The 71,226-nt window shown below is 52.1% G+C and overlaps 2 protein-coding genes across 2 annotated transcripts; both read left to right on the top strand.

Annotated features, from left to right (window-relative positions):
- Positions 1 to 26,428: 26,428 nt before the first annotated feature.
- LOC309805979 (double homeobox protein 4-like protein 4) lies at positions 26,429 to 31,654 on the top strand (the record flags this gene model as incomplete). Its single annotated transcript, XM_082624343.1, has 6 exons — positions 26,429 to 26,471; positions 28,205 to 28,359; positions 28,473 to 28,579; positions 30,363 to 30,459; positions 30,965 to 31,079; positions 31,197 to 31,654. 6 exons carry the CDS (start codon positions 26,429 to 26,431, stop codon positions 31,652 to 31,654), a joined length of 975 nt encoding a protein of 324 aa, XP_082480469.1.
- An 11,489-nt stretch (positions 31,655 to 43,143) lies between these two features.
- On the top strand, positions 43,144 to 48,369 carry LOC309805978 (double homeobox protein 4-like protein 4; the record flags this gene model as incomplete). The annotated part of the gene is made up of 6 exons (XM_082624342.1): positions 43,144 to 43,186; positions 44,920 to 45,074; positions 45,188 to 45,294; positions 47,078 to 47,174; positions 47,680 to 47,794; positions 47,912 to 48,369. 6 exons carry the CDS (start codon positions 43,144 to 43,146, stop codon positions 48,367 to 48,369), a joined length of 975 nt encoding a protein of 324 aa, XP_082480468.1.
- Between the last annotated feature and the right edge of the window lie 22,857 nt (positions 48,370 to 71,226).

Raw genomic sequence — 71,226 nt, 5'->3', positions numbered from 1 at the left:
TCACGCCTCCCTCTGATCTCAGTTACTTCAGGACGAGGGACCAAGACATGCACCTCCTCAGGACATCCTCCTGGGCCTCCTGAGACTTGCACACACCTACTGGTCCCGCTGACATCCGTCCACAGGTACCAGCTGACAACCGTCCTTAGTGGGTGCAGAAAATCAAACACACAGATCACACAAACACCCCCTCACACACACACACACACACACACACACACACACACCAGCCATATTTTAACGAATTGCTGGTGTAATTACTCTGATTCCCAACTGTTTCTAAATAAGCTCTCTGTCCTCATGTTAATCCACATGGTGGCAAAAGAACCTTGTTGGCAAAGGAACACATTAAAGATGGTTCTGTGTTTCTGTGTGGGGTTTTTTGGTTGGTTTGTTTGTAACTCTTCTATTCTGTGCAGCACAAATGCACCAAAAATGTTGGGATGGCTGTCCTTGGAAGGCAAAGCTTTCCTTTCAAACCCAGCTGTGTCATCATCCATCATCTAACTAGCTTCATATCCCTCTCCTTCCCCTTCCCCTTCCACATCCCCTTCCCTTTCACCTTCCCATTCTCCTTCTTCTTGGCACACATGCCAGTTGACCAGTGAATGTGAAACTGACTTTGTCTTCTGGACGCCAAGGACAAGCACTGAAAATAACTTCCTTTTCTTGTGAAACCTATACGTGTGGCGTGCCCCTTTCTCTGGTCTCTCCATGGCATATGAGCAAGGGGGTGGGTTTCAGGGTACCTGAAATAGTCCCAAACTGTTGAGGACCATGGGTAGACCCTCGATAAGCACTCAAGCTTAGTATGTGAATTATCGGGAACTCTAAACGCAGCCAAGGAAATACTTTAGGAGTGGGAGGCAATGACGTCCTGGGGGTGATGAGCGAAGTGGGAATCATACTCGAGGCAAGCTAGGCTCTAGGTTCTCTCTGCATTTGGGAAAGTACAGTGACACACCTACGCATGAGGGACTCAGAGTTGGGGAATTCCACAGAGAGCAAAAGTATGTGTGGGATGTGGAAAGGTGTGAAAACGAGAGAGCACCGGACCCCAAGCTTTCTGTGAAAGGACGACGAGGCCGGCAGCTTCAAAGGGACCTGGGAGTTTCCCAACACGCCTTCCATTCCAACACCCACTTGCCTCATGGGATTCCTTCCAGGTTCTCAATTTGCAAGGAAGGGTTCCCCACCATCTGAGGCTATTTACATAAATAGGGGCGGGGCATCCTCCTCCATTATAAATTCTGAGCTTCTGAGTACTGAACAGTTGGCCAGCAGTTTCCGTGCCATCCGTTTGGGTCTCCCACTATGGATTCGTCCAGCTCGTCCGTCACATACAGCACCTCCAGAGGTACGTTGCCCTCAGCATCTGGGCTCTGGGGTTGGATCATCCAAATACACTCATGCACCTCCCCACCCCAACGGTTGGTCACCACGAAGATTGAAGTTTCCCAATGACCACCAATTGGCACAGACAGATATGCTGGGACATGTTTCTGGAATCAGTTGGGCAAAAGGATGCACCTTGGTTTGGGCATTTCACATACATATTTCTGGTTTGCTGGTTCGTTTGTTTTCCTTCTTGAAATCGACATGGAAGTTGGTAGCCCTGTTGCCTGACAATGGCTTCTCTACCAAAAATCCCGGCCTGTGGTTGCAGTGAACGGAACACGAGTGTTTGAAAAGGTTCCCAACTAAACTGACACTCGTTTCCAGTTGACCGTGTTTGGGATTTTGAGTTGGTTTTGCATGTTCTATTCTTGCTGTTGTTACGGATTTGCTCCCTTTGGTTTCATGTTCCATTTGAAGTGGTTAACTTCTATGGTGTCCATGGAAAGAATCCACATCCAGTATGTATTGGGAATAGAAGAAAACGAGAGTTTTCCTTTGAGCACAACTGAAAGCTAGAGCCTGGGAAAGAGATTCCAGGAGCACTCGAACTGTCTCTAATTGGACTCTAAGGTAGGCACTGCAGGAGTCTCTGGAAAGCCAAAATCCGCAGTGTGACACATCCGTTCCTTGAGTGCTTTCCAAAGATTTTCCTTGGAGCTGGCAGGAAGGAAGGGCGCTTTTCAAGGAAGTCCCCTTAAGGGGTCCGAAACGATTGCTTTGCTTTGTCTCCTTCCATGGGGAGACTTGGTGATGAAACTACGTCACCAGCTGCCAGCTGCTAGAGCAGGTAGCCCTTGCAGAAGGGTTGGTGTTGTCCTAGAGTTGGAGAGAGTTCAGGAAACTCAAGATGTCAGGGGTGTGCTGGACGTGCCTGAAACCACACACACCCTGGCCATCACAGCTGGCTCCCGCCTTAGAAGGCAGGAAAGGAGCACCCATCTATTCCCTTACCACCAGGAAGATGCAACCTCAAATAGGACAGGGGTGGGGGAAGCCCTTCAAGGCTGCCCAACTGAATGAATAGCAGGAGCACATGGTGAGTCAGCAGAACCTCGGTGCCTAGAAAGGGAAACCCATCTTCTGAGGAGTACCAGGCTGTTGTGGGTGTGTGGGTGGGTGGGCACCATCACACGGGTCACCACGCTGGTCCTTATCTCAAAAAGCTAGGTCTTCTAAACAATCTTCTTGTGCGTTCTGTGTCGGGGGTTGGCTTGTGTGTTTGTCTGGCTTCGTTTGGCTTTCGTCTCGTTTCCTTTCAAATAGTGAAAACGCAGGTACTCTGTGCAAATGACAGGCCAGAAGCCTCACTCCTCTCATTAGCATAGAGGTCGAGGTAAATCTGGTAGAAGCCATCAAGCCTTTCCCAGGCCTCCACAAGTGGAAAATCCTTCCACCCATTTTGGTCATGTTAGCCTGTTTTTCTAGGGCTCTCCCCTTCTGTTTGCATGGCGTCCTGTGGATCCTTGGCGAGTAGTGAGGGGATCCCCATAGCCTTCACCCTCAGCTTAGCTTGAGCCCCCATGGTCCCACTCAGCGTGGCTTTTGGGGTGTACCCACGGTTGTTCCAAATGCAGAGTCTTCCCCTGGCTTAGAGATTTTTCAAGTGGCACAAGGACCAGCACTGGACTGGTACCATTGGTTTGAACCTCCATGGATTCGCCCCTGACACATTCCCCCTTTTCTCTCCCACAGGCCGACTCTCAAGACCATTGCAAAGGAGGAGGCTTGTTCTGAGGCTGAATCAGAAGGACACCCTGCAAGCACTCTTTCAACAGAACCCCTACCCCGGGATAACGACCAGAGAACGGCTGTCACGAGAACTGGGCATTGCAGAAAGCAGAATTCAGGTACGTCCGAGTCTCTCGATCCATTCTCCGTCTCGGGGTCCATGTCCAGACGCAAGTCACCCTACGCCCGTTGGAGTCCTTGCTCTTGGGGCTTCCTCCTCGGGGTGTTCCAGACAGAAGGGGCTCGAATCTTGGCAAGGAACGTGGCTCCCTTTGGGAAACGCAGCCAGACTGAGCTGTGTGGCGAGCGGTCCATTCAAATGGGTGGTCAAGAAAAAGGGCGAGGGGCCAAGGAAGCAGGAGGGCCTGGTGGTGCCAAGGAGGTGTTCCCTGAATGGCTGGCCTCCTAGGAACTAGCTGTGCTGAAGACTTCCCTCTCTGGGTAGGTTGGAGAGGAGTCACCAAAGGTAGGAACACCCCTCCTGTGACCATACGAAGCATCGCCAAAGACTGATTGACATTCCCTATGAACACTTTTGCTCAGGCTGTCAAATTTTCCACACACCAGCATCAGAAATGTCTAAAAGCATGCACACACACACGCACACAAGCACAGGCCCATACTGCAGGTCGGCCTCGGGGAATGAGGCAGCATGCACACTGCTTCACTGTTGAAGACAAGGACACATATTCTGAAGATAGGGAGCAGGTTCATAAGAGCCTCCTGACCTCACAGTGATGGAGGCATGTAGTCCCTGAGAAGTAACTGTCAATGAGTAGTTCCCAGGCAACACGGGAAGAGTGGTTTTCGTGAGGGCACTTGCTAATGGATATGATTGCGTGTCATGAGACAGCACTGCCTCTGGGGACATAAGAGAGGCAGGGAAACATGAATCGGGCATGGACCAGACCGAAGGGGAGGCAAAGAGACCAAATGAGGGAAAGCAGATGGAGCCTGAGAGCCTGGGACAGAGACAGAGAGAGGGGAAGGCAGGAAGGCAGTCAGGTGGGCAGGCAGGCGGGTGGCAACAGAGACAGATGTCAACAGGTACATGCAGGGAATCTTAGACAGAGACCAAAAGAGCCACAGAGAAAATGGTAGTTATGATGAGAACGGGTGGGGCGTGGGAGAGCGAGAGAGAGAGAGAGGTACCTATCCATCCCATTCTGACTGTGGGAAAGCAAGCATTGTCTCCTCCTGTGTCACAAGTCATTACTCTGGACACCAGTAAGGTGACTCGAAGAGGAAGGATTGTTTTCATGGACACAGATTGTGTATAATGGAATCTGGTGCACTTCTTCACAGGTGAAAGCCGGAGTCTACATTCTACGTGCTAGTGAGAGTTCAGTCCCTGTGCACTGTAAATATTTCCACTGGGGGCAGACGGGCCATACTGGGTCTCCATTAGTCGGCTTGATGCTGGCTGGCTGGCTGGCTGGTGCGTTTGTGCGTTTGTTTTATGGTGCATCCCTGCAATAGATCGTGGAAGTACGTGCATAAGCATTGAAAGACAAGGCTTTCTTTCTTTGTACCCAGGTTTGGTTTCAAAACCAGCGAAGAAGATGCCTAAAGCAGAGCCGATTGCTGTCGGAGAATGGCTTCAAAGGAGGGCAGTCGCAGTCGCTACGGCCGCCACCACCTGAGGCTTTGACTCGAGGTAAGTTCCCAGCATCCGTAAGTCATTTCCCCAGAGCATCTGTATGAGACAGAATCATCTCTGGACGTGGATGACCATGGGAGGCCAAGAACGCTTCAGAGAGGATACCATGATATCTTGGGTTCTTGCCCCATTCCTGTTCCACACAGGATCATCATGCCCCTGTTGGAGGGTGGGGAGATGCATGGCCAGGAAGGCTTGGAATCTTTGGGTCCGGAACCTGCCTGGATGTGCAGAAATCCCTTCTTCCATCACATGGGGCATTTTCACATAGCACTGAATAAGATGTATCGATGTATCGATCTTAATCTATGACATGCCACTTCCTACATACCACACACTGGATCTGCTGTGAACGTGCTGAAATCGGCCTGAATGTCCTCTCTTCTCTGTGTGTCCTTCTTTAGAAAACTTGGGAAGAGAGGCCAGGCGAAAGAGGACTTTCATCTCTCCTTCTCAAACAAGGGTCCTTGTGCAAGCCTTTGAGAGGGATCGATTTCCATCTATTGCTGCCAGGGAAGAATTGGCTCACCAGACAGGAATACCTGAACCTCGAATCCAGGTAAGTTCTCCACCAGTGGGTGGAACTTGGCTTCTCCCAAGAGAAAGGAGTGTTAACCCTTGCGACGGGTTGCTGCTGGCTGTAGGTAGGCTTGGAGAGGGGGGATTGGGAGGACGTTCCCTTCATCCTATGAATACGCCAAGGGGGCTGACCTGAAGGCATCCATTTCCAGAAGAGGAGAGGGCAATGGAAGTCCTGGGCAGCCAGGGAGGGGCCTGAGGTTGTAGCTGGGCAATGACGGCTCTCCTCAAAGCCAGGGGTGGGGAGGGGTGGGGAGGGGTGGGGTGGGTCCTGGGTTGCCCTGACGTCCTCCCGCATTTTCAAGAGCCAAGGCGAAAGCTTTAGGGAAAATGGCCCTTAGATGAGGCCCACCAGTACTTGCCATGGGCCTGACAGACTGGAGGGCGTGGAAGGGCAGGGCGGGGTGGACTGGGGCGGGCCGGGAATGGGGCGGCTGCAAGTTGATCTGGACTGTCACGCTGCTAATGTTCCTGTCGCCCCATATGGTTCCCTAGATATGGTTCCAGAACCGAAGAGCTCGGCACCCAAAGCAGAGCGCTAGTGGGCCTGTGAATGCCCTGGCCGAAGGCCCAGATGCCACATCAGCCGTGACTGCCCCGTCGGACCAAAGTCCCTGGCCCACTGTCCATAGCACCTCTCATCATTATCCTCCCTCTCATGCACCTGAGAGCATGCAATCCTTTGCTGCGGCCACTCCTGTTTTCTCCCCCTCCTTTCTTGTGCCAGGGGCTGCCTTTGGGTGCTGTGTGGGCCAGCCGTTGATGTTCATCGTGGTCCAGCCCAGCCTGGCAGCACTTCAGGGATGCCAGAACCCACAGCCTCTTCCGGCCACAGTTCCGTGGGGTGAAGGGACACATGCTCTCATCGCCAGTGGGCAGCCTGCCCAGGGGGGCATCGGGCTGCCTGCACTGCCAGAGACAGACTTCTGGCAGCAGCAGGCAACCTCAGGTGAAGAGACACCTCCCCAGCTGGAGCAACAGCCCCAGCACTCAGCCCTTCCAGGCTCCTCAAGCCTCCTGGACGAACTCTTGTCAGACGAGGATATTCTGGACAAGGCACGCCCTTTTCTGAATGCGGACTCTGAGGAAGAGGAACTTGCGGCAACCCTCGAAGCCCCCCTCAGCGAGGAAGAATTCCAGGCCCTGCTTGACATGCTGCCAGGCTCCCCAGTGCCACAGGTTTAGGGGGAGTAAGGAAGGCCTTCCCCCGAGCCCCTTTCAAGCCTCCTTTCCTGGGAGGCAGAGCCATGGGGGAGAGAAAGAAGAAGGAATACGCAACGCTCATGATAGTGTCTGGCAGGGAGACCATGGCAAGAAGACTGCCGACAGCAATTGCAGTGTGCCCACGAGCGATGCCATGCTCCACACAGACTGTCACGAAGCATGGGCACCAGAAGGGACACCCTCTCTGAAGCCTCAAGGAATTCCAGCCGTTCAATGATAACAAGGAGGACCCAACGCTGAACTGGATATCCCCATTGTATGTGACATTCCATTGATCCAATCAATAAATCTGGGCACTCACTTCAAGTTCTCGGTTGTGCTTTGGTCGCTTTGTATTCTCCTGCGTTTCCTTGGGGACGTGAAATCCCTCCCTTGGCCTGGGACAGCATGGGAGGATGGTCCAGATGCCCGTGTCTAGTCCCATAGCTTGTAGCCACAAACACACCTTAGTGGAATCACGAAAACACTCTCACAGTGACAACCTTCACTTGCTTTCTGGGTGCATGGGGTGGAAGGGTTCCTTGAGGGCATCGCCTTTGCACACAAGGACAGAAGTCTGCAAAAACTTTCATTGCCAGACTTCATAGTAACCACTGTGCCCGGTATATTATGCAGGCAAATAATCTCTCTCCGTCCCTCTCTCTCTCCTATTGTGTGTCCACAGCCACACACTACACGCACACACCTCTCAAAAGGTAAGCCTAGTTACAACTAAAGCGATGCACAAATGAACTGAAAAGCCAAATCCATGTGGCATCGTAACGTCATCGCAGATCATCCCTTCCACTGCTTCTTTCAAAACTATTTCCCAACACATGTGCCTCCTACACTCTGTGTTGAGTGATTCTCGACTGGCTCAATCCATGCGCCCCATGTTCAGCATGGGTGTGTCAGTGGCACGAAACATTAAAATAATCTGAGAGTTGCCACTTGAATGTCTATACAACAATGAATCTGATTCTCTAGCTAAACCTGCATCCCGGTCTCTAGCTCTAATATGTGCATATCTCGGCAGATCCATCTAGTCCTCAACTCCCTCCCAGTCACAACCCAGTCTTAGGCTCCCCTTTCTCCAGAGCTCTAGAGCAATATTTCAGCCCTCTCTCTTTCTCTCTCTCTCCCTCTCCGTCTCTCTGTCTCTCTCTCTGTCACTGTCTCTCTCTGTCTCTCTGTCTCTCTCTCTCTGTCACTCTGTCTCTCTCTCTCTCTCTCCTTCCTTTCATTATGAAGAAAGGAAACATCAGTTTCAAGAGCCACACAGGGGGCATAGGGCTTCTGGGGAAAGAATCTGGCCACGGTAGCCTCAGGACAAGTAGGACTGAAGATGGGGAAAGAGACAGCTTATGGAAAAGTTGGTGCTTTCAAGAGGGCGGGAGGAACACTGGGTCACAGTGTGCCGGGAAACACTGAGATGCTTGTGGGTGGCAGGACTTGCACAGACTGTAGCTAGAGCTAGGAGCTGGGGCTGTACCATATTGGTTGTCCAATGCTGTCTGCTCCAGAGAAACGTCAGAGCCCAGGAACGGGCAGTGTTACCTCCACAGGGAGGCCACCTGTGTATAAACACACCTGGGGCCACTCAGGATTCCCTGGCTGCCATGCAGATCACAGTTTCTGCTCTCCCAAGCAACCTTTCCCCACCTGGATTGTCCAGGAGGGAGCCGGTCCAGGTCTGGCAGGCAGTGCCTTCTGGGAGGAGCCAGCAAATCCCATGTTTCAGTGATTATCTCACCCAAAACTTCATAGTTCTCGGGAAAATCCACCCCGATGCAACAAGATGGTCACGCCTCCCTCTGATCTCAGTTACTTCAGGACGAGGGACCAAGACATGCACCTCCTCAGGACATCCTCCTGGGCCTCCTGAGACTTGCACACACCTACTGGTCCCGCTGACATCCGTCCACAGGTACCAGCTGACAACCGTCCTTAGTGGGTGCAGAAAATCAAACACACAGATCACACAAACACCCCCTCACACACACACACACACACACACACACACACACACACACCAGCCATATTTTAACGAATTGCTGGTGTAATTACTCTGATTCCCAACTGTTTCTAAATAAGCTCTCTGTCCTCATGTTAATCCACATGGTGGCAAAAGAACCTTGTTGGCAAAGGAACACATTAAAGATGGTTCTGTGTTTCTGTGTGGGGTTTTTTGGTTGGTTTGTTTGTAACTCTTCTATTCTGTGCAGCACAAATGCACCAAAAATGTTGGGATGGCTGTCCTTGGAAGGCAAAGCTTTCCTTTCAAACCCAGCTGTGTCATCATCCATCCTCTAACTAGCTTCATATCCCTCTCCTTCCCCTTCCCCTTCCACATCCCCTTCCCTTTCACCTTCCCATTCTCCTTCTTCTTGGCACACATGCCAGTTGACCAGTGAATGCGAAACTGACTTTGTCTTCTGGACGCCAAGGACAAGCACTGAAAATAACTTCCTTTTCTTGTGAAACCTATACGTGTGGCGTGCCCCTTTCTCTGGTCTCTCCATGGCATATGAGCAAGGGGGTGGGTTTCAGGGTACCTGAAATAGTCCCAAACTGTTGAGGACCATGGGTAGACCCTCGATAAGCACTCAAGCTTAGTATGTGAATTATCGGGAACTCTAAACGCAGCCAAGGAAATACTTTAGGAGTGGGAGGCAATGACGTCCTGGGGGTGATGAGCGAAGTGGGAATCATACTCGAGGCAAGCTAGGCTCTAGGTTCTCTCTGCATTTGGGAAAGTACAGTGACACACCTACGCATGAGGGACTCAGAGTTGGGGAATTCCACAGAGAGCAAAAGTATGTGTGGGATGTGGAAAGGTGTGAAAACGAGAGAGCACCGGACCCCAAGCTTTCTGTGAAAGGACGACGAGGCCGGCAGCTTCAAAGGGACCTGGGAGTTTCCCAACACGCCTTCCATTCCAACACCCACTTGCCTCATGGGATTCCTTCCAGGTTCTCAATTTGCAAGGAAGGGTTCCCCACCATCTGAGGCTATTTACATAAATAGGGGCGGGGCATCCTCCTCCATTATAAATTCTGAGCTTCTGAGTACTGAACAGTTGGCCAGCAGTTTCCGTGCCATCCGTTTGGGTCTCCCACTATGGATTCGTCCAGCTCGTCCGTCACATACAGCACCTCCAGAGGTACGTTGCCCTCAGCATCTGGGCTCTGGGGTTGGATCATCCAAATACACTCATGCACCTCCCCACCCCAACGGTTGGTCACCACGAAGATTGAAGTTTCCCAATGACCACCAATTGGCACAGACAGATATGCTGGGACATGTTTCTGGAATCAGTTGGGCAAAAGGATGCACCTTGGTTTGGGCATTTCACATACATATTTCTGGTTTGCTGGTTCGTTTGTTTTCCTTCTTGAAATCGACATGGAAGTTGGTAGCCCTGTTGCCTGACAATGGCTTCTCTACCAAAAATCCCGGCCTGTGGTTGCAGTGAACGGAACACGAGTGTTTGAAAAGGTTCCCAACTAAACTGACACTCGTTTCCAGTTGACCGTGTTTGGGATTTTGAGTTGGTTTTGCATGTTCTATTCTTGCTGTTGTTACGGATTTGCTCCCTTTGGTTTCATGTTCCATTTGAAGTGGTTAACTTCTATGGTGTCCATGGAAAGAATCCACATCCAGTATGTATTGGGAATAGAAGAAAACGAGAGTTTTCCTTTGAGCACAACTGAAAGCTAGAGCCTGGGAAAGAGATTCCAGGAGCACTCGAACTGTCTCTAATTGGACTCTAAGGTAGGCACTGCAGGAGTCTCTGGAAAGCCAAAATCCGCAGTGTGACACATCCGTTCCTTGAGTGCTTTCCAAAGATTTTCCTTGGAGCTGGCAGGAAGGAAGGGCGCTTTTCAAGGAAGTCCCCTTAAGGGGTCCGAAACGATTGCTTTGCTTTGTCTCCTTCCATGGGGAGACTTGGTGATGAAACTACGTCACCAGCTGCCAGCTGCTAGAGCAGGTAGCCCTTGCAGAAGGGTTGGTGTTGTCCTAGAGTTGGAGAGAGTTCAGGAAACTCAAGATGTCAGGGGTGTGCTGGACGTGCCTGAAACCACACACACCCTGGCCATCACAGCTGGCTCCCGCCTTAGAAGGCAGGAAAGGAGCACCCATCTATTCCCTTACCACCAGGAAGATGCAACCTCAAATAGGACAGGGGTGGGGGAAGCCCTTCAAGGCTGCCCAACTGAATGAATAGCAGGAGCACATGGTGAGTCAGCAGAACCTCGGTGCCTAGAAAGGGAAACCCATCTTCTGAGGAGTACCGGGCTGTTGTGGGTGTGTGGGTGGGTGGGCACCATCACACGGGTCACCACGCTGGTCCTTATCTCAAAAAGCTAGGTCTTCTAAACAATCTTCTTGTGCGTTCTGTGTCGGGGGTTGGCTTGTGTGTTTGTCTGGCTTCGTTTGGCTTTCGTCTCGTTTCCTTTCAAATAGTGAAAACGCAGGTACTCTGTGCAAATGACAGGCCAGAAGCCTCACTCCTCTCATTAGCATAGAGGTCGAGGTAAATCTGGTAGAAGCCATCAAGACTTTCCCAGGCCTCCACAAGTGGAAAATCCTTCCACCAATTTTGGTCATGTTAGCCTGTTTTTCTAGGGCTCTCCCCTTCTGTTTGCATGGCGTCCTGTGGATCCTTGGCGAGTAGTGAGGGGATCCCCATAGCCTTCACCCTCAGCTTAGCTTGAGCCCCCATGGTCCCACTCAGCGTGGCTTTTGGGGTGTACCCACGGTTGTTCCAAATGCAGAGTCTTCCCCTGGCTTAGAGATTTTTCAAGTGGCACAAGGACCAGCACTGGACTGGTACCATTGGTTTGAACCTCCATGGATTCGCCCCTGACACATTCCCCCTTTTCTCTCCCACAGGCCGACTCTCAAGACCATTGCAAAGGAGGAGGCTTGTTCTGAGGCTGAATCAGAAGGACACCCTGCAAGCACTCTTTCAACAGAACCCCTACCCCGGGATAACGACCAGAGAACGGCTGTCACGAGAACTGGGCATTGCAGAAAGCAGAATTCAGGTACGTCCGAGTCTCTCGATCCATTCTCCGTCTCGGGGTCCATGTCCAGACGCAAGTCACCCTACGCCCGTTGGAGTCCTTGCTCTTGGGGCTTCCTCCTCGGGGTGTTCCAGACAGAAGGGGCTCGAATCTTGGCAAGGAACGTGGCTCCCTTTGGGAAACGCAGCCAGACTGAGCTGTGTGGCGAGCGGTCCATTCAAATGGGTGGTCAAGAAAAAAGGCGAGGGGCCAAGGAAGCAGGAGGGCCTGGTGGTGCCAAGGAGGTGTTCCCTGAATGGCTGGCCTCCTAGGAACTAGCTGTGCTGAAGACTTCCCTCTCTGGGTAGGTTGGAGAGGAGTCACCAAAGGTAGGAACACCCCTCCTGTGACCATACGAAGCATCGCCAAAGACTGATTGACATTCCCTATGAACACTTTTGCTCAGGCTGTCAAATTTTCCACACACCAGCATCAGAAATGTCTAAAAGCATGCACACACACACGCACACAAGCACAGGCCCATACTGCAGGTCGGCCTCGGGGAATGAGGCAGCATGCACACTGCTTCACTGTTGAAGACAAGGACACATATTCTGAAGATAGGGAGCAGGTTCATAAGAGCCTCCTGACCTCACAGTGATGGAGGCATGTAGTCCCTGAGAAGTAACTGTCAATGAGTAGTTCTCAGGCAACACGGGAAGAGTGGTTTTCGTGAGGGCACTTGCTAATGGATATGATTGCGTGTCATGAGACAGCACTGCCTCTGGGGACATAAGAGAGGCAGGGAAACATGAATCGGGCATGGACCAGACCGAAGGGGAGGCAAAGAGACCAAATGAGGGAAAGCAGATGGAGCCTGAGAGCCTGGGACAGAGACAGAGAGAGGGGAAGGCAGGAAGGCAGTCAGGTGGGCAGGCAGGCGGGTGGCAACAGAGACAGATGTCAACAGGTACATGCAGGGAATCTTAGACAGAGACCAAAAGAGCCACAGAGAAAATGGTAGTTATGATGAGAACGGGTGGGGCGTGGGAGAGCGAGAGAGAGAGAGAGGTACCTATCCATCCCATTCTGACTGTGGGAAAGCAAGCATTGTCTCCTCCTGTGTCACAAGTCATTACTCTGGACACCAGTAAGGTGACTCGAAGAGGAAGGATTGTTTTCATGGACACAGATTGTGTATAATGGAATCTGGTGCACTTCTTCACAGGTGAAAGCCGGAGTCTACATTCTACGTGCTAGTGAGAGTTCAGTCCCTGTGCACTGTAAATATTTCCACTGGGGGCAGACGGGCCATACTGGGTCTCCATTAGTCGGCTTGATGCTGGCTGGCTGGCTGGCTGGTGCGTTTGTGCGTTTGTTTTATGGTGCATCCCTGCAATAGATCGTGGAAGTACGTGCATAAGCATTGAAAGACAAGGCTTTCTTTCTTTGTACCCAGGTTTGGTTTCAAAACCAGCGAAGAAGATGCCTAAAGCAGAGCCGATTGCTGTCGGAGAATGGCTTCAAAGGAGGGCAGTCGCAGTCGCTACGGCCGCCACCACCTGAGGCTTTGACTCGAGGTAAGTTCCCAGCATCCGTAAGTCATTTCCCCAGAGCATCTGTATGAGACAGAATCATCTCTGGACGTGGATGACCATGGGAGGCCAAGAACGCTTCAGAGAGGATACCATGATATCTTGGGTTCTTGCCCCATTCCTGTTCCACACAGGATCATCATGCCCCTGTTGGAGGGTGGGGAGATGCATGGCCAGGAAGGCTTGGAATCTTTGGGTCCGGAACCTGCCTGGATGTGCAGAAATCCCTTCTTCCATCACATGGGGCATTTTCACATAGCACTGAATAAGATGTATCGATGTATCGATCTTAATCTATGACATGCCACTTCCTACATACCACACACTGGATCTGCTGTGAACGTGCTGAAATCGGCCTGAATGTCCTCTCTTCTCTGTGTGTCCTTCTTTAGAAAACTTGGGAAGAGAGGCCAGGCGAAAGAGGACTTTCATCTCTCCTTCTCAAACAAGGGTCCTTGTGCAAGCCTTTGAGAGGCATCGATTTCCATCTATTGCTGCCAGGGAAGAATTGGCTCACCAGACAGGAATACCTGAACCTCGAATCCAGGTAAGTTCTCCACCAGTGGGTGGAACTTGGCTTCTCCCAAGAGAAAGGAGTGTTAACCCTTGCGACGGGTTGCTGCTGGCTGTAGGTAGGCTTGGAGAGGGGGGATTGGGAGGACGTTCCCTTCATCCTATGAATACGCCAAGGGGGCTGACCTGAAGGCATCCATTTCCAGAAGAGGAGAGGGCAATGGAAGTCCTGGGCAGCCAGGGAGGGGCCTGAGGTTGTAGCTGGGCAATGACGGCTCTCCTCAAAGCCAGGGGTGGGGAGGGGTGGGGAGGGGTGGGGTGGGTCCTGGGTTGCCCTGACGTCCTCCCGCATTTTCAAGAGCCAAGGCGAAAGCTTTAGGGAAAATGGCCCTTAGATGAGGCCCACCAGTACTTGCCATGGGCCTGACAGACTGGAGGGCGTGGAAGGGCAGGGCGGGGTGGACTGGGGCGGGCCGGGAATGGGGCGGCTGCAAGTTGATCTGGACTGTCACGCTGCTAATGTTCCTGTCGCCCCATATGGTTCCCTAGATATGGTTCCAGAACCGAAGAGCTCGGCACCCAAAGCAGAGCGCTAGTGGGCCTGTGAATGCCCTGGCCGAAGGCCCAGATGCCACATCAGCCGTGACTGCCCCGTCGGACCAAAGTCCCTGGCCCACTGTCCATAGCACCTCTCATCATTATCCTCCCTCTCATGCACCTGAGAGCATGCAATCCTTTGCTGCGGCCACTCCTGTTTTCTCCCCCTCCTTTCTTGTGCCAGGGGCTGCCTTTGGGTGCTGTGTGGGCCAGCCGTTGATGTTCATCGTGGTCCAGCCCAGCCTGGCAGCACTTCAGGGATGCCAGAACCCACAGCCTCTTCCGGCCACAGTTCCGTGGGGTGAAGGGACACATGCTCTCATCGCCAGTGGGCAGCCTGCCCAGGGGGGCATCGGGCTGCCTGCACTGCCAGAGACAGACTTCTGGCAGCAGCAGGCAACCTCAGGTGAAGAGACACCTCCCCAGCTGGAGCAACAGCCCCAGCACTCAGCCCTTCCAGGCTCCTCAAGCCTCCTGGACGAACTCTTGTCAGACGAGGATATTCTGGACAAGGCACGCCCTTTTCTGAATGCGGACTCTGAGGAAGAGGAACTTGCGGCAACCCTTGAAGCCCCCCTCAGCGAGGAAGAATTCCAGGCCCTGCTTGACATGCTGCCAGGCTCCCCAGTGCCACAGGTTTAGGGGGAGTAAGGAAGGCCTTCCCCCGAGCCCCTTTCAAGCCTCCTTTCCTGGGAGGCAGAGCCATGGGGGAGAGAAAGAAGAAGGAATACGCAACGCTCATGATAGTGTCTGGCAGGGAGACCATGGCAAGAAGACTGCCGACAGCAATTGCAGTGTGCCCACGAGCGATGCCATGCTCCACACAGACTGTCACGAAGCATGGGCACCAGAAGGGACACCCTCTCTGAAGCCTCAAGGAATTCCAGCCGTTCAATGATAACAAGGAGGACCCAACGCTGAACTGGATATCCCCATTGTATGTGACATTCCATTGATCCAATCAATAAATCTGGGCACTCACTTCAAGTTCTCGGTTGTGCTTTGGTCGCTTTGTATTCTCCTGCGTTTCCTTGGGGACGTGAAATCCCTCCCTTGGCCTGGGACAGCATGGGAGGATGGTCCAGATGCCCGTGTCTAGTCCCATAGCTTGTAGCCACAAACACACCTTAGTGGAATCACGAAAACACTCTCACAGTGACAACCTTCACTTGCTTTCTGGGTGCATGGGGTGGAAGGGTTCCTTGAGGGCATCGCCTTTGCACACAAGGACAGAAGTCTGCAAAAACTTTCATTGCCAGACTTCATAGTAACCACTGTGCCCGGTATATTATGCAGGCAAATAATCTCTCTCCGTCCCTCTCTCTCTCCTATTGTGTGTCCACAGCCACACACTACACGCACACACCTCTCAAAAGGTAAGCCTAGTTACAACTAAAGCGATGCACAAATGAACTGAAAAGCCAAATCCATGTGGCATCGTAACGTCATCGCAGATCATCCCTTCCACTGCTTCTTTCAAAACTATTTCCCAACACATGTGCCTCCTACACTCTGTGTTGAGTGATTCTCGACTGGCTCAATCCATGCGCCCCATGTTCAGCATGGGTGTGTCAGTGGCACGAAACATTAAAATAATCTGAGAGTTGCCACTTGAATGTCTATACAACAATGAATCTGATTCTCTAGCTAAACCTGCATCCCGGTCTCTAGCTCTAATATGTGCATATCTCGGCAGATCCATCTAGTCCTCAACTCCCTCCCAGTCACAACCCAGTCTTAGGCTCCCCTTTCTCCAGAGCTCTAGAGCAATATTTCAGCCCTCTCTCTTTCTCTCTCTCTCCCTCTCCGTCTCTCTGTCTCTCTCTCTGTCACTGTCTCTCTCTGTCTCTCTGTCTCTCTCTCTCTGTCACTCTGTCTCTCTCTCTCTCTCTCCTTCCTTTCATTATGAAGAAAGGAAACATCAGTTTCAAGAGCCACACAGGGGGCATAGGGCTTCTGGGGAAAGAATCTGGCCACGGTAGCCTCAGGACAAGTAGGACTGAAGATGGGGAAAGAGACAGCTTATGGAAAAGTTGGTGCTTTCAAGAGGGCGGGAGGAACACTGGGTCACAGTGTGCCGGGAAACACTGAGATGCTTGTGGGTGGCAGGACTTGCACAGACTCTAGCTAGAGCTAGGAGCTGGGGCTGTACCATATTGGTTGTCCAATGCTGTCTGCTCCAGAGAAACGTCAGAGCCCAGGAACGGGCAGTGTTACCTCCACAGGGAGGCCACCTGTGTATAAACACACCTGGGGCCACTCAGGATTCCCTGGCTGCCATGCAGATCACAGTTTCTGCTCTCCCAAGCAACCTTTCCCCACCTGGATTGTCCAGGAGGGAGCCGGTCCAGGTCTGGCAGGCAGTGCCTTCTGGGAGGAGCCAGCAAATCCCATGTTTCAGTGATTATCTCACCCAAAACTTCATAGTTCTCGGGAAAATCCACCCCGATGCAACAAGATGGTCACGCCTCCCTCTGATCTCAGTTACTTCAGGACGAGGGACCAAGACATGCACCTCCTCAGGACATCCTCCTGGGCCTCCTGAGACTTGCACACACCTACTGGTCCCGCTGACATCCGTCCACAGGTACCAGCTGACAACCGTCCTTAGTGGGTGCAGAAAATCAAACACACAGATCACACAAACACCCCCTCACACACACACACACACACACACACACACACACACACACACCAGCCATATTTTAACGAATTGCTGGTGTAATTACTCTGATTCCCAACTGTTTCTAAATAAGCTCTCTGTCCTCATGTTAATCCACATGGTGGCAAAAGAACCTTGTTGGCAAAGGAACACATTAAAGATGGTTCTGTGTTTCTGTGTGGGGTTTTTTGGTTGGTTTGTTTGTAACTCTTCTATTCTGTGCAGCACAAATGCACCAAAAATGTTGGGATGGCTGTCCTTGGAAGGCAAAGCTTTCCTTTCAAACCCAGCTGTGTCATCATCCATCCTCTAACTAGCTTCATATCCCTCTCCTTCCCCTTCCCCTTCCACATCCCCTTCCCTTTCACCTTCCCATTCTCCTTCTTCTTGGCACACATGCCAGTTGACCAGTGAATGCGAAACTGACTTTGTCTTCTGGACGCCAAGGACAAGCACTGAAAATAACTTCCTTTTCTTGTGAAACCTATACGTGTGGCGTGCCCCTTTCTCTGGTCTCTCCATGGCATATGAGCAAGGGGGTGGGTTTCAGGGTACCTGAAATAGTCCCAAACTGTTGAGGACCATGGGTAGACCCTCGATAAGCACTCAAGCTTAGTATGTGAATTATCGGGAACTCTAAACGCAGCCAAGGAAATACTTTAGGAGTGGGAGGCAATGACGTCCTGGGGGTGATGAGCGAAGTGGGAATCATACTCGAGGCAAGCTACGCTCTAGGTTCTCTCTGCATTTGGGAAAGTACAGTGACACACCTACGCATGAGGGACTCAGAGTTGGGGAATTCCACAGAGAGCAAAAGTATGTGTGGGATGTGGAAAGGTGTGAAAACGAGAGAGCACCGGACCCCAAGCTTTCTGTGAAAGGACGACGAGGCCGGCAGCTTCAAAGGGACCTGGGAGTTTCCCAACACGCCTTCCATTCCAACACCCACTTGCCTCATGGGATTCCTTCCAGGTTCTCAATTTGCAAGGAAGGGTTCCCCACCATCTGAGGCTATTTACATAAATAGGGGCGGGGCATCCTCCTCCATTATAAATTCTGAGCTTCTGAGTACTGAACAGTTGGCCAGCAGTTTCCGTGCCATCCGTTTGGGTCTCCCACTATGGATTCGTCCAGCTCGTCCGTCACATACAGCACCTCCAGAGGTACGTTGCCCTCAGCATCTGGGCTCTGGGGTTGGATCATCCAAATACACTCATGCACCTCCCCACCCCAACGGTTGGTCACCACGAAGATTGAAGTTTCCCAATGACCACCAATTGGCACAGACAGATATGCTGGGACATGTTTCTGGAATCAGTTGGGCAAAAGGATGCACCTTGGTTTGGGCATTTCACATACATATTTCTGGTTTGCTGGTTCGTTTGTTTTCCTTCTTGAAATCGACATGGAAGTTGGTAGCCCTGTTGCCTGACAATGGCTTCTCTACCAAAAATCCCGGCCTGTGGTTGCAGTGAACGGAACACGAGTGTTTGAAAAGGTTCCCAACTAAACTGACACTCGTTTCCAGTTGACCGTGTTTGGGATTTTGAGTTGGTTTTGCATGTTCTATTCTTGCTGTTGTTACGGATTTGCTCCCTTTGGTTTCATGTTCCATTTGAAGTGGTTAACTTCTATGGTGTCCATGGAAAGAATCCACATCCAGTATGTATTGGGAATAGAAGAAAACGAGAGTTTTCCTTTGAGCACAACTGAAAGCTAGAGCCTGGGAAAGAGATTCCAGGAGCACTCGAACTGTCTCTAATTGGACTCTAAGGTAGGCACTGCAGGAGTCTCTGGAAAGCCAAAATCCGCAGTGTGACACATCCGTTCCTTGAGTGCTTTCCAAAGATTTTCCTTGGAGCTGGCAGGAAGGAAGGGCGCTTTTCAAGGAAGTCCCCTTAAGGGGTCCGAAACGATTGCTTTGCTTTGTCTCCTTCCATGGGGAGACTTGGTGATGAAACTACGTCACCAGCTGCCAGCTGCTAGAGCAGGTAGCCCTTGCAGAAGGGTTGGTGTTGTCCTAGAGTTGGAGAGAGTTCAGGAAACTCAAGATGTCAGGGGTGTGCTGGACGTGCCTGAAACCACACACACCCTGGCCATCACAGCTGGCTCCCGCCTTAGAAGGCAGGAAAGGAGCACCCATCTATTCCCTTACCACCAGGAAGATGCAACCTCAAATAGGACAGGGGTGGGGGAAGCCCTTCAAGGCTGCCCAACTGAATGAATAGCAGGAGCACATGGTGAGTCAGCAGAACCTCGGTGCCTAGAAAGGGAAACCCATCTTCTGAGGAGTACCGGGCTGTTGTGGGTGTGTGGGTGGGTGGGCACCATCACACGGGTCACCACGCTGGTCCTTATCTCAAAAAGCTAGGTCTTCTAAACAATCTTCTTGTGCGTTCTGTGTCGGGGGTTGGCTTGTGTGTTTGTCTGGCTTCGTTTGGCTTTCGTCTCGTTTCCTTTCAAATAGTGAAAACGCAGGTACTCTGTGCAAATGACAGGCCAGAAGCCTCACTCCTCTCATTAGCATAGAGGTCGAGGTAAATCTGGTAGAAGCCATCAAGCCTTTCCCAGGCCTCCACAAGTGGAAAATCCTTCCACCCATTTTGGTCATGTTAGCCTGTTTTTCTAGGGCTCTCCCCTTCTGTTTGCATGGCGTCCTGTGGATCCTTGGCGAGTAGTGAGGGGATCCCCATAGCCTTCACCCTCAGCTTAGCTTGAGCCCCCATGGTCCCACTCAGCGTGGCTTTTGGGGTGTACCCACGGTTGTTCCAAATGCAGAGTCTTCCCCTGGCTTAGAGATTTTTCAAGTGGCACAAGGACCAGCACTGGACTGGTACCATTGGTTTGAACCTCCATGGATTCGCCCCTGACACATTCCCCCTTTTCTCTCCCACAGGCCGACTCTCAAGACCATTGCAAAGGAGGAGGCTTGTTCTGAGGCTGAATCAGAAGGACACCCTGCAAGCACTCTTTCAACAGAACCCCTACCCCGGGATAACGACCAGAGAACGGCTGTCACGAGAACTGGGCATTGCAGAAAGCAGAATTCAGGTACGTCCGAGTCTCTCGATCCATTCTCCGTCTCGGGGTCCATGTCCAGACGCAAGTCACCCTACGCCCGTTGGAGTCCTTGCTCTTGGGGCTTCCTCCTCGGGGTGTTCCAGACAGAAGGGGCTCGAATCTTGGCAAGGAACGTGGCTCCCTTTGGGAAACGCAGCCAGACTGAGCTGTGTGGCGAGCGGTCCATTCAAATGGGTGGTCAAGAAAAAGGGCGAGGGGCCAAGGAAGCAGGAGGGCCTGGTGGTGCCAAGGAGGTGTTCCCTGAATGGCTGGCCTCCTAGGAACTAGCTGTGCTGAAGACTTCCCTCTCTGGGTAGGTTGGAGAGGAGTCACCAAAGGTAGGAACACCCCTCCTGTGACCATACGAAGCATCGCCAAAGACTGATTGACATTCCCTATGAACACTTTTGCTCAGGCTGTCAAATTTTCCACACACCAGCATCAGAAATGTCTAAAAGCATGCACACACACACGCACACAAGCACAGGCCCATACTGCAGGTCGGCCTCGGGGAATGAGGCAGCATGCACACTGCTTCACTGTTGAAGACAAGGACACATATTCTGAAGATAGGGAGCAGGTTCATAAGAGCCTCCTGACCTCACAGTGATGGAGGCATGTAGTCCCTGAGAAGTAACTGTCAATGAGTAGTTCTCAGGCAACACGGGAAGAGTGGTTTTCGTGAGGGCACTTGCTAATGGATATGATTGCGTGTCATGAGACAGCACTGCCTCTGGGGACATAAGAGAGGCAGGGAAACATGAATCGGGCATGGACCAGACCGAAGGGGAGGCAAAGAGACCAAATGAGGGAAAGCAGATGGAGCCTGAGAGCCTGGGACAGAGACAGAGAGAGGGGAAGGCAGGCAGGCAGTCAGGTGGGCAGGCAGGCGGGTGGCAACAGAGACAGATGTCAACAGGTACATGCAGGGAATCTTAGACAGAGACCAAAAGAGCCACAGAGAAAATGGTAGTTATGATGAGAACGGGTGGGGCGTGGGAGAGCGAGAGAGAGAGAGAGGTACCTATCCATCCCATTCTGACTGTGGGAAAGCAAGCATTGTCTCCTCCTGTGTCACAAGTCATTACTCTGGACACCAGTAAGGTGACTCGAAGAGGAAGGATTGTTTTCATGGACACAGATTGTGTATAATGGAATCTGGTGCACTTCTTCACAGGTGAAAGCCGGAGTCTACATTCTACGTGCTAGTGAGAGTTCAGTCCCTGTGCACTGTAAATATTTCCACTGGGGGCAGACGGGCCATACTGGGTCTCCATTAGTCGGCTTGATGCTGGCTGGCTGGCTGGCTGGTGCGTTTGTGCGTTTGTTTTATGGTGCATCCCTGCAATAGATCGTGGAAGTACGTGCATAAGCATTGAAAGACAAGGCTTTCTTTCTTTGTACCCAGGTTTGGTTTCAAAACCAGCGAAGAAGATGCCTAAAGCAGAGCCGATTGCTGTCGGAGAATGGCTTCAAAGGAGGGCAGTCGCAGTCGCTACGGCCGCCACCACCTGAGGCTTTGACTCGAGGTAAGTTCCCAGCATCCGTAAGTCATTTCCCCAGAGCATCTGTATGAGACAGAATCATCTCTGGACGTGGATGACCATGGGAGGCCAAGAACGCTTCAGAGAGGATACCATGATATCTTGGGTTCTTGCCCCATTCCTGTTCCACACAGGATCATCATGCCCCTGTTGGAGGGTGGGGAGATGCATGGCCAGGAAGGCTTGGAATCTTTGGGTCCGGAACCTGCCTGGATGTGCAGAAATCCCTTCTTCCATCACATGGGGCATTTTCACATAGCACTGAATAAGATGTATCGATGTATCGATCTTAATCTATGACATGCCACTTCCTACATACCACACACTGGATCTGCTGTGAACGTGCTGAAATCGGCCTGAATGTCCTCTCTTCTCTGTGTGTCCTTCTTTAGAAAACTTGGGAAGAGAGGCCAGGCGAAAGAGGACTTTCATCTCTCCTTCTCAAACAAGGGTCCTTGTGCAAGCCTTTGAGAGGGATCGATTTCCATCTATTGCTGCCAGGGAAGAATTGGCTCACCAGACAGGAATACCTGAACCTCGAATCCAGGTAAGTTCTCCACCAGTGGGTGGAACTTGGCTTCTCCCAAGAGAAAGGAGTGTTAACCCTTGCGACGGGTTGCTGCTGGCTGTAGGTAGGCTTGGAGAGGGGGGATTGGGAGGACGTTCCCTTCATCCTATGAATACGCCAAGGGGGCTGACTTGAAGGCATCCATTTCCAGAAGAGGAGAGGGCAATGGAAGTCCTGGGCAGCCAGGGAGGGGCCTGAGGTTGTAGCTGGGCAATGACGGCTCTCCTCAAAGCCAGGGGTGGGGAGGGGTGGGGAGGGGTGGGGTGGGTCCTGGGTTGCCCTGACGTCCTCCCGCATTTTCAAGAGCCAAGGCGAAAGCTTTAGGGAAAATGGCCCTTAGATGAGGCCCACCAGTACTTGCCATGGGCCTGACAGACTGGAGGGCGTGGAAGGGCAGGGCGGGGTGGACTGGGGCGGGCCGGGAATGGGGCGGCTGCAAGTTGATCTGGACTGTCACGCTGCTAATGTTCCTGTCGCCCCATATGGTTCCCTAGATATGGTTCCAGAACCGAAGAGCTCGGCACCCAAAGCAGAGCGCTAGTGGGCCTGTGAATGCCCTGGCCGAAGGCCCAGATGCCACATCAGCCGTGACTGCCCCGTCGGACCAAAGTCCCTGGCCCACTGTCCATAGCACCTCTCATCATTATCCTCCCTCTCATGCACCTGAGAGCATGCAATCCTTTGCTGCGGCCACTCCTGTTTTCTCCCCCTCCTTTCTTGTGCCAGGGGCTGCCTTTGGGTGCTGTGTGGGCCAGCCGTTGATGTTCATCGTGGTCCAGCCCAGCCTGGCAGCACTTCAGGGATGCTAGAACCCACAGCCTCTTCCGGTCACAGTTCCGTGGGGTGAAGGGACACATGCTCTCATCGCCAGTGGGCAGCCTGCCCAGGGGGGCATCGGGCTGCCTGCACCGCCAGAGACAGACTTCTGGCAGCAGCAGGCAACCTCAGGTGAAGAGACACCTCCCCAGCTGGAGCAACAGCCCCAGCACTCAGCCCTTCCAGGCTCCTCAAGCCTCCTGGACGAACTCTTGTCAGACGAGGATATTCTGGACAAGTCACGCCCTTTTCTGAATGCGGACTCTGAGGAAGAGGAACTTGCGGCAACCCTCGAAGCCCCCCTCAGCGAGGAAGAATTCCAGGCCCTGCTCGACATGCTGCCAGGCTCCCCAGTGCCACAGGTTTAGGGGGAGTAAGGAAGGCCTTCCCCCGAGCCCCTTTCAAGCCTCCTTTCCTGGGAGGCAGAGCCATGGGGGAGAGAAAGAAGAAGGAATACGCAACGCTCATGATAGTGTCTGGCAGGGAGACCATGGCAAGAAGACTGCCGACAGCAATTGCAGTGTGCCCACGAGCGATGCCATGCTCCACACAGACTGTCACGAAGCATGGGCACCAGAAGGGACACCCTCTCTGAAGCCTCAAGGAATTCCAGCCGTTCAATGATAACGAGGAGGACCCAACGCTGAACTGGATATCCCCGTTGTATGTGACATTCCATTGATCCAATCAATAAATCTGGGCACTCACTTCAAGTTCTCAGTTGTGCTTTGGTCGCTTTGTATTCTGCTGCGTTTCCTTGGGGACGTGAAATCCCTCCCTTGGCCTGGGACAGCATGGGAGGATGGTCCAGATGCCCGTGTCTAGTCCCGTAGCTTGTAGCCACAAACACACCTTAATGGAATCACGAAAACACTCTCACAGTGACAACCTTCACTTGCTTTCTGGGTGCATGGGGTGGAAGGGTTCCTTGAGGGCATCGCCTTTGCACACAAGGACAGAAGTCTGCAAAAACTTTCATTGCCAGGCTTCATAGTAACCACTGTGCCCGGTATATTATGCAGGCAAATAATCTCTCTCCGTCCCTCTCTCTCTCCTATTGTGTGTCCACAGCCACACACTACACGCACACACCTCTCAAAAGATAAGCCTAGTTACAACTAAAGCGATGCACAAATGAACTGAAAAGCCAAATCCATGTGGCATCGTAACGTCATCGCAGATCATCCCTTCCACTGCTTCTTTCAAAACTATTTCCCAACACATGTGCCTCCTACACTCTGTGTTGAGTGATTCTCGACTGGCTCAATCCATGCGCCCCATGTTCAGCATGGGTGTGTCAGTGGCACGAAACATTAAAATACTCTGAGAGTTGCCACTTGAATGTCTATACAACAATGAATCTGATTCTCTAGCTAAACCTGCATCCCGGTCTCTAGCTCTAATATGTGCATATCTCGGCAGATCCATCTAGTCCTCAACTCCCTCCCAGTCACACCCCAGTCTTAGGCTCCCCTTTCTCCAGAGCTCTAGAGCAATATTACAGCCTTCTCTCTTTCTCTCTCTCTCCCTCTCCCTCTCTCTGTCTCTCTCTCTGTCACTGTCTCTCTCTGTCTCTCTGTCTCTCTCTCTCTGTCACTCTGTCTCTCTCTCTCTCTCTCCTTCCTTTCATTATGAAGAAAGGAAACATCAGTTTCAAGAGCCACACAGGGGGCATAGGGCTTCTGGGGAAAGAATCTGGCCACGGTAGCCTCAGGACAAGTAGGACTGAAGATGGGGAAAGAGACAGCTTATGGAAAAGTTGGTGCTTTCAAGAGGGCGGGAGGAACACTGGGTCACAGTGTGCCGGGAAACACTGAGATGCTTGTGGGTGGCAGGACTTGCACAGACTCTAGCTAGAGCTAGGAGCTGGGGCTGTACCATATTGGTTGTCCAATGCTGTCTGCTCCAGAGAAACGTCGGAGCCCAGGAACGGGCAGTGTTACCTCCACAGGGAGGCCACCTGTGTATAAACACACCTGGGGCCACTCTGGATTCCCTGGCTGCCATGCAGATCACAGTTTCTGCTCTCCCAAGCAACCTTTCCCCACCTGGATTGTCCAGGAGGGAGCCGGTCCAGGTCTGGCAGGCAGTGCCTTCTGGGAGGAGCCAGCAAATCCCATGTTTCAGTGATTATCTCACCCAAAACTTCATAGTTCTCGGGAAAATCCAGCCCGATGCAACAAGATGGTCACGCCTCCCTCTGATCTCAGTTACTTCAGGACGAGGGACCAAGACATGCACCTCCTCAGGACATCCTCCTGGGCCTCCTGAGACTTGCACACACCTACTGGTCCCGCTGACATCCGTCCACAGGTACCAGCTGACAACCGTCCTTAGTGGGTGCAGAAAATCTCACACACAGATCACACAAACACCCCCTCACACACACACACACACACACACACACACCAGCCATATTTTAACGAATTGCTGGTGTAATTACTCTGATTCCCAACTGTTTCTAAATAAGCTCTCTGTCCTCATGTTAATCCACATGGTGGCAAAAGAACCTTGTTGGCAAAGGAACACATTAAAGATGGTTCTGTGTTTCTGTGTGGGGTTTTTTGGTTGGTTTGTTTGTAACTCTTCTATTCTGTGCAGCACAAATGCACCAAAAATGTTGGGATGGCTGTCCTTGGAAGGCAAAGCTTTCCTTTCAAACCCAGCTGTGTCATCATCCATCATCTAACTAGCTACATATCCCTCTCCTTCCCCTTCCCCTTCAACATCCCCTTCCCTTTCACCTTCCCATTCTCCTTCTTCTTGGCACACATGCCAGTTGACCAGTGAATGTGAAAATGACTTTGTCTTCTGGACGCCAAGGACAAGCACTGAAAATAACTTCCTTTTCTTGTGAAACCTATACGTGTGGCGTGCCCCTTTCTCTGGTCTCTCCATGGCATATGAGCAAGGGGGTGGGTTTCAGGGTACCTGAAATAGTCCCAAACTGTTGAGGACCATGGGTAGACCCTCGATAAGCACTCAAGCTTAGTATGTGAATTATCGGGAACTCAAAACGCAGCCAAGGAAATACTTTAGGAGTGGGAGGCAATGACGTCCTGGGGGTGATGAGCGAAGTGGGAATCATACTCGAGGCAAGCTAGGCTCTAGGTTCTCTCTGCATTTGGGAAAGTACAGTGACACACCTATGCATGAGGGACTCAGAGTTGGGGAATTCCACAGAGAGCAAAAGTATGTGTGGGATGTGGAAAGGTGTGAAAACGAGAGAGCACCGGACCCCAAGCTTTCTGTGAAAGGACGACGAGGCCGGCAGCTTCAAAGGGACCTGGGAGTTTCCCAACACGCCTTCCATTCCAACACCCACTTGCCTCATGGGATTCCTTCCAGGTTCTCAATTTGCAAGGAAGGGTTCCCCACCATCTGAGGCTATTTACATAAATAGGGGCGGGGCATCCTCCTCCATTATAAATTCTGAGCTTCTGAGTACTGAACAGTTGGCCAGCAGTTTCCGTGCCATCCGTTTGGGTCTCCCACTATGGATTCGTCCAGCTCGTCCGTCACATACAGCACCTCCAGAGGTACGTTGCCCTCAGCATCTGGGCTCTGGGGTTGGATCATCCAAATACACTCATGCACCTCCCCACCCCAACGGTTGGTCACCACGAAGATTGAAGTTTCCCAATGACCACCAATTGGCACAGACAGATATGCTGGGACATGTTTCTGGAATCAGTTGGGCAAAAGGATGCACCTTGGTTTGGGCATTTCACGTACATATTTCTGGTTTGCTGGTTCGTTTGTTTTCCTTCTTGAAATCGACATGGAAGTTGGTAGCCCTGTTGCCTGACAATGGCTTCTCTACCAAAAATCCCAGCCTGTGGTTGCAGTGAACGGAACACGAGTGTTTGAAAAGGTTCCCAACTAAACTGACACTCGTTTCCAGTTGACCGTGTTTGGGATTTTGAGTTGGTTTTGCATGTTCTATTCTTGCTGTTGTTACGGATTTGCTCCCTTTGGTTTCATGTTCCATTTGAAGTGGTTAACTTCTATGGTGTCCATGGAAAGAATCCACATCCAGTATGTATTGGGAATAGAAGAAAACGAGAGTTTTCCTTTGAGCACAACTGAAAGCTAGAGCCTGGGAAAGAGATTCCAGGAGCACTCGAACTGTCTCTAATTGGACTCTAAGGTAGGCACTGCAGGAGTCTCTGGAAAGCCAAAATCCGCAGTGTGACACATCCGTTCCTTGAGTGCTTTCCAAAGATTTTCCTTGGAGCTGGCAGGAAGGAAGGGCGCTTTTAAAGGAAGTCCCCTAAAGGGGTCCGAAACGATTGCCTTGCTTTGTCTCCTTCCATGGGGAGACTTGGTGATGAAACTACGTCACCAGCTGCCAGCTGCTAGAGCAGGTAGCCCTTGCAGAAGGGTTGGTGTTGTCCTAGAGTTGGAGAGAGTTCAGGAAACTCAAGATGTCAGGGGTGTGCTGGACGTGCCTGAAACCACACCCACCCTGGCCATCACAGCTGGCTCCCGCCTTAGAAGGCAGGAAAGGAGCACCCATCTATTCCCTTACCACCAGGAAGATGCAACCTCAAATAGGACAGGGGTGGGGGAAGCCCTTCAAGGCTGCCCAGCTGAATGAATAGCAGGAGCACACGGCGAGTCAGCAGGACCTCGGTGCCTAGAAAGGGAAACCCATCTTCCGAGGAGTACCGGGCTGTTGTGGGTGTGTGGGTGGGTGGGCACCATCAGACGGGTCACCACGCTGGTCCTTATCTCAAAACGCTAGGTCTTCTAAACAATCTTCTTGTGCGTTCTGTGTCGGGGGTTGGCTTGTGTGTTTGTCTGGCTTCGTTTGGCTTTCGTCTCATTTCCTTTCAAATAGTGAAAACGCAGGTACTCTGTGCAAATGACAGGCCAGAAGCCTCACTCCTCTCATTAGCATAGAGGTCGAGGTAAATCTGGTAGAAGCCATCAAGCCTTTCCCAGGCCTCCACAAGTGGAAAATCCTTCCACCCATTTTGGTCATGTTAGCCTGTTTTTCTAGGGCTCTCCCCTTCTGTTTGCATGGCGTCCTGTGGATCCTTGGCGAGTAGTGAGGGGATCCCCATAGCCTTGACCCTCAGCTTAGCTTGAGCCCCCATGGTCCCACTCAGCGTGGCTTTCGGGGTGTACCCACGGTTGTTCCAAATGCAGAGTCTTCCCCTGGCTTAGAGATTTTTCAAGTGGCACAAGGACCAGCACTGGACTGGTACCATTGGTTTGAACCTCCATGGAATCGCCCCTGACACATTCCCCCTTTTCTCTCCCACAGGCCGACTCTCAAGACCATTGCAAAGGAAGAGGCTTGTTCTGAGGCTGAATCAGAAGGACACCCTGCAAGCACTCTTTCAACAGAACCCCTACCCCGGGATAACGACCAGAGAACGGCTGTCACGAGAACTGGGCATTGCAGAAAGCAGAATTCAGGTACGTCCGAGTCTCTCGATCCATTCTCCGTCTCGGGGTCCATGTCCAGACGCAAGTCACCCTACGCCCGTTGGAGTCCTTGCTCTTGGGGCTTCCTCTTCGGGGTGTTCCAGACAGAAGGGTCTCGAATCTTGGCAAGGAACGTGGCTCCCTTTGGGAAACGCAGCCAGACTGCGCTGTGTGGCGAGCGGTCCATTCAAATGGGTGGTCAAGAAAAAGGGTGAGGGGCCAAGGAAGCAGGAGGGCCTGGTGGTGCCAAGGAGGTGTTCCCTGAATGGCTGGCCTCCTAGGAACTAGCTGTGCTGAAGACTTCCCTCTCTGGGTAGGTTGGAGAGGAGTCACCAAAGGTAGGATCACCCCTCATGTGACCATACGAAGTGTCGCCAAAGACTGATTGACATTCCCTATGAACACTTTTGCTCAGGCTGTCAAATTTTCCACACACCAGCATCAGAAATGTCTAAAAGCATGCACACACACACGCACACAAGCACAGGCCCATACTGCAGGTCGGCCCCGGGGAATGAGGCAGCATGCACACTGCTTCACTGTTGAAGACAAGGACACATATTCTGAAGATAGGGAGCAGGTTCATAAGAGCCTCCTGACCTCACAGTGATGGAGGCATGTAGTCCCTGAGAAGTAACTGTCAATGAGTAGTTCTCAGGCAACACGGGAAGAGTGGTTTTCGTGAGGGCACTTGCTAATGGATATGATTGCGTGTCATGAGACAGCACTGCCTCTGGGGACATAAGAGAGGCAGGGAAACATGAATCGGGCATGGACCAGACCGAAGGGGAGGCAAAGAGACCAAATGAGGGAAAGCAGATGGAGCCTGAGAGCCTGGGACAGAGACAGAGAGAGGGGAAGGCAGGCAGGCAGTCAGGTGGGCAGGCAGGCGGGTGGCAACAGAGACAGATGTCAACAGGTACATGCAGGGAATCTTAGACAGAGACCAAAAGAGCCACAGAGAAAATGGTAGTTATGATGAGAACGGGTGGGGCGTGGGAGAGCGAGAGAGAGAGAGAGGTACCTATCCATCCCATTCTGACTGTGGGAAAGCAAGCATTGTCTCCTCCTGTGTCACAAGTCATTACTCTGGACACCAGTAAGGTGACTCGAAGAGGAAGGATTGTTTTCATGGACACAGATTGTGTATAATGGAATCTGGTGCACTTCTTCACAGGTGAAAGCCGGAGTCTACATTCTACGTGCTAGTGAGAGTTCAGTCCCTGTGCACTGTAAATATTTCCACTGGGGGCAGACGGGCCATACTGGGTCTCCATTAGTCGGCTTGATGCTGGCTGGCTGGCTGGCTGGTGCGTTTGTGCGTTTGTTTTATGGTGCATCCCTGCAATAGATCGTGGAAGTACGTGCATAAGCATTGAAAGACAAGGCTTTCTTTCTTTGTACCCAGGTTTGGTTTCAAAACCAGCGAAGAAGATGCCTAAAGCAGAGCCGATTGCTGTCGGAGAATGGCTTCAAAGGAGGGCAGTCACAGTCGCTGCGGCCGCCACCACCTGAGGCTTTGACTCGAGGTAAGTTCCCAGCATCCGTAAGTCATTTCCCCAGAGCATCTCTATGAGACAGAATCATCTCTGGACGTGGATGACCATGGGAGGCCAAGAACGCTTCAGGGAGGATACCATGATATCTTGGGTTCTTGCCCCATTCCTGTTCCACACAGGATCATCATGCCCCTGTTGGAGGGTGGGGAGATGCATGGCCAGGAAGGCTTGGAATCTTTGGGTCCGGAACCTGCCTGGATGTGCAGAAATCCCTTCTTCCATCACATGGGGCATTTTCACATAGCACTGAATAAGATGTATCGATGTATCGATCTTAATCTATGACATGCCACTTCCTACATACCACACACTGGATCTGCTGTGAACGTGCTGAAATCGGCCTGAATGTCCTCTCTTCTCTGTGTGTCCTTCTTTAGAAAACTTGGGAAGAGAGGCCAGGCGAAAGAGGACTTTCATCTCTCCTTCTCAAACAAGGGTCCTTGTGCAAGCCTTTGAGAGGGATCGATTTCCATCTATTGCTGCCAGGGAAGAATTGGCTCACCAGACAGGAATACCTGAACCTCGAATCCAGGTAAGTTCTCCACCAGTGGGTGGAACTTGGCTTCTCCCAAGAGAAAGGAGTGTTAACCCTTGCGACGGGTTGCTGCTGGCTGTAGGTAGGCTTGGAGAGGGGGGATTGGGAGGACGTTCCCTTCATCCTATGAATACGCCAAGGGGGCTGACCTGAAGGCACCCATTTCCAGAAGAGGAGAGGGCAATGGAAGTCCTGGGCAGCCAGGGAGGGGCCTGAGGTTGTAGCTGGGCAATGACGGCTCTCCTCAAAGCCAGGGGTGGGGAGGGGTGGGGTGGGTCCTGGGTTGCCCTGACGTCCTCCCGCATTTTCAAGAGCCAAGGCGAAAGCTTTAGGGAAAATGGCCCTTAGATGAGGCCCACCAGTACTTGCCATGGGCCTGACAGACTGGAGGGCGTGGAAGGGCAGGGCGGGGTGGACTGGGGCGGGCCGGGAATGGGGCGGCTGCAAGTTGATCTGGACTGTCACGCTGCTAATGTTCCTGTCGCCCCATATGGTTCCCTAGATATGGTTCCAGAACCGAAGAGCTCGGCACCCAAAGCAGAGCGCTAGTGGGCCTGTGAATGCCCTGGCCGAAGGCCCAGATGCCACATCAGCCGTGACTGCCCCGTCGGACCAAAGTCCCTGGCCCACTGTCCATAGCACCTCTCATCATTATCCTCCCTCTCATGCACCTGAGAGCATGCAATCCTTTGCTGCGGCCACTCCTGTTTTCTCCCCCTCCTTTCCTGTGCCAGGGGCTGCCTTTGGGTGCTGTGTGGGCCAGCCGTTGATGTTCATCGTGGTCCAGCCCAGCCTGGCAGCACTTCAGGGATGCCAGAACCCACAGCCTCTTCCGGCCACAGTTCCGTGGGGTGAAGGGACACATGCTCTCATCGCCAGTGGGCAGCCTGCCCAGGGGGGCATCGGGCTGCCTGCACCGCCAGAGACAGACTTCTGGCAGCAGCAGGCAACCTCAGGTGAAGAGACACCTCCCCAGCTGGAGCAACAGCCCCAGCACTCAGCCCTTCCAGGCTCCTCAAGCCTCCTGGACGAACTCTTGTCAGACGAGGATATTCTGGACAAGGCACGCCCTTTTCTGAATGCGGACTCTGAGGAAGAGGAACTTGCGGCAACCCTCGAAGTCCCCATCAGCAAGGAAGAATTCCAGGCCCTGCTCGACATGCTGCCAGGCTCCCCAGTGCCACAGGTTTAGGGGGAGTAAGGAAGGCCTTCCCCCGAGCCCCTTTCAAGCCTCCTTTCCTGGGAGGCAGAGCCATGGGGGAGAGAAAGAAGAAGGAATATGCAACGCTCATGATAGTGTCTGGCAGGGAGACCATGGCAAGAAGACTGTCGACAGCAATTGCAGTGTGCCCACGAGCGATGCCATGCTCCACACAGACTGTCACGAAGCATGGGCACCAGAAGGGACACCCTCTCTGAAGCCTCAAGGAATTCCAGCCGTTCAATGATAACGAGGAGGACCCAACGCTGAACTGGATATCCCCGTTGTATGTGACATTCCATTGATCCAATCAATAAATCTGGGCACTCACTTCAAGTTCTCGGTTGTGCTTTGGTCGCTTTGTATTCTGCTGCGTTTCCTTGGGGACGTGAAATCCCTCCCTTGGCCTGGGACAGCATGGGAGGATGGTCCAGATGCCCGTGTCTAGTCCCGTAGCTTGTAGCCACAAACACACCTTAGTGGAATCACGAAAACACTCTCACAGTGACAACCTTCACTTGCTTTCTGGGTGCATGGGGTGGAAGGGTTCCTTGAGGGCATCGCCTTTGCACACAAGGACAGTAGTCTGCAAAAACTTTCATTGCCAGGCTTCATAGTAACCACTGTGCCCGGTATATTATGCAGGCATATAATCTCTCTCCGTCCCTCTCTCTCTCCTATTGTGTGTCCACAGCCACACACTACACGCACACACCTCTCAAAAGATAAGCCTAGTTACAACTAAAGCGATGCACAAATGAACTGAAAAGCCAAATCCATGTGGCATCGTAACGTCATCGCAGATCATCCCTTCCACTGCTTCTTTCAAAACTATTTCCCAACACATGTGCCTCCTACACTCTGTGTTGAGTGATTCTCGACTGGCTCAATCCATGCGCCCCATGTTCCGCATGGGTGTGTCAGTGGCACGAAACATTAAAATACTCTAAGAGTTGCCACTTGAATGTCTATACAACAATGAATCTGATTCTCTAGCTAAACCTGCATCCCGGTATCTAGCTCTAATATGTGCATATCTCGGCAGATCCATCTAGTCCTCAACTCCCTCCCAGTCACACCCCAGTCTTAGTCTCCCTTTTCTCCAGAGCTCTAGAGCAATATTACAGCCCTCTCTCTTTCTCTCTCTCTCCCTCTCCGTCTCTCTGTCTCTCTCTCTGTCACTGTCTCTCTCTGTCTCTCTCTCTCTCTCTCTCTCTGTCTCTCTGTCTCTCTCTCTCTCCTTCCTTTCATTTTGGAGAAAGGAAACATCAGTTTCAAGAGCGACACGGGGGGCATAGGGCTTCTGGGGAAAGAATCTGGCCACGGTAGCCTCAGGACAAGTAGGACTGAAGATGGGGAAAGAGACAGCTTATGGAAAAGTTGGTGCTTTCAAGAGGGCGGGAGGAACACTGGGTCACAGTGTGCCGGGAAACACTGAGATGCTTGTGGGTGGCAGGACTTGCACAGACTCTAGCTAGAGCTAGGAGCTGGGGCTGTACCATATTGGTTGTCCAATGCTGTCTGCTCCAGAGAAACGTCGGAGCCCAGGAACGGGCAGTGTTACCTCCACAGGGAGGCCACCTGTGTATAAACACACCTGGGGCCACTCTGGATTCCCTGGCTGCCATGCAGATCACAGTTTCTGCTCTCCCAAGCAACCTTTCCCCACCTGGATTGTCCAGGAGGGAGCCGGTCCAGGTCTGGCAGGCAGTGCCTTTTGGGAGGAGCCAGCAAATCCCATGTTTCAGTGATTATCTCACCCAAACTTCATAGTTCTCGGGAAAATCCACCCCGATGCAACAAGATGGTCACGCCTCCCTCTGATCTCAGTTACTTCAGGACGAGGGACCAAGACATGCACCTCCTCAGGACATCCTCCTGGGCCTCCTGAGACTTGCACACACCTACTGGTCCCGCTGACATCCGTCCACAGGTACCAGCTGACAACCGTCCTTAGTGGGTGCAGAAAATCACACACACAGATCACACAAACACCCCCTCACACACACACACACACACACACACACACACCAGCCATATTTTAACGAATTGCTGGTGTAATTACTCTGATTCCCAACTGTTTCTAAATAAGCTCTCTGTCCTCATGTTAATCCACATGGTGGCAAAAGAACCTTGTTGGCAAAGGAACACATTAAAGATGGTTCTGTGTTTCTGTGTGGGGTTTTTTGGTTGGTTTGTTTGTAACTCTTCTATTCTGTGCAGCACAAATGCACCAAAAATGTTGGGATGGCTGTCCTTGGAAGGCAAAGCTTTCCTTTCAAACCCAGCTGTGTCATCATCCATCATCTAACTAGCTTCATATCCCTCTCCTTCCCCTTCCCCTTCCACATCCCCTTCCCTTTCACCTTCCCATTCTCCTTCTTCTTGGCACACATGCCAGTTGACCAGTGAATGCGAAACTGACTTTGTCTTCTGGACGCCAAGGACAAGCACTGAAAATAACTTCCTTTTCTTGTGAAACCTATACGTGTGGCGTGCCCCTTTCTCTGGTCTCTCCATGGCATATGAGCAAGGGGGTGGGTTTCAGGGTACCTGAAATAGTCCCAAACTGTTGAGGACCATGGGTAGACCCTCGATAAGCACTCAAGCTTAGTATGTGAATTATCGGGAACTCTAAACGCAGCCAAGGAAATACTTTAGGAGTGGGAGGCAATGACGTCCTGGGGGTGATGAGCGAAGTGGGAATCATACTCGAGGCAAGCTAGGCTCTAGGTTCTCTCTGCTTTTGGGAAAGTACAGTGACACACCTACGCATGAGGGACTCAGAGTTGGGGAATTCCACAGAGAGCAAAAGTATGTGTGGGATGTGGAAAGGTGTGAAAACGAGAGAGCACCGGACCCCAAGCTTTCTGTGAAAGGACGACGAGGCCGGCAGCTTCAAAGGGACCTGGGAGTTTCCCAACACGCCTTCCATTCCAACACCCACTTGCCTCATGGGATTCCTTCCAGGTTCTCAATTTGCAAGGAAGGGTTCCCCACCATCTGAGGCTATTTACATAAATAGGGGCGGGGCATCCTCCTCCATTATAAATTCTGAGCTTCTGAGTACTGAACAGTTGGCCAGCAGTTTCCGTGCCATCCGTTTGGGTCTCCCACTATGGATTCGTCCAGCTCGTCCGTCACATACAGCACCTCCAGAGGTACGTTGCCCTCAGCATCTGGGCTCTGGGGTTGGATCATCCAAATACACTCATGCACCTCCCCACCCCAACGGTTGGTCACCACGAAGATTGAAGTTTCCCAATGACCACCAATTGGCACAGACAGATATGCTGGGACATGTTTCTGGAATCAGTTGGGCAAAAGGATGCACCTTGGTTTGGGCATTTCACATACATATTTCTGGTTTGCTGGTTCGTTTGTTTTCCTTCTTGAAATCGACATGGAAGTTGGTAGCCCTGTTGCCTGACAATGGCTTCTCTACCAAAAATCCCGGCCTGTGGTTGCAGTGAACGGAACACGAGTGTTTGAAAAGGTTCCCAACTAAACTGACACTCGTTTCCAGTTGACCGTGTTTGGGATTTTGAGTTGGTTTTGCATGTTCTATTCTTGCTGTTGTTACGGATTTGCTCCCTTTGGTTTCATGTTCCATTTGAAGTGGTTAACTTCTATGGTGTCCATGGAAAGAATCCACATCCAGTATGTATTGGGAATAGAAGAAAACGAGAGTTTTCCTTTGAGCACAACTGAAAGCTAGAGCCTGGGAAAGAGATTCCAGGAGCACTCGAACTGTCTCTAATTGGACTCTAAGGTAGGCACTGCAGGAGTCTCTGGAAAGCCAAAATCCGCAGTGTGACACATCCGTTCCTTGAGTGCTTTCCAAAGATTTTCCTTGGAGCTGGCAGGAAGGAAGGGCGCTTTTCAAGGAAGTCCCCTTAAGGGGTCCGAAATGATTGCTTTGCTTTGTCTCCTTCCATGGGGAGACTTGGTGATGAAACTACGTCACCAGCTGCCAGCTGCTAGAGCAGGTAGCCCTTGCAGAAGGGTTGGTGTTGTCCTAGAGTTGGAGAGAGTTCAGGAAACTCAAGATGTCAGGGGTGTGCTGGACGTGCCTGAAACCACACACACCCTGGCCATCACAGCTGGCTCCCGCCTTAGAAGGCAGGAAAGGAGCACCCATCTATTCCCTTACCACCAGGAAGACGCAACCTCAAATAGGACAGGGGTGGGGGAAGCCCTTCAAGGCTGACCAACTGAATGAATAGCAGGAGCACATGGTGAGTCAGCAGGACCTCGGTGCCTAGAAAGGGAAACCCATCTTCTGAGGAGTACCGGGCTGTTGTGGGTGTGTGGGTGGGTGGGCACCATCACACGGGTCACCACGCTGGTCCTTATCTCAAAAAGCTAGGTCTTCTAAACAATCTTCTTGTGCGTTCTGTGTCGGGGGTTGGCTTGTGTGTTTGTCTGGCTTCGTTTGGCTTTCGTCTCGTTTCCTTTCAAATAGTGAAAACGCAGGTACTCTGTGCAAATGACAGGCCAGAAGCCTCACTCCTCTCATTAGCATAGAGGTCGAGGTAAATCTGGTAGAAGCCATCAAGCCTTTCCCAGGCCTCCACAAGTGGAAAATCCTTCCACCCATTTTGGTCATGTTAGCCTGTTTTTCTAGGGCTCTCCCCTTCTGTTTGCATGGCGTCCTGTGGATCCTTGGCGAGTAGTGAGGGGATCCCCATAGCCTTGACCCTCAGCTTAGCTTGAGCCCCCATGGTCCCACTCAGCGTGGCTTTCGGGGTGTACCCACGGTTGTTCCAAATGCAGAGTCTTCCCCTGGCTTAGAGATTTTTCAAGTGGCACAAGGACCAGCACTGGACTGGTACCATTGGTTTGAACCTCCATGGATTCGCCCCTGACACATTCCCCCTTTTCTCTCCCACAGGCCGACTCTCAAGACCATTGCAAAGGAGGAGGCTTGTTCTGAGGCTGAATCAGAAGGACACCCTGCAAGCACTCTTTCAACAGAACCCCTACCCCGGGATAACGACCAGAGAACGGCTGTCACGAGAACTGGGCATTGCAGAAAGCAGAATTCAGGTACGTCCGAGTCTCTCGATCCATTCTCCGTCTCGGGGTCCATGTCCAGACGCAAGTCACCCTACGCCCGTTGGAGTCCTTGCTCTTGGGGCTTCCTCCTCGGGGTGTTCCAGACAGAAGGGGCTCGAATCTTGGCAAGGAACGTGGCTCCCTTTGGGAAACGCAGCCAGACTGAGCTGTGTGGCGAGCGGTCCATTCAAATGGGTGGTCAAGAAAAAGGGCGAGGGGCCAAGGAAGCAGGAGGGCCTGGTGGTGCCAAGGAGGTGTTCCCTGAATGGCTGGCCTCCTAGGAACTAGCTGTGCTGAAGACTTCCCTCTCTGGGTAGGTTGGAGAGGAGTCACCAAAGGTAGGAACACCCCTCCTGTGACCATACGAAGCGTCGCCAAAGACTGATTGACATTCCCTATGAACACTTTTGCTCAGGCTGTCAAATTTTCCACACACTAGCATCAGAAATGTCTAAAAGCATGCACACACACACGCACACAAGCACAGGCCCTTACTGCAGGTCGGCCTCGGGGAATGAGGCAGCATGCACACTGCTTCACTGTTGAAGACAAGGACACATATTCTGAAGATAGGGAGCAGGTTCATAAGAGCCTCCTGACCTCACAGTGATGGAGGCATGTAGTCCCTGAGAAGTAACTGTCAATGAGTAGTTCTCAGGCAACACGGGAAGAGTGGTTTTCGTGAGGGCACTTGCTAATGGATATGATTGCGTGTCATGAGACAGCACTGCCTCTGGGGACATAAGAGAGGCAGGGAAACATGAATCGGGCATGGACCAGACCGAAGGGGAGGCAAAGAGACCAAATGAGGGAAAGCAGATGGAGCCTGAGAGCCTGGGACAGAGACAGAGAGAGGGGAAGGCAGGCAGGCAGTCAGGTGGGCAGGCAGGCGGGTGGCAACAGAGACAGATGTCAACAGGTACATGCAGGGAATCTTAGACAGAGACCAAAAGAGCCACAGAGAAAATGGTAGTTATGATGAGAACGGGTGGGGCGTGGGAGAGCGAGAGAGAGAGAGAGGTACCTATCCATCCCATTCTGACTGTGGGAAAGCAAGCATTGTCTCCTCCTGTGTCACAAGTCATTACTCTGGACACCAGTAAGGTGACTCGAAGAGGAAGGATTGTTTTCATGGACACAGATTGTGTATAATGGAATCTGGTGCACTTCTTCACAGGTGAAAGCCGGAGTCTACATTCTACGTGCTAGTGAGAGTTCAGTCCCTGTGCACTGTAAATATTTCCACTGGGGGCAGACGGGCCATACTGGGTCTCCATTAGTCGGCTTGATGCTGGCTGGCTGGCTGGCTGGTGCGTTTGTGCGTTTGTTTTATGGTGCATCCCTGCAATAGATCGTGGAAGTACGTGCATAAGCATTGAAAGACAAGGCTTTCTTTCTTTGTACCCAGGTTTGGTTTCAAAACCAGCGAAGAAGATGCCTAAAGCAGAGCCGATTGCTGTCGGAGAATGGCTTCAAAGGAGGGCAGTCACAGTCGCTGCGGCCGCCACCACCTGAGGCTTTGACTCGAGGTAAGTTCCCAGCATCCGTAAGTCATTTCCCCAGAGCATCTCTATGAGACAGAATCATCTCTGGACGTGGATGACCATGGGAGGCCAAGAACGCTTCAGAGAGGATACCATGATATCTTGGGTTCTTGCCCCATTCCTGTTCCACACAGGATCATCATGCCCCTGTTGGAGGGTGGGGAGATGCATGGCCAGGAAGGCTTGGAATCTTTGGGTCCGGAACCTGCCTGGATGTGCAGAAATCCCTTCTTCCATCACATGGGGCATTTTCACATAGCACTGAATAAGATGTATCGATGTATCGATCTTAATCTATGACATGCCACTTCCTACATACCACACACTGGATCTGCTGTGAACGTGCTGAAATCGGCCTGAATGTCCTCTCTTCTCTGTGTGTCCTTCTTTAGAAAACTTGGGAAGAGAGGCCAGGCGAAAGAGGACTTTCATCTCTCCTTCTCAAACAAGGGTCCTTGTGCAAGCCTTTGAGAGGGATCGATTTCCATCTATTGCTGCCAGGGAAGAATTGGCTCACCAGACAGGAATACCTGAACCTCGAATCCAGGTAAGTTCTCCACCAGTGGGTGGAACTTGGCTTCTCCCAAGAGAAAGGAGTGTTAACCCTTGCGACGGGTTGCTGCTGGCTGTAGGTAGGCTTGGAGAGGGGGGATTGGGAGGACGTTCCCTTCATCCTATGAATACGCCAAGGGGGCTGACTTGAAGGCATCCATTTCCAGAAGAGGAGAGGGCAATGGAAGTCCTGGGCAGCCAGGGAGGGGCCTGAGGTTGTAGCTGGGCAATGACGGCTCTCCTCAAAGCCAGGGGTGGGGAGGGGTGGGGAGGGGTGGGGTGGGTCCTGGGTTGCCCTGACGTCCTCCCGCATTTTCAAGAGCCAAGGCGAAAGCTTTAGGGAAAATGGCCCTTAGATGAGGCCCACCAGTACTTGCCATGGGCCTGACAGACTGGAGGGCGTGGAAGGGCAGGGCGGGGTGGACTGGGGTGGGCCGGGAATGGGGCGGCTGCAAGTTGATCTGGACTGTCACGCTGCTAATGTTCCTGTCGCCCCATATGGTTCCCTAGATATGGTTCCAGAACCGAAGAGCTCGGCACTCAAAGCAGAGCGCTAGTGGGCCTGTGAATGCCCTGGCCGAAGGCCCAGATGCCACATCAGCCGTGACTGCCCCGTCGGACCAAAGTCCCTGGCCCACTGTCCATAGCACCTCTCATCATTATCCTCCCTCTCATGCACCTGAGAGCATGCAATCCTTTGCTGCGGCCACTCCTGTTTTCTCCCCCTCCTTTCTTGTGCCAGGGGCTGCCTTTGGGTGCTGTGTGGGCCAGCCGTTGATGTTCATCGTGGTCCAGCCCAGCCTGGCAGCACTTCAGGGATGCTAGAACCCACAGCCTCTTCCGGCCACAGTTCCGTGGGGTGAAGGGACACATGCTCTCATCGCCAGTGGGCAGCCTGCCCAGGGGGGCATCGGGCTGCCTGCACCGCCAGAGACAGACTTCTGGCAGCAGCAGGCAACCTCAGGTGAAGAGACACCTCCCCAGCTGGAGCAACAGCCCCAGCACTCAGCCCTTCCAGGCTCCTCAAGCCTCCTGGACGAACTCTTGTCAGACGAGGATATTCTGGACAAGGCACGCCCTTTTCTGAATGCGGACTCTGAGGAAGAGGAACTTGCGGCAACCCTCGAAGCCCCCCTCAGCGAGGAAGAATTCCAGGCCCTGCTCGACATGCTGCCAGGCTCCCCAGTGCCACAGGTTTAGGGGGAGTAAGGAAGGCCTTCCCCCGAGCCCCTTTCAAGCCTCCTTTCCTGGGAGGCAGAGCCATGGGGGAGAGAAAGAAGAAGGAATACGCAACGCTCATGATAGTGTCTGGCAGGGAGACCATGGCAAGAAGACTGCCGACAGCAATTGCAGTGTGCCCACGAGCGATGCCATGCTCCACACAGACTGTCACGAAGCATGGGCACCAGAAGGGACACCCTCTCTGAAGCCTCAAGGAATTCCAGCCGTTCAATGATAACGAGGAGGACCCAACGCTGAACTGGATATCCCCGTTGTATGTGACATTCCATTGATCCAATCAATAAATCTGGGCACTCACTTCAAGTTCTCAGTTGTGCTTTGGTCGCTTTGTATTCTGCTGCGTTTCCTTGGGGACGTGAAATCCCTCCCTTGGCCTGGGACAGCATGGGAGGATGGTCCAGATGCCCGTGTCTAGTCCCGTAGCTTGTAGCCACAAACACACCTTAATGGAATCACGAAAACACTCTCACAGTGACAACCTTCACTTGCTTTCTGGGTGCATGGGGTGGAAGGGTTCCTTGAGGGCATCGCCTTTGCACACAAGGACAGAAGTCTGCAAAAACTTTCATTGCCAGGCTTCATAGTAACCACTGTGCCCGGTATATTATGCAGGCAAATAATCTCTCTCCGTCCCTCTCTCTCTCCTATTGTGTGTCCACAGCCACACACTACACGCACACACCTCTCAAAAGATAAGCCTAGTTACAACTAAAGCGATGCACAAATGAACTGAAAAGCCAAATCCATGTGGCATCGTAACGTCATCGCAGATCATCCCTTCCACTGCTTCTTTCAAAACTATTTCCCAACACATGTGCCTCCTACACTCTGTGTTGAGTGATTCTCGACTGGCTCAATCCATGCGCCCCATGTTCAGCATGGGTGTGTCAGTGGCACGAAACATTAAAATACTCTGAGAGTTGCCACTTGAATGTCTATACAACAATGAATCTGATTCTCTAGCTAAACCTGCATCCCGGTCTCTAGCTCTAATATGTGCATATCTCGGCAGATCCATCTAGTCCTCAACTCCCTCCCAGTCACACCCCAGTCTTAGGCTCCCCTTTCTCCAGAGCTCTAGAGCAATATTACAGCCTTCTCTCTTTCTCTCTCTCTCCCTCTCCCTCTCTCTGTCTCTCTCTCTGTCACTGTCTCTCTCTGTCTCTCTGTCTCTCTCTCTGTCACTCTGTCTCTCTCTCTCTCTCTCCTTCCTTTCATTATGAAGAAAGGAAACATCAGTTTCAAGAGCCACACAGGGGGCATAGGGCTTCTGGGGAAAGAATCTGGCCACGGTAGCCTCAGGACAAGTAGGACTGAAGATGGGGAAAGAGACAGCTTATGGAAAAGTTGGTGCTTTCAAGAGGGCGGGAGGAACACTGGGTCACAGTGTGCCGGGAAACACTGAGATGCTTGTGGGTGGCAGGACTTGCACAGACTGTAGCTAGAGCTAGGAGCTGGGGCTGTACCATATTGGTTGTCCAATGCTGTCTGCTCCAGAGAAACGTCGGAGCCCAGGAACGGGCAGTGTTACCTCCACAGGGAGGCCACCTGTGTATAAACACACCTGGGGCCACTCAGGATTCCCTGGCTGCCATGCAGATCACAGTTTCTGCTCTCCCAAGCAACCTTTCCCCACCTGGATTGTCCAGGAGGGAGCCGGTCCAGGTCTGGCAGGCAGTGCCTTCTGGGAGGAGCCAGCAAATCCCATGTTTCAGTGATTATCTCACCCAAAACTTCATAGTTCTCGGGAAAATCCACCCCGATGCAACAAGATGGTCACGCCTCCCTCTGATCTCAGTTACTTCAGGACGAGGGACCAAGACATGCACCTCCTCAGGACATCCTCCTGGGCCTCCTGAGACTTGCACACACCTACTGGTCCCGCTGACATCCGTCCACAGGTACCAGCTGACAACCGTCCTTAGTGGGTGCAGAAAATCTCACACACAGATCACACAAACACCCCCTCACACACACACACACACACACACACACACCAGCCATATTTTAACGAATTGCTGGTGTAATTACTCTGATTCCCAACTGTTTCTAAATAAGCTCTCTGTCCTCATGTTAATCCACATGGTGGCAAAAGAACCTTGTTGGCAAAGGAACACATTAAAGATGGTTCTGTGTTTCTGTGTGGGGTTTTTTGGTTGGTTTGTTTGTAACTCTTCTATTCTGTGCAGCACAAATGCACCAAAAATGTTGGGATGGCTGTCCTTGGAAGGCAAAGCTTTCCTTTCAAACCCAGCTGTGTCATCATCCATCATCTAACTAGCTACATATCCCTCTCCTTCCCCTTCCCCTTCAACATCCCCTTCCCTTTCACCTTCCCATTCTCCTTCTTCTTGGCACACATGCCAGTTGACCAGTGAATGTGAAACTGACTTTGTCTTCTGGACGCCAAGGACAAGCACTGAAAATAACTTCCTTTTCTTGTGAAACCTATACGTGTGGCGTGCCCCTTTCTCTGGTCTCTCCATGGCATATGAGCAAGGGGGTGGGTTTCAGGGTACCTGAAATAGTCCCAAACTGTTGAGGACCATGGGTAGACCCTCGATAAGCACTCAAGCTTAGTATGTGAATTATCGGGAACTCTAAACGCAGCCAAGGAAATACTTTAGGAGTGGGAGGCAATGACGTCCTGGGGGTGATGAGCGAAGTGGGAATCATACTCGAGGCAAGCTAGGCTCTAGGTTCTCTCTGCATTTGGGAAAGTACAGTGACACACCTATGCATGAGGGACTCAGAGTTGGGGAATTCCACAGAGAGCAAAAGTATGTGTGGGATGTGGAAAGGTGTGAAAACGAGAGAGCACCGGACCCCAAGCTTTCTGTGAAAGGACGACGAGGCCGGCAGCTTCAAAGGGACCTGGGAGTTTCCCAACACGCCTTCCATTCCAACACCCACTTGCCTCATGGGATTCCTTCCAGGTTCTCAATTTGCAAGGAAGGGTTCCCCACCATCTGAGGCTATTTACATAAATAGGGGCGGGGCATCCTCCTCCATTATAAATTCTGAGCTTCTGAGTACTGAACAGTTGGCCAGCAGTTTCCGTGCCATCCGTTTGGGTCTCCCACTATGGATTCGTCCAGCTCGTCCGTCACATACAGCACCTCCAGAGGTACGTTGCCCTCAGCATCTGGGCTCTGGGGTTGGATCATCCAAATACACTCATGCACCTCCCCACCCCAACGGTTGGTCACCACGAAGATTGAAGTTTCCCAATGACCACCAATTGGCACAGACAGATATGCTGGGACATGTTTCTGGAATCAGTTGGGCAAAAGGATGCACCTTGGTTTGGGCATTTCACGTACATATTTCTGGTTTGCTGGTTCGTTTGTTTTCCTTCTTGAAATCGACATGGAAGTTGGTAGCCCTGTTGCCTGACAATGGCTTCTCTACCAAAAATCCCAGCCTGTGGTTGCAGTGAACGGAACACGAGTGTTTGAAAAGGTTCCCAACTAAACTGACACTCGTTTCCAGTTGACCGTGTTTGGGATTTTGAGTTGGTTTTGCATGTTCTATTCTTGCTGTTGTTACGGATTTGCTCCCTTTGGTTTCATGTTCCATTTGAAGTGGTTAACTTCTATGGTGTCCATGGAAAGAATCCACATCCAGTATGTATTGGGAATAGAAGAAAACGAGAGTTTTCCTTTGAGCACAACTGAAAGCTAGAGCCTGGGAAAGAGATTCCAGGAGCACTCGAACTGTCTCTAATTGGACTCTAAGGTAGGCACTGCAGGAGTCTCTGGAAAGCCAAAATCCGCAGTGTGACACATCCGTTCCTTGAGTGCTTTCCAAAGATTTTCCTTGGAGCTGGCAGGAAGGAAGGGCGCTTTTAAAGGAAGTCCCCTAAAGGGGTCCGAAACGATTGCCTTGCTTTGTCTCCTTCCATGGGGAGACTTGGTGATGAAACTACGTCACCAGCTGCCAGCTGCTAGAGCAGGTAGCCCTTGCAGAAGGGTTGGTGTTGTCCTAGAGTTGGAGAGAGTTCAGGAAACTCAAGATGTCAGGGGTGTGCTGGACGTGCCTGAAACCACACCCACCCTGGCCATCACAGCTGGCTCCCGCCTTAGAAGGCAGGAAAGGAGCACCCATCTATTCCCTTACCACCAGGAAGATGCAACCTCAAATAGGACAGGGGTGGGGGAAGCCCTTCAAGGCTGCCCAGCTGAATGAATAGCAGGAGCACACGGCGAGTCAGCAGGACCTCGGTGCCTAGAAAGGGAAACCCATCTTCCGAGGAGTACCGGGCTGTTGTGGGTGTGTGGGTGGGTGGGCACCATCAGACGGGTCACCACGCTGGTCCTTATCTCAAAACGCTAGGTCTTCTAAACAATCTTCTTGTGCGTTCTGTGTCGGGGGTTGGCTTGTGTGTTTGTCTGGCTTCGTTTGGCTTTCGTCTCATTTCCTTTCAAATAGTGAAAACGCAGGTACTCTGTGCAAATGACAGGCCAGAAGCCTCACTCCTCTCATTAGCATAGAGGTCGAGGTAAATCTGGTAGAAGCCATCAAGCCTTTCCCAGGCCTCCACAAGTGGAAAATCCTTCCACCCATTTTGGTCATGTTAGCCTGTTTTTCTAGGGCTCTCCCCTTCTGTTTGCATGGCGTCCTGTGGATCCTTGGCGAGTAGTGAGGGGATCCCCATAGCCTTGACCCTCAGCTTAGCTTGAGCCCCCATGGTCCCACTCAGCGTGGCTTTCGGGGTGTACCCACGGTTGTTCCAAATGCAGAGTCTTCCCCTGGCTTAGAGATTTTTCAAGTGGCACAAGGACCAGCACTGGACTGGTACCATTGGTTTGAACCTCCATGGAATCGCCCCTGACACATTCCCCCTTTTCTCTCCCACAGGCCGACTCTCAAGACCATTGCAAAGGAAGAGGCTTGTTCTGAGGCTGAATCAGAAGGACACCCTGCAAGCACTCTTTCAACAGAACCCCTACCCCGGGATAACGACCAGAGAACGGCTGTCACGAGAACTGGGCATTGCAGAAAGCAGAATTCAGGTACGTCCGAGTCTCTCGATCCATTCTCCGTCTCGGGGTCCATGTCCAGACGCAAGTCACCCTACGCCCGTTGGAGTCCTTGCTCTTGGGTCTTCCTCTTCGGGGTGTTCCAGACAGAAGGGTCTCGAATCTTGGCAAGGAACGTGGCTCCCTTTGGGAAACGCAGCCAGACTGCGCTGTGTGGCGAGCGGTCCATTCAAATGGGTGGTCAAGAAAAAGGGTGAGGGGCCAAGGAAGCAGGAGGGCCTGGTGGTGCCAAGGAGGTGTTCCCTGAATGGCTGGCCTCCTAGGAACTAGCTGTGCTGAAGACTTCCCTCTCTGGGTAGGTTGGAGAGGAGTCACCAAAGGTAGGATCACCCCTCATGTGACCATACGAAGTGTCGCCAAAGACTGATTGACATTCCCTATGAACACTTTTGCTCAGGCTGTCAAATTTTCCACACACCAGCATCAGAAATGTCTAAAAGCATGCACACACACACGCACACAAGCACAGGCCCATACTGCAGGTCGGCCCCGGGGAATGAGGCAGCATGCACACTGCTTCACTGTTGAAGACAAGGACACATATTCTGAAGATAGGGAGCAGGTTCATAAGAGCCTCCTGACCTCACAGTGATGGAGGCATGTAGTCCCTGAGAAGTAACTGTCAATGAGTAGTTCTCAGGCAACACGGGAAGAGTGGTTTTCGTGAGGGCACTTGCTAATGGATATGATTGCGTGTCATGAGACAGCACTGCCTCTGGGGACATAAGAGAGGCAGGGAAACATGAATCGGGCATGGACCAGACCGAAGGGGAGGCAAAGAGACCAAATGAGGGAAAGCAGATGGAGCCTGAGAGCCTGGGACAGAGACAGAGAGAGGGGAAGGCAGGCAGGCAGTCAGGTGGGCAGGCAGGCGGGTGGCAACAGAGACAGATGTCAACAGGTACATGCAGGGAATCTTAGACAGAGACCAAAAGAGCCACAGAGAAAATGGTAGTTATGATGAGAACGGGTGGGGCGTGGGAGAGCGAGAGAGAGAGAGAGGTACCTATCCATCCCATTCTGACTGTGGGAAAGCAAGCATTGTCTCCTCCTGTGTCACAAGTCATTACTCTGGACACCAGTAAGGTGACTCGAAGAGGAAGGATTGTTTTCATGGACACAGATTGTGTATAATGGAATCTGGTGCACTTCTTCACAGGTGAAAGCCGGAGTCTACATTCTACGTGCTAGTGAGAGTTCAGTCCCTGTGCACTGTAAATATTTCCACTGGGGGCAGACGGGCCATACTGGGTCTCCATTAGTCGGCTTGATGCTGGCTGGCTGGCTGGCTGGTGCGTTTGTGCGTTTGTTTTATGGTGCATCCCTGCAATAGATCGTGGAAGTACGTGCATAAGCATTGAAAGACAAGGCTTTCTTTCTTTGTACCCAGGTTTGGTTTCAAAACCAGCGAAGAAGATGCCTAAAGCAGAGCCGATTGCTGTCGGAGAATGGCTTCAAAGGAGGGCAGTCACAGTCGCTGCGGCCGCCACCACCTGAGGCTTTGACTCGAGGTAAGTTCCCAGCATCCGTAAGTCATTTCCCCAGAGCATCTCTATGAGACAGAATCATCTCTGGACGTGGATGACCATGGGAGGCCAAGAACGCTTCAGAGAGGATACCATGATATCTTGGGTTCTTGCCCCATTCCTGTTCCACACAGGATCATCATGCCCCTGTTGGAGGGTGGGGAGATGCATGGCCAGGAAGGCTTGGAATCTTTGGGTCCGGAACCTGCCTGGATGTGCAGAAATCCCTTCTTCCATCACATGGGGCATTTTCACATAGCACTGAATAAGATGTATCGATGTATCGATCTTAATCTATGACATGCCACTTCCTACATACCACACACTGGATCTGCTGTGAACGTGCTGAAATCGGCCTGAATGTCCTCTCTTCTCTGTGTGTCCTTCTTTAGAAAACTTGGGAAGAGAGGCCAGGCGAAAGAGGACTTTCATCTCTCCTTCTCAAACAAGGGTCCTTGTGCAAGCCTTTGAGAGGGATCGATTTCCATCTATTGCTGCCAGGGAAGAATTGGCTCACCAGACAGGAATACCTGAACCTCGAATCCAGGTAAGTTCTCCACCAGTGGGTGGAACTTGGCTTCTCCCAAGAGAAAGGAGTGTTAACCCTTGCGACGGGTTGCTGCTGGCTGTAGGTAGGCTTGGAGAGGGGGGATTGGGAGGACGTTCCCTTCATCCTATGAATACGCCAAGGGGGCTGACCTGAAGGCACCCATTTCCAGAAGAGGAGAGGGCAATGGAAGTCCTGGGCAGCCAGGGAGGGGCCTGAGGTTGTAGCTGGGCAATGACGGCTCTCCTCAAAGCCAGGGGTGGGGAGGGGTGGGGTGGGTCCTGGGTTGCCCTGACGTCCTCCCGCATTTTCAAGAGCCAAGGCGAAAGCTTTAGGGAAAATGGCCCTTAGATGAGGCCCACCAGTACTTGCCATGGGCCTGACAGACTGGAGGGCGTGGAAGGGCAGGGCGGGGTGGACTGGGGCGGGCCGGGAATGGGGCGGCTGCAAGTTGATCTGGACTGTCACGCTGCTAATGTTCCTGTCGCCCCATATGGTTCCCTAGATATGGTTCCAGAACCGAAGAGCTCGGCACCCAAAGCAGAGCGCTAGTGGGCCTGTGAATGCCCTGGCCGAAGGCCCAGATGCCACATCAGCCGTGACTGCCCCGTCGGACCAAAGTCCCTGGCCCACTGTCCATAGCACCTCTCATCATTATCCTCCCTCTCATGCACCTGAGAGCATGCAATCCTTTGCTGCGGCCACTCCTGTTTTCTCCCCCTCCTTTCCTGTGCCAGGGGCTGCCTTTGGGTGCTGTGTGGGCCAGCCGTTGATGTTCATCGTGGTCCAGCCCAGCCTGGCAGCACTTCAGGGATGCCAGAACCCACAGCCTCTTCCGGCCACAGTTCCGTGGGGTGAAGGGACACATGCTCTCATCGCCAGTGGGCAGCCTGCCCAGGGGGGCATCGGGCTGCCTGCACCGCCAGAGACAGACTTCTGGCAGCAGCAGGCAACCTCAGGTGAAGAGACACCTCCCCAGCTGGAGCAACAGCCCCAGCACTCAGCCCTTCCAGGCTCCTCAAGCCTCCTGGACGAACTCTTGTCAGACGAGGATATTCTGGACAAGGCACGCCCTTTTCTGAATGCGGACTCTGAGGAAGAGGAACTTGCGGCAACCCTCGAAGCCCCCCTCAGCGAGGAAGAATTCCAGGCCCTGCTCGACATGCTGCCAGGCTCCCCAGTGCCACAGGTTTAGGGGGAGTAAGGAAGGCCTTCCCCCGAGCCCCTTTCAAGCCTCCTTTCCTGGGAGGCAGAGCCATGGGGGAGAGAAAGAAGAAGGAATATGCAACGCTCATGATAGTGTCTGGCAGGGAGACCATGGCAAGAAGACTGTCGACAGCAATTGCAGTGTGCCCACGAGCGATGCCATGCTCCACACAGACTGTCACGAAGCATGGGCACCAGAAGGGACACCCTCTCTGAAGCCTCAAGGAATTCCAGCCGTTCAATGATAACGAGGAGGACCCAACGCTGAACTGGATATCCCCGTTGTATGTGACATTCCATTGATCCAATCAATAAATCTGGGCACTCACTTCAAGTTCTCGGTTGTGCTTTGGTCGCTTTGTATTCTGCTGCGTTTCCTTGGGGACGTGAAATCCCTCCCTTGGCCTGGGACAGCATGGGAGGATGGTCCAGATGCCCGTGTCTAGTCCCGTAGCTTGTAGCCACAAACACACCTTAGTGGAATCACGAAAACACTCTCACAGTGACAACCTTCACTTGCTTTCTGGGTGCATGGGGTGGAAGGGTTCCTTGAGGGCATCGCCTTTGCACACAAGGACAGAAGTCTGCAAAAACTTTCATTGCCAGGCTTCATAGTAACCACTGTGCCCGGTATATTATGCAGGCATATAATCTCTCTCCGTCCCTCTCTCTCTCCTATTGTGTGTCCACAGCCACACACTACACGCACACACCTCTCAAAAGATAAGCCTAGTTACAACTAAAGCGATGCACAAATGAACTGAAAAGCCAAATCCATGTGGCATCGTAACGTCATCGCAGATCATCCCTTCCACTGCTTCTTTCAAAACTATTTCCCAACACATGTGCCTCCTACACTCTGTGTTGAGTGATTCTCGACTGGCTCAATCCATGCGCCCCATGTTCCGCATGGGTGTGTCAGTGGCACGAAACATTAAAATACTCTAAGAGTTGCCACTTGAATGTCTATACAACAATGAATCTGATTCTCTAGCTAAACCTGCATCCCGGTCTCTAGCTCTAATATGTGCATATCTCGGCAGATCCATCTAGTCCTCAACTCCCTCCCAGTCACACCCCAGTCTTAGGCTCCCTTTTCTTCAGAGCTCTAGAGCAATATTACAGCCCTCTCTCTTTCTCTCTCTCTCCCTCTCCGTCTCTCTGTCTCTCTCTCTGTCACTGTCTCTCTCTGTCTCTCTCTCTCTCTCTCTCTCTGTCTCTCTGTCTCTCTCTCTCTCCTTCCTTTCATTTTGGAGAAAGGAAACATCAGTTTCAAGAGCGACACGGGGGGCATAGGGCTTCTGGGGAAAGAATCTGGCCACGGTAGCCTCAGGACAAGTAGGACTGAAGATGGGGAAAGAGACAGCTTATGGAAAAGTTGGTGCTTTCAAGAGGGCGGGAGGAACACTGGGTCACAGTGTGCCGGGAAACACTGAGATGCTTGTGGGTGGCAGGACTTGCACAGACTCTAGCTAGAGCTAGGAGCTGGGGCTGTACCATATTGGTTGTCCAATGCTGTCTGCTCCAGAGAAACGTCGGAGCCCAGGAACGGGCAGTGTTACCTCCACAGGGAGGCCACCTGTGTATAAACACACCTGGGGCCACTCTGGATTCCCTGGCTGCCATGCAGATCACAGTTTCTGCTCTCCCAAGCAACCTTTCCCCACCTGGATTGTCCAGGAGGGAGCCGGTCCAGGTCTGGCAGGCAGTGCCTTTTGGGAGGAGCCAGCAAATCCCATGTTTCAGTGATTATCTCACCCAAACTTCATAGTTCTCGGGAAAATCCACCCCGATGCAACAAGATGGTCACGCCTCCCTCTGATCTCAGTTACTTCAGGACGAGGGACCAAGACATGCACCTCCTCAGGACATCCTCCTGGGCCTCCTGAGACTTGCACACACCTACTGGTCCCGCTGACATCCGTCCACAGGTACCAGCTGACAACCGTCCTTAGTGGGTGCAGAAAATCACACACACAGATCACACAAACACCCCCTCACACACACACACACACACACACACCAGCCATATTTTAACGAATTGCTGGTGTAATTACTCTGATTCCCAACTGTTTCTAAATAAGCTCTCTGTCCTCATGTTAATCCACATGGTGGCAAAAGAACCTTGTTGGCAAAGGAACACATTAAAGATGGTTCTGTGTTTCTGTGTGGGGTTTTTTGGTTGGTTTGTTTGTAACTCTTCTATTCTGTGCAGCACAAATGCACCAAAAATGTTGGGATGGCTGTCCTTGGAAGGCAAAGCTTTCCTTTCAAACCCAGCTGTGTCATCATCCATCATCTAACTAGCTTCATATCCCTCTCCTTCCCCTTCCCCTTCCACATCCCCTTCCCTTTCACCTTCCCATTCTCCTTCTTCTTGGCACACATGCCAGTTGACCAGTGAATGCGAAACTGACTTTGTCTTCTGGACGCCAAGGACAAGCACTGAAAATAACTTCCTTTTCTTGTGAAACCTATACGTGTGGCGTGCCCCTTTCTCTGGTCTCTCCATGGCATATGAGCAAGGGGGTGGGTTTCAGGGTACCTGAAATAGTCCCAAACTGTTGAGGACCATGGGTAGACCCTCGATAAGCACTCAAGCTTAGTATGTGAATTATCGGGAACTCAAAACGCAGCCAAGGAAATACTTTAGGAGTGGGAGGCAATGACGTCCTGGGGGTGATGAGCAAAGTGGGAATCGTACTCGAGGCAAGCTAGGCTCTAGGTTCTCTCTGCATTTGGGAAAGTACAGTGACACACCTATGCATGAGGGACTCAGAGTTGGGGAATTCCACAGAGAGCAAAAGTATGTGTGGGATGTGGAAAGGTGTGAAAATGAGAGAGCACCGGACCCCAAGCTTTCTGTGAAAGGACGACGAGGCCGGCAGCTTCAAAGGGACCTGGGAGTTTCCCAACACGCCTTCCATTCCAACACCCACTTGCCTCATGGGATTCCTTCCAGGTTCTCAATTTGCAAGGAAGGGTTCCCCACCATCTGAGGCTATTTACATAAATAGGGGCGGGGCATCCTCCTCCATTATAAATTCTGAGCTTCTGAGTACTGAACAGTTGGCCAGCAGTTTCCGTGCCATCCGTTTGGGTCTCCCACTATGGATTCGTCCAGCTCGTCCGTCACATACAGCACCTCCAGAGGTACGTTGCCCTCAGCATCTGGGCTCTGGGGTTGGATCATCCAAATACGCTCATGCACCTCCCCACCCCAACGGTTGGTCACCACGAAGATTGAAGTTTCCCAATGACCACCAATTGGCACAGACAGATATGCTGGGACATGTTTCTGGAATCAGTTGGGCAAAAGGATGCACCTTGGTTTGGGCATTTCACATACATATTTCTGGTTTGCTGGTTCGTTTGTTTTCCTTCTTGAAATCGACATGGAAGTTGGTAGCCCTGTTGCCTGACAATGGCTTCTCTACCAAAAATCCCGGCCTGTGGTTGCAGTGAACGGAACACGAGTGTTTGAAAAGGTTCCCAACTAAACTGACACTCGTTTCCAGTTGACCGTGTTTGGGATTTTGAGTTGGTTTTGCATGTTCTATTCTTGCTGTTGTTACGGATTTGCTCCCTTTGGTTTCATGTTCCATTTGAAGTGGTTAAGTTCTATGGTGTCCATGGAAAGAATCCACATCCAGTATGTATTGGGAATAGAAGAAAACGAGAGTTTTCCTTTGAGCACAACTGAAAGCTAGAGCCTGGGAAAGAGATTCCAGGAGCACTCGAACTGTCTCTAATTGGACTCTAAGGTAGGCACTGCAGGAGTCTCTGGAAAGCCAAAATCCGCAGTGTGACACATCCGTTCCTTGAGTGCTTTCCAAAGATTTTCCTTGGAGCTGGCAGGAAGGAAGGGCGCTTTTAAAGGAAGTCCCCTAAAGGGGTCCGAAACGATTGCCTTGCTTTGTCTCCTTCCATGGGGAGACTTGGTGATGAAACTACGTCACCAGCTGCCAGCTGCTAGAGCAGGTAGCCCTTGCAGAAGGGTTGGTGTTGTCCTAGAGTTGGAGAGAGTTCAGGAAACTCAAGATGTCAGGGGTGTGCTGGACGTGCCTGAAACCACACACACCCTGGCCATCACAGTTGGCTCCCGCCTTAGAAGGCAGGAAAGGAGCACCCATCTATTCCCTTACCACCAGGAAGATGCAACCTCAAATAGGACAGGGGTGGGGGAAGCCCTTCAAGGCTGCCCAACTGAATGAATAGCAGGAGCACACGGCGAGTCAGCAGGACCTCGGTGCCTAGAAAGGGAAACCCATCTTCCGAGGAGTACCGGGCTGTTGTGGGTGTGTGGGTGGGTGGGCACCATCAGACGGGTCACCACGCTGGTCCTTATCTCAAAAAGCTAGGTCGTCTAAACAATCTTCTTGTGCGTTCTGTGTCGGGGGTTGGCTTGTGTGTTTGTCTGGCTTCGTTTGGCTTTCGTCTCGTTTCCTTTCAAATAGTGAAAACGCAGGTACTCTGTGCAAATGACAGGCCAGAAGCCTCACTCCTCTCATTAGCATAGAGGTCGAGGTAAATCTGGTAGAAGCCATCAAGCCTTTCCCAGGCCTCCACAAGTGGAAAATCCTTCCACCCATTTTGGTCATGTTAGCCTGTTTTTCTCGGGCTCTCCCCTTCTGTTTGCATGGCGTCCTGTGGATCCTTGGCGAGTAGTGAGGGGATCCCCATAGCCTTGACCCTCAGCTTAGCTTGAGCCCCCATGGTCCCACTCAGCGTGGCTTTCGGGGTGTACCCACGGTTGTTCCAAATGCAGAGTCTTCCCCTGGCTTAGAGATTTTTCAAGTGGCACAAGGACCAGCACTGGACTGGTACCATAGGTTGGAACCTCCATGGATTCGCCCCTGACACATTCCCCCTTTTCTCTCCCACAGGCCGACTCTCAAGACCATTGCAAAGGAGGAGGCTTGTTCTGAGGCTGAATCAGAAGGACACCCTGCAAGCACTCTTTCAACAGAACCCCTACCCCGGGATAACGACCAGAGAACGGCTGTCACGAGAACTGGGCATTGCAGAAAGCAGAATTCAGGTACGTCCGAGTCTCTCGATCCATTCTCCGTCTCAGGGTCCATGTCCAGACGCAAGTCACCCTACGCCCGTTGGAGTCCTTGCTCTTGGGGCTTCCTCTTCGGGGTGTTCCAGACAGAAGGGGCTCGAATCTTGGCAAGGAACGTGGCTCCCTTTGGGAAACGCAGCCAGACTGAGCTGTGTGGCGAGCGGTCCATTCAAATGGGTGGTCAAGAAAAAGGGCGAGGGGCCAAGGAAGCAGGAGGGCCTGGTGGTGCCAAGGAGGTGTTCGCTGAATGGTTGGCCTCCTAGGAACTAGCTGTGCTGAAGTCTTCCCTCTCTGGGGAGGTTGGAGAGGAGTCACCAAAGGTAGGAACACCCCTCCTGTGACCATACAAAGCGTCGCCAAAGACTGATTGACATTCCCTATGAACACTTTTGCTCAGGCTGTCAAATTTTCCACACACCAGCATCAGAAACGTCTAAAAGCATGCACACACACACGCACACAAGCACAGGCCCTTACTGCAGGTTGGCCTCGGGGAATGAGGTAGCATGCACACTGCTTCACTGTTGAAGACAAGGACACATATTCTGAAGGTGGGGAGCAGGTTCATAAGAGCCTCCTGACCTCACAGTGATGGAGGCATGTAGTCCCTGAGAAGTAACTGTCAATGAGTAGTTCCCAGGCAACATGGGAAGAGTGGTTTTCGTGAGGGCACTTGCTAATGGATATGATTGCGTGTCATGAGACAGCACTGCCTCTGGGGACATAAGAGAGGCAGGGAAACATGAATCGGGCATGGACCAGACCGAAGGGGAGGCAAAGAGACCAAATGAGGGAAAGCAGATGGAGCCTGAGAGCCTGGGACAGAGACAGAGAGAGGGGAAGGCAGGCAGGCAGTCAGCTGGGCAGGCAGGCGGGTGGCAACAGAGACAGATGTCAACAGGTACATGCAGGGAATCTTAGACAGAGACCAAAAGAGCCACAGAGAAAATGGTAGTTATGATGAGAACGGGTGGGGCGTGGGAGAGCGAGAGAGAGAGAGAGAGGTACCTATCCATCCCATTCTGACTGTGGGAAAGCAAGCATTGTCTCCTCCTGTGTCACAAGTCATTACTCTGGACACCAGTAAGGTGACTCGAAGAGGAAGGATTGTTTTCATGGACACAGATTGTGTATAATGGAATCTGGTGCACTTCTTCACAGGTGAAAGCCGGAGTCTACATTCTACGTGCTAGTGAGAGTTCAGTCCCTGTGCACTGTAAATATTTCCACTGGGGGCAGACGGGCCATACTGGGTCTCCATTAGTCGGCTTGATGCTGGCTGGCTGGCTGGCTGGTGCGTTTGTGCGTTTGTTTTATGGTGCATCCCTGCAATAGATCGTGGAAGTACGTGCATAAGCATTGAAAGACAAGGCTTTCTTTCTTTGTACCCAGGTTTGGTTTCAAAACCAGCGAAGAAGATGCCTAAAGCAGAGCCGATTGCTGTCGGAGAATGGCTTCAAAGGAGGGCAGTCACAGTCGCTGCGGCCGCCACCACCTGAGGCTTTGACTCGAGGTAAGTTCCCAGCATTCGTAAGTCATTTCCCCAGAGCATCTCTATGAGACAGAATCATCTCTGGACGTGGATGACCATGGGAGGCCAAGAACGCTTCAGAGAGGATACCATGATATCTTGGGTTCTTGCCCCATTCCTGTTCCACACAGGATCATCATGCCCCTGTTGGAGGGTGGGGAGATGCATGGCCAGGAAGGCTTGGAATCTTTGGGTCCGGAACCTGCCTGGATGTGCAGAAATCCCTTCTTCCATCACATGGGGCATTTTCACATAGCACTGAATAAGATGTATCGATGTATCGATCTTAATCTATGACATACCACTTCCTACATACCACACACTGGATCTGCTGTGAACGTGCTGAAATCGGCCTGAATGTCCTCTCTTCTCTGTGTGTCCTTCTTTAGAAAACTTGGGAAGAGAGGCCAGGCGAAAGAGGACTTTCATCTCTCCTTCTCAAACAAGGGTCCTTGTGCAAGCCTTTGAGAGGGATCGATTTCCATCTATTGCTGCCAGGGAAGAATTGGCTCACCAGACAGGAACACCTGAACCTCGAATCCAGGTAAGTTCTCCACCAGTGGGTGGAACTTGGCTTCTCCCAAGAGAAAGGAGTGTTAACCCTTGCGACGGGTTGCTGCTGGCTGTATGTAGGCTTGGAGAGGGGCGATTGGGAGGACGTTCCCTTCATCCTATGAATACGCCAAGGGGGCTGACCTGAAGGCACCCATTTCCAGAAGAGGAGAGGGCAATGGAAGTCCTGGGCAGCCAGGGAGGGGCCTGAGGTTGTAGCTGGGCAATGACGGCTCTCCTCAAAGCCAGGGGTGGGGAGGGGTGGGGAGGGGTGGGGTGGGTCCTGGGTTGCCCTGACGTCCTCCCGCATTTTCAAGAGCCAAGGCGAAAGCTTTAAGGAAAATGGCCCTTAGATGAGGCCCACCAGTACTTGCCATGGGCCTGACAGACTGGAGGGCGTGGAAGGGCAGGGCGGGGTGGACTGGGGCGGGCCGGGAATGGGGCGGCTGCAAGTTGATCTGGACTGTCACGCTGCTAATGTTCCTGTCGCCCCATATGATTCCCTAGATATGGTTCCAGAACCGAAGAGCTCGGCACCCAAAGCAGAGCGCTAGTGGGCCTGTGAATGCCCTGGCCGAAGGCCCAGATGCCACATCAGCCGTGACTGCCTCGTCGGACCAAAGTCCCTGGCCCACTGTCCATAGCACCTCTCATCATTATCCTCCCTCTCATGCACCTGAGAGCATGCAATCCTTTGCTGCGGCCACTCCTGTTTTCTCCCCCTCCTTTCCTGTGCCAGGGGCTGCCTTTGGGTGCTGTGTGGGCCAGCCGTTGATGTTCATCGTGGTCCAGCCCAGCCTGGCAGCACTTCAGGGATGCCAGTACCCACAGCCTCTTCCGGCCACAGTTCCGTGGGGTGAAGGGACACATGCTCTCATCGCCAGTGGGCAGCCTGCCCAGGGGGGCATCGGGCTGCCTGCACCGCCAGAGACAGACTTCTGGCAGCAGCAGGCAACCTCAGGTGAAGAGACACCTCCCCAGCTGGAGCAACAGCCCCAGCACTCAGCCCTTCCAGGCTCCTCAAGCCTCCTGGACGAACTCTTGTCAGACGAGGATATTCTGGACAAGGCACGCCCTTTTCTGAATGCGGACTCTGAGGAAGAGGAACTTGCGGCAACCCTCGAAGCCCCCCTCAGCGAGGAAGAATTCCAGGCCCTGCTCGACATGCTGCCAGGCTCCCCAGTGCCACAGGTTTAGGGGGAGTAAGGAAGGCCTTCCCCCGAGCCCCTTTCAAGCCTCCTTTCCTGGGAGGCAGAGCCATGGGGGAGAGAAAGAAGAAGGAATATGCAACGCTCATGATAGTGTCTGGCAGGGAGACCATGGCAAGAAGACTGTCGACAGCAATTGCAGTGTGCCCACGAGCGATGCCATGCTCCACACAGACTGTCACGAAGCATGGGCACCAGAAGGGACACCCTCTCTGAAGCCTCAAGGAATTCCAGCCGTTCAATGATAACGAGGAGGACCCAACGCTGAACTAGATATCCCCGTTGTATGTGACATTCCATTGATCCAATCAATAAATCTTGGCACTCACTTCAAGTTCTCGGTTGTGCTTTGGTCGCTTTGTATTCTCCTGCATTTCCCTGGGGACGTGAAATCCCTCCCTTGGCCTGGGACAGCATGGGAGGATGGTCCAGATGCCCGTGTCTAGTCCTGTAGCTTGTAGCCACAAACACACCTTAGTGGAATCACGAAAACACTCTCACAGTGACAACCTTCACTTGCTTTCTGGGTGCATGGTGTGGAAGGGTTCCTTGAGGGCATCGCCTTTGCACACAAGGACAGAAGTCTGCAAAAACTTTCATTGCCAGGCTTCATAGTAACCACTGTGCCCGGTATATTATGCAGGCAAATAATCTCTCTCCGTCCCTCTCTCTCTCCTATTGTGTGTCCACAGCCACACACTACACGCACACACCTCTCAAAAGATAAGCCTAGTTACAACTAAAGCGATGCACAAATGAACTGAAAAGCCAAATCCATGTGGCATCGTAACGTCATCGCAGATCATCCCTTCCACTGCTTCTTTCAAAACTATTTCCCAACACATGTGCCTCCTACACTCTGTGTTGAGTGATTCTCGACTGGCTCAATCCATGCGCCCCATGTTCCGCATGGGTGTGTCAGTGGCACGAAACATTAAAATACTCTGAGAGTTGCCACTTGAATGTCTATACAACAATGAATCTGATTCTCTAGCTAAACCTGCATCCCGGTCTCTAGCTCTAATATGTGCATATCTCGGCAGATCCATCTAGTCCTCAACTCCCTCCCAGTCACACCCCAGTCTTAGGCTCCCCTTTCTCCAGAGCTCTAGAGCAATATTACAGCCCTCTCTCTTTCTCTCTCTCTCCCTCTCCATCTCTCTGTCTCTCTCTCTGTCACTGTCTCTCTCTGTCTCTCTGTCTCTCTCTCTCTCTGTCTCTCGGTCTCTCTCTCTCTCCTTCCTTTCATTTTGGAGAAAGGAAACATCAGTTTCAAGAGTGACACGGGGGGCATAGGGCTTCTGGGGAAAGAATCTGGCCACGGTAGCCTCAGGACAAGTAGGACTGAAGATGGGGAAAGAGACAGCTTATGGAAAAGTTGGTGCTTTCAAGAGGGCGGGAGGAACACTGGGTCACAGTGTGCCGGGAAACACTGAGATGCTTGTGGGTGGCAGGACTTGCACAGACTGTAGCTAGAGCTAGGAGCTGGGGCTGTACCATATTGGTTGTCCAATGCTGTCTGCTCCAGAGAAACGTCGGAGCCCAGGAACGGGCAGTGTTACCTCCACAGGGAGGCCACCTGTGTATAAACACACCTGGGGCCACTCTGGATTCCCTGGCTGCCATGCAGATCACAGTTCCTGCTCTCCCAAGCAACCTTTCCCCACCTGGATTGTCCAGGAGGGAGCCGGTCCAGGTCTGGCAGGCAGTGCCTTCTGGGAGGAGCCAGCAAATCCCATGTTTCAGTGATTATCTCACCCAAACTTCATAGTTCTCGGGAAAATCCACCCCGATGCAACAAGATGGTCACGCCTCCCTCTGATCTCAGTTACTTCAGGACGAGGGACCAAGACATGCACCTCCTCAGGACATCCTCCTGGGCCTCCTGAGACTTGCACACACCTACTGGTCCCGCTGACATCCGTCCACAGGTACCAGCTGACAACCGTCCTTAGTGGGTGCAGAAAATCACACACACAGATCACACAAACACCCCCTCACACACACACACCAGCCATATTTTAACGAATTGCTGGTGTAATTACTCTGATTCCCAACTGTTTCTAAATAAGCTCTCTGTCCTCATGTTAATCCACATGGTGGCAAAAGAACCTTGTTGGCAAAGGAACACATTAAAGATGGTTCTGTGTTTCTGTGTGGGGTTTTTTGGTTGGTTTGTTTGTAACTCTTCTATTCTGTGCAGCACAAATGCACCAAAAATGTTGGGATGGCTGTCCTTGGAAGGCAAAGCTTTCCTTTCAAACCCAGCTGTGTCATCATCCATCATCTAACTAGCTTCATATCCCTCTCCTTCCCCTTCCCCTTCCACATCCCCTTCCCTTTCACCTTCCCATTCTCTTTCTTCTTGGCACACATGCCAGTTGACCAGTGAATGCGAAACTGACTTTGTCTTCTGGACGCCAAGGACAAGCACTGAAAATAACTTCCTTTTCTTGTGAAACCTATACGTGTGGCGTGCCCCTTTCTCTGGTCTCTCCATGGCATATGAGCAAGGGGGTGGGTTTCAGGGTACCTGAAATAGTCCCAAACTGTTGAGGACCATGGGTAGACCCTCGATAAGCACTCAAGCTTAGTATGTGAATTATCGGGAACTCAAAACGCAGCCAAGGAAACACTTTAGGAGTGGGAGGCAATGACGTCCTGGGGGTGATGAGCAAAGTGGGAATCGTACTCGAGGCAAGCTAGGCTCTAGGTTCTCTCTGCATTTGGGAAAGTACAGTGACACACCTATGCATGAGGGACTCAGAGTTGGGGAATTCCACAGAGAGCAAAAGTATGTGTGGGATGTGGAAAGGTGTGAAAATGAGAGAGCACCGAACCCCAAGCTTTCTGTGAAAGGACGACGAGGCCGGCAGCTTCAAAGGGACCTGGGAGTTTCCCAACACGCCTTCCATTCCAACACCCACTTGCCTCATGGGATTCCTTCCAGGTTCTCAATTTGCAAGGAAGGGTTCCCCACCATCTGAGGCTATTTACATAAATAGGGGCGGGGCATCCTCCTCCATTATAAATTCTGAGCTTCTGAGTACTGAACAGTTGGCCAGCAGTTTCCGTGCCATCCGTTTGGGTCTCCCACTATGGATTCGTCCAGCTCGTCCGTCACATACAGCACCTCCAGAGGTACGTTGCCCTCAGCATCTGGGCTCTGGGGTTGGATCATCCAAATACACTCATGCACCTCCCCACCCCAACGGTTGGTCACCACGAAGATTGAAGTTTCCCAATGACCACCAATTGGCACAGACAGATATGCTGGGACATGTTTCTGGAATCAGTTGGGCAAAAGGATGCACCTTGGTTTGGGCATTTCACATACATATTTCTGGTTTGCTGGTTCGTTTGTTTTCCTTCTTGAAATCGACATGGAAGTTGGTAGCCCTGTTGCCTGACAATGGCTTCTCTACCAAAAATCCCAGCCTGTGGTTGCAGTGAACGGAACACGAGTGTTTGAAAAGGTTCCCAACTAAACTGACACTCGTTTCCAGTTGACCGTGTTTGGGATTTTGAGTTGGTTTTGCATGTTCTATTCTTGCTGTTGTTACGGATTTGCTCCCTTTGGTTTCATGTTCCATTTGAAGTGGTTAACTTCTATGGTGTCCATGGAAAGAATCCACATCCAGTATGTATTGGGAATAGAAGAAAACGAGAGTTTTCCTTTGAGCACAACTGAAAGCTAGAGCCTGGGAAAGAGATTCCAGGAGCACTCGAACTGTCTCTAATTGGACTCTAAGGTAGGCACTGCAGGAGTCTCTGGAAAGCCAAAATCCGCAGTGTGACACATCCGTTCCTTGAGTGCTTTCCAAAGATTTTCCTTGGAGCTGGCAGGAAGGAAGGGCGCTTTTAAAGGAAGTCCCCTAAAGGGGTCCGAAACGATTGCCTTGCTTTGTCTCCTTCCATGGGGAGACTTGGTGATGAAACTACGTCACCAGCTGCCAGCTGCTAGAGCAGGTAGCCCTTGCAGAAGGGTTGGTGTTGTCCTAGAGTTGGAGAGAGTTCAGGAAACTCAAGATGTCAGGGGTGTGCTGGACGTGCCTGAAACCACACCCACCCTGGCCATCACAGCTGGCTCCCGCCTTAGAAGGCAGGAAAGGAGCACCCATCTATTCCCTTACCACCAGGAAGATGCAACCTCAAATAGGACAGGGGTGGGGGAAGCCCTTCAAGGCTGCCCAACTGAATGAATAGCAGGAGCACACGGCGAGTCAGCAGGACCTCGGTGCCTAGAAAGGGAAACCCATCTTCCGAGGAGTACCGGGCTGTTGTGGGTGTGTGGGTGGGTGGGCACCATCAGACGGGTCACCACGCTGGTCCTTATCTCAAAAAGCTAGGTCGTCTAAACAATCTTCTTGTGCGTTCTGTGTCGGGGGTTGGCTTGTGTGTTTGTCTGGCTTCGTTTGGCTTTCGTCTCGTTTCCTTTCAAATAGTGAAAACGCAGGTACTCTGTGCAAATGACAGGCCAGAAGCCTCACTCCTCTCATTAGCATAGAGGTCGAGGTAAATCTGGTAGAAGCCATCAAGCCTTTCCCAGGCCTCCACAAGTGGAAAATCCTTCCACCCATTTTGGTCATGTTAGCCTGTTTTTCTAGGGCTCTCCCCTTCTGTTTGCATGGCGTCCTGTGGATCCTTGGCGAGTAGTGAGGGGATCCCCATAGCCTTGACCCTCAGCTTAGCTTGAGCCCCCATGGTCCCACTCAGCGTGGCTTTCGGGGTGTACCCACGGTTGTTCCAAATGCAGAGTCTTCCCCTGGCTTAGAGATTTTTCAAGTGGCACAAGGACCAGCACTGGACTGGTACCATAGGTTGGAACCTCCATGGATTCGCCCCTGACACATTCCCCCTTTTCTCTCCCACAGGCCGACTCTCAAGACCATTGCAAAGGAGGAGGCTTGTTCTGAGGCTGAATCAGAAGGACACCCTGCAAGCACTCTTTCAACAGAACCCTTACCCCGGGATAACGACCAGAGAACGGCTGTCACGAGAACTGGGCATTGCAGAAAGCAGAATTCAGGTACGTCCGAGTCTCTCGATCCATTCTCCATCTCGGGGTCCATGTCCAGACGCAAGTCACCCTACGCCCGTTGGAGACATTGCTCTTGGGGCTTCCTCTTCGGGGTGTTCCAGACAGAAGGGGCTCGAATCTTGGCAAGGAACGTGGCTCCCTTTGGGAAACGCAGCCAGACTGAGCTGTGTGGCGAGCGGTCCATTCAAATGGGTGGTCAAGAAAAAGGGCGAGGGGCCAAGGAAGCAGGAGGGCCTGGTGGTGCCAAGGAGGTGTTCCCTGAATGGTTGGCCTCCTAGGAACTAGCTGTGCTGAAGACTTCCCTCTCTGGGGAGGTTGGAGAGGAGTCACCAAAGGTAGGAACACCCCTCCTGTGACCATACGAAGCGTCGCCAAAGACTGATTGACATTCCCTATGAACACTTTTGCTCAGGCTGTCAAATTTTCCACACACCACCATCAGAAACGTCTAAAAGCATGCACACACACACGCACACAAGCACAGGCCCTTACTGCAGGTTGGCCTCGGGGAATGAGGTAGCATGCACACTGCTTCACTGTTGGAGACAAGGACACATATTCTGAAGGTGGGGAGCAGGTTCATAAGAGCCTCCTGACCTCACAGTGATGGAGGCATGTAGTCCCTGAGAAGTAACTGTCAATGAGTAGTTCCCAGGCAACATGGGAAGAGTGGTTTTCGTGAGGGCACTTGCTAATGGATATGATTGCGTGTCATGAGACAGCACTGCCTCTGGGGACATAAGAGAGGCAGGGAAACATGAATCGGGCATGGACCAGACCGAAGGGGAGGCAAAGAGACCAAATGAGGGAAAGCAGATGGAGCCTGAGAGCCTGGGACAGAGACAGAGAGAGGGGAAGGCAGGCAGGCAGTCAGCTGGGCAGGCAGGCGGGTGGCAACAGAGACAGATGTCAACAGGTACATGCAGGGAATCTTAGACAGAGACCAAAAGAGCCACAGAGAAAATGGTAGTTATGATGAGAACGGGTGGGGCGTGGGAGAGCGAGAGAGAGAGAGAGAGGTACCTATCCATCCCATTCTGACTGTGGGAAAGCAAGCATTGTCTCCTCCTGTGTCACAAGTCATTACTCTGGACACCAGTAAGGTGACTCGAAGAGGAAGGATTGTTTTCATGGACACAGATTGTGTATAATGGAATCTGGTGCACTTCTTCACAGGTGAAAGCCGGAGTCTACATTCTACGTGCTAGTGAGAGTTCAGTCCCTGTGCACTGTAAATATTTCCACTGGGGGCAGACGGGCCATACTGGGTCTCCATTAGTCGGCTTGATGCTGGCTGGCTGGCTGGCTGGTGCGTTTGTGCGTTTGTTTTATGGTGCATCCCTGCAATAGATCGTGGAAGTACGTGCATAAGCATTGAAAGACAAGGCTTTCTTTCTTTGTACCCAGGTTTGGTTTCAAAACCAGCGAAGAAGATGCCTAAAGCAGAGCCGATTGCTGTCGGAGAATGGCTTCAAAGGAGGGCAGTCACAGTCGCTGCGGCCGCCACCACCTGAGGCTTTGACTCGAGGTAAGTTCCCAGCATTCGTAAGTCATTTCCCCAGAGCATCTCTATGAGACAGAATCATCTCTGGACGTGGATGACCATGGGAGGCCAGGAACGCTTCAGAGAGGATACCATGATATCTTGGGTTCTTGCCCCATTCCTGTTCCACACAGGATCATCATGCCCCTGTTGGAGGGTGGGGAGATGCATGGCCAGGAAGGCTTGGAATCTTTGGGTCCGGAACCTGCCTGGATGTGCAGAAATCCCTTCTTCCATCACATGGGGCAATTTCACATAGCACTGAATAAGATGTATCGATGTATCGATCTTAATCTATGACATACCACTTCCTACATACCACACACTGGATCTGCTGTGAACGTGCTGAAATCGGCCTGAATGTCCTCTCTTCTCTGTGTGTCCTTCTTTAGAAAACTTGGGAAGAGAGGCCAGGCGAAAGAGGACTTTCATCTCTCCTTCTCAAACAAGGGTCCTTGTGCAAGCCTTTGAGAGGGATCGATTTCCATCTATTGCTGCCAGGGAAGAATTGGCTCACCAGACAGGAATACCTGAACCTCGAATCCAGGTAAGTTCTCCACCAGTGGGTGGAACTTGGCTTCTCCCAAGAGAAAGGAGTGTTAACCCTTGCGACGGGTTGCTGCTGGCTGTATGTAGGCTTGGAGAGGGGGGATTGGGAGGACGTTCCCTTCATCCTATGAATACGCCAAGGGGGCTGACCTGAAGGCACCCATTTCCAGAAGAGGAGAGGGCAATGGAAGTCCTGGGCAGCCAGGGAGGGGCCTGAGGTTGTAGCTGGGCAATGACGGCTCTCCTCAAAGCCAGGGGTGGGGAGGGGTGGGGAGGGGTGGGGTGGGTCCTGGGTTGCCCTGACGTCCTCCCGCATTTTCAAGAGCCAAGGCGAAAGCTTTAAGGAAAATGGCCCTTAGATGAGGCCCACCAGTACTTGCCATGGGCCTGACAGACTGGAGGGCGTGGAAGGGCAGGGCGGGGTGGACTGGGGCGGGCCGGGAATGGGGCGGCTGCAAGTTGATCTGGACTGCCACGCTGCTAATGTTCCTGTCGCCCCATATGGTTCCCTAGATATGGTTCCAGAACCGAAGAGCTCGGCACCCAAAGCAGAGCGCTAGTGGGCCTGTGAATGCCCTGGCCGAAGGCCCAGATGCCACATCAGCCGTGACTGCCCCGTCGGACCAAAGTCCCTGGCCCACTGTCCATAGCACCTCTCATCATTATCCTCCCTCTCATGCACCTGAGAGCATGCAATCCTTTGCTGCGGCCACTCCTGTTTTCTCCCCCTCCTTTCCTGTGCCAGGGGCTGCCTTTGGGTGCTGTGTGGGCCAGCCGTTGATGTTCATCGTGGTCCAGCCCAGCCTGGCAGCACTTCAGGGATGCCAGAACCCACAGCCTCTTCCGGCCACAGTTCCGTGGGGTGAAGGGACACATGCTCTCATCGCCAGTGGGCAGCCTGCCCAGGGGGGCATCGGGCTGCCTGCACCGCCAGAGACAGACTTCTGGCAGCAGCAGGCAACCTCAGGTGAAGAGACACCTCCCCAGCTGGAGCAACAGCCCCAGCACTCAGCCCTTCCAGGCTCCTCAAGCCTCCTGGACGAACTCTTGTCAGACGAGGATATTCTGGACAAGGCACGCCCTTTTCTGAATGCGGACTCTGAGGAAGAGGAACTTGCGGCAACCCTCGAAGCCCCCCTCAGCGAGGAAGAATTCCAGGCCCTGCTCGACATGCTGCCAGGCTCCCCAGTGCCACAGGTTTAGGGGGAGTAAGGAAGGCCTTCCCCCGAGCCCCTTTCAAGCCTCCTTTCCTGGGAGGCAGAGCCATGGGGGAGAGAAAGAAGAAGGAATATGCAACGCTCATGATAGTGTCTGGCAGGGAGACCATGGCAAGAAGACTGTCGACAGCAATTGCAGTGTGCCCACGAGTGATGCCATGCTCCACACAGACTGTCACGAAGCATGGGCACCAGAAGGGACACCCTCTCTGAAGCCTCAAGGAATTCCAGCCGTTCAATGATAACGAGGAGGACCCAATGCTGAACTAGATATCCCCGTTGTATGTGACATTCCATTGATCCAATCAATAAATCTTGGCACTCATTTCAAGTTCTCGGTTGTGCTTTGGTCGCTTTGTATTCTCCTGCATTTCCCTGGGGACGTGAAATCCCTCCCTTGGCCTGGGACAGCATGGGAGGATGGTCCAGATGCCCGTGTCTAGTCCCGTAGCTTGTAGCCACAAACACACCTTAGTGGAATCACGAAAACACTCTCACAGTGACAACCTTCACTTGCTTTCTGGGTGCATGGGGTGGAAGGGTTCCTTGAGGGCATCGCCTTTGCACACAAGGACAGAAGTCTGCAAAAACTTTCATTGCCAGGCTTCATAGTAACCACTGTGCCCGGTATATTATGCAGGCAAATAATCTCTCTCCGTCCCTCTCTCTCTCCTATTGTGTGTCCACAGCCACACACTACACGCACACACCTCTCAAAAGATAAGCCTAGTTACAACTAAAGCGATGCACAAATGAACTGAAAAGCCAAATCCATGTGGCATCGTAACGTCATCGCAGATCATCCCTTCCACTGCTTCTTTCAAAACTATTTCCCAACACATGTGCCTCCTACACTCTGTGTTGAGTGATTCTCGACTGGCTCAATCCATGCGCCCCATGTTCCGCATGGGTGTGTCAGTGGCACGAAACATTAAAATACTCTGAGAGTTGCCACTTGAATGTCTATACAACAATGAATCTGATTCTCTAGCTAAACCTGCATCCCGGTCTCTAGCTCTAATATGTGCATATCTCGGCAGATCCATCTAGTCCTCAACTCCCTCCCAGTCACACCCCAGTCTTAGGCTCCCCTTTCTCCAGAGCTCTAGAGCAATATTACAGCCCTCTCTCTTTCTCTCTCTCTCCCTCTCCGTCTCTCTGTCTCTCTCTCTGTCACTGTCTCTCTCTGTCTCTCTGTCTCTCTCTCTCTCTGTCTCTCGGTCTCTCTCTCTCTCCTTCCTTTCATTTTGGAGAAAGGAAACATCAGTTTCAAGAGTGACACGGGGGGCATAGGGCTTCTGGGGAAAGAATCTGGCCACGGTAGCCTCAGGACAAGTAGGACTGAAGATGGGGAAAGAGACAGCTTATGGAAAAGTTGGTGCTTTCAAGAGGGCGGGAGGAACACTGGGTCACAGTGTGCCGGGAAACACTGAGATGCTTGTGGGTGGCAGGACTTGCACAGACTCTAGCTAGAGCTAGGAGCTGGGGCTGTACCATATTGGTTGTCCAATGCTGTCTGCTCCAGAGAAACGTCGGAGCCCAGGAACGGGCAGTGTTACCTCCACAGGGAGGCCACCTGTGTATAAACACACCTGGGGCCACTCTGGATTCCCTGGCTGCCATGCAGATCACAGTTCCTGCTCTCCCAAGCAACCTTTCCCCACCTGGATTGTCCAGGAGGGAGTCGGTCCAGGTCTGGCAGGCAGTGCCTTTTGGGAGGAGCCAGCAAATCCCATGTTTCAGTGATTATCTCACCCAAACTTCATAGTTCTCGGGAAAATCCACCCCGATGCAACAAGATGGTCACGCCTCCCTCTGATCTCAGTTACTTCAGGACGAGGGACCAAGACATGCACCTCCTCAGGACATCCTCCTGGGCCTCCTGAGACTTGCACACACCTACTGGTCCCGCTGACATCCGTCCACAGGTACCAGCTGACAACCGTCCTTAGTGGGTGCAGAAAATCACACACACAGATCACACAAACACCCCCTCACACACACACACACACACACACACACACACACACACACACACACCAGCCATATTTTAACGAATTGCTGGTGTAATTACTCTGATTCCCAACTGTTTCTAAATAAGCTCTCTGTCCTCATGTTAATCCACATGGTGGCAAAAGAACCTTGTTGGCAAAGGAACACATTAAAGATGGTTCTGTGTTTCTGTGTGGGGTTTTTTGGTTGGTTTGTTTGTAACTCTTCTATTCTGTGCAGCACAAATGCACCAAAAATGTTGGGATGGCTGTCCTTGGAATGCAAAGCTTTCCTTTCAAACCCAGCTGTGTCATCATCCATCATCTAACTAGCTTCATATCCCTCTCCTTCCCCTTCCCCTTCCACATCCCCTTCCCTTTCACCTTCCCATTCTCCTTCTTCTTGGCACACATGCCAGTTGACCAGTGAATGCGAAACTGACTTTGTCTTCTGGACGCCAAGGACAAGCACTGAAAATAACTTCCTTTTCTTGTGAAACCTATACGTGTGGTGTGCCCCTTTCTCTGGTCTCTCCATGGCATATGAGCAAGGGGGTGGGTTTCAGGGTACCTGAAATAGTCCCAAACTGTTGAGGACCATGGGTAGACCCTCGATAAGCACTCAAGCTTAGTATGTGAATTATCGGGAACTCAAAACGCAGCCAAGGAAATACTTTAGGAGTGGGAGGCAATGACGTCCTGGGGGTGATGAGCAAAGTGGGAATCGTACTCGAGGCAAGCTAGGCTCTAGGTTCTCTCTGCATTTGGGAAAGTACAGTGACACACCTATGCATGAGGGACTCAGAGTTGGGGAATTCCACAGAGAGCAAAAGTATGTGTGGGATGTGGAAAGGTGTGAAAATGAGAGAGCACCGACCCCAAGCTTTCTGTGAAAGGACGACGAGGCCGGCAGCTTCAAAGGGACCTGGGAGTTTCCCAACACACCTTCCATTCCAACACCCACTTGCCTCATGGGATTCCTTCCAGGTTCTCAATTTGCAAGGAAGGGTTCCCCACCATCTGAGGCTATTTACATAAATAGGGGCGGGGCATCCTCCTCCATTATAAATTCTGAGCTTCTGAGTACTGAACAGTTGGCCAGCAGTTTCCGTGCCATCCGTTTGGGTCTCCCACTATGGATTCGTCCAGCTCGTCCGTCACATACAGCACCTCCAGAGGTACGTTGCCCTCAGCATCTGGGCTCTGGGGTTGGATCATCCAAATACACTCATGCACCTCCCCACCCCAACGGTTGGTCACCACGAAGATTGAAGTTTCCCAATGACCACCAATTGGCACAGACAGATATGCTGGGACATGTTTCTGGAATCAGTTGGGCAAAAGGATGCACCTTGGTTTGGGCATTTCACATACATATTTCTGGTTTGCTGGTTCGTTTGTTTTCCTTCTTGAAATCGACATGGAAGTTGGTAGCCCTGTTGCCTGACAATGGCTTCTCTACCAAAAATCCCAGCCTGTGGTTGCAGTGAACGGAACACGAGTGTTTGAAAAGGTTCCCAACTAAACTGACACTCGTTTCCAGTTGACCGTGTTTGGGATTTTGAGTTGGTTTTGCATGTTCTATTCTTGCTGTTGTTACGGATTTGCTCCCTTTGGTTTCATGTTCCATTTGAAGTGGTTAACTTCTATGGTGTCCATGGAAAGAATCCACATCCAGTATGTATTGGGAATAGAAGAAAACGAGAGTTTTCCTTTGAGCACAACTGAAAGCTAGAGCCTGGGAAAGAGATTCCAGGAGCACTCGAACTGTCTCTAATTGGACTCTAAGGTAGGCACTGCAGGAGTCTCTGGAAAGCCAAAATCCGCAGTGTGACACATCCGTTCCTTGAGTGCTTTCCAAAGATTTTCCTTGGAGCTGGCAGGAAGGAAGGGCGCTTTTAAAGGAAGTCCCCTAAAGGGGTCCGAAACGATTGCCTTGCTTTGTCTCCTTCCATGGGGAGACTTGGTGATGAAACTACGTCACCAGCTGCCAGCTGCTAGAGCAGGTAGCCCTTGCAGAAGGGTTGGTGTTGTCCTAGAGTTGGAGAGAGTTCAGGAAACTCAAGATGTCAGGGGTGTGCTGGACGTGCCTGAAACCACACCCACCCTGGCCATCACAGCTGGCTCCCGCCTTAGAAGGCAGGAAAGGAGCACCCATCTATTCCCTTACCACCAGGAAGACGCAACCTCAAATAGGACAGGGGTGGGGGAAGCCCTTCAAGGCTGCCCAACTGAATGAATAGCAGGAGCACACGGCGAGTCAGCAGGACCTCGGTGCCTAGAAAGGGAAACCCATCTTCCGAGGAGTACCGGGCTGTTGTGGGTGTGTGGGTGGGTGGGCACCATCAGACGGGTCACCACGCTGGTCCTTATCTCAAAAAGCTAGGTCGTCTAAACAATCTTCTTGTGCGTTCTGTGTCGGGGGTTGGCTTGTGTGTTTGTCTGGCTTCGTTTGGCTTTCGTCTCGTTTCCTTTCAAATAGTGAAAACGCAGGTACTCTGTGCAAATGACAGGCCAGAAGCCTCACTCCTCTCATTAGCATAGAGGTCGAGGTAAATCTGGTAGAAGCCATCAAGCCTTTCCCAGGCCTCCACAAGTGGAAAATCCTTCCACCCATTTTGGTCATGTTAGCCTGTTTTTCTAGGGCTCTCCCCTTCTGTTTGCATGGCGTCCTGTGGATCCTTGGCGAGTAGTGAGGGGATCCCCATAGCCTTGACCCTCAGCTTAGCTTGAGCCCCCATGGTCCCACTCAGCGTGGCTTTCGGGGTGTACCCACGGTTGTTCCAAATGCAGAGTCTTCCCCTGGCTTAGAGATTTTTCAAGTGGCACAAGGACCAGCACTGGACTGGTACCATAGGTTGGAACCTCCATGGATTCGCCCCTGACACATTCCCCCTTTTCTCTCCCACAGGCCGACTCTCAAGACCATTGCAAAGGAGGAGGCTTGTTCTGAGGCTGAATCAGAAGGACACCCTGCAAGCACTCTTTCAACAGAACCCCTACCCCGGGATAACGACCAGAGAACGGCTGTCACGAGAACTGGGCATTGCAGAAAGCAGAATTCAGGTACGTCCGAGTCTCTCGATCCATTCTCCGTCTCGGGGTCCATGTCCAGACGCAAGTCACCCTACGCCCGTTGGAGACATTGCTCTTGGGGCTTCCTCTTCGGGGTGTTCCAGACAGAAGGGGCTCGAATCTTGGCAAGGAACGTGGCTCCCTTTGGGAAACGCAGCCAGACTGAGCTGTGTGGCGAGCGGTCCATTCAAATGGGTGGTCAAGAAAAAGGGCGAGGGGCCAAGGAAGCAGGAGGGCCTGGTGGTGTCAAGGAGGTGTTCCCTGAATGGTTGGCCTCCTAGGAACTAGCTGTGCTGAAGACTTCCCTCTCTGGGGAGGTTGGAGAGGAGTCACCAAAGGTAGGAACACCCCTCCTGTGACCATACGAAGCGTCGCCAAAGACTGATTGACATTCCCTATGAACACTTTTGCTCAGGCTGTCAAATTTTCCACACACCACCATCAGAAACGTCTAAAAGCATGCACACACACACGCACACAAGCACAGGCCCTTACTGCAGGTTGGCCTCGGGGAATGAGGTAGCATGCACACTGCTTCACTGTTGAAGACAAGGACACATATTCTGAAGGTGGGGAGCAGGTTCATAAGAGCCTCCTGACCTCACAGTGATGGAGGCATGTAGTCCCTGAGAAGTAACTGTCAATGAGTAGTTCCCAGGCAACATGGGAAGAGTGGTTTTCGTGAGGGCACTTGCTAATGGATATGATTGCGTGTCATGAGACAGCACTGCCTCTGGGGACATAAGAGAGGCAGGGAAACATGAATCGGGCATGGACCAGACCGAAGGGGAGGCAAAGAGACCAAATGAGGGAAAGCAGATGGAGCCTGAGAGCCTGGGACAGAGACAGAGAGAGGGGAAGGCAGGCAGGCAGTCAGCTGGGCAGGCAGGCGGGTGGCAACAGAGACAGATGTCAACAGGTACATGCAGGGAATCTTAGACAGAGACCAAAAGAGCCACAGAGAAAATGGTAGTTATGATGAGAACGGGTGGGGCGTGGGAGAGCGAGAGAGAGAGAGAGAGGTACCTATCCATCCCATTCTGACTGTGGAAAAGCAAGCATTGTCTCCTC

The sequence above is a fragment of the Mesoplodon mirus genome, assembly GCF_964341445.2.
Source record: "Mesoplodon mirus genome assembly, chromosome: 6".
NCBI lineage: Eukaryota > Metazoa > Chordata > Mammalia > Artiodactyla > Ziphiidae > Mesoplodon > Mesoplodon mirus.
The sequence above is the reverse complement of the archived record's forward strand: the minus strand, read 5'-3'. Positions and strand labels throughout refer to the sequence as shown.